Source organism: Schistocerca serialis, chromosome 4 (genome assembly GCF_023864345.2).
Source record: "Schistocerca serialis cubense isolate TAMUIC-IGC-003099 chromosome 4, iqSchSeri2.2, whole genome shotgun sequence".
Classification (NCBI taxonomy): Eukaryota; Metazoa; Arthropoda; class Insecta; order Orthoptera; family Acrididae; genus Schistocerca; species Schistocerca serialis.
The window spans coordinates 60,414,859-60,486,947 of record NC_064641.1 but is presented as its reverse complement, the minus strand read 5'-3'; the positions used below and the strand labels follow the sequence as shown (position 1 = coordinate 60,486,947).

General features: G+C 42.4%; 1 protein-coding gene and 1 non-coding gene across 2 annotated transcripts; both read right to left on the bottom strand.

Annotated features, from left to right (window-relative positions):
• Positions 1 to 23,934: 23,934 nt before the first annotated feature.
• On the bottom strand, positions 23,935 to 24,009 carry Trnat-ugu (transfer RNA threonine (anticodon UGU)). The gene has a single exon. It is a non-coding gene; the product is annotated as a tRNA-Thr (tRNA).
• Positions 24,010 to 51,299: 27,290 nt separating this feature from the next.
• On the bottom strand, positions 51,300 to 58,593 carry LOC126473724 (cyclin-dependent kinase inhibitor 1C-like). Its single transcript, XM_050100971.1, has 2 exons — positions 58,455 to 58,593; positions 51,300 to 51,637 (listed from the first exon to the last, which is right to left on the bottom strand). Exons 1-2 carry the CDS (start codon positions 58,464 to 58,466, stop codon positions 51,398 to 51,400), a joined length of 252 nt encoding a protein of 83 aa, XP_049956928.1. The 5' UTR covers positions 58,467 to 58,593; the 3' UTR covers positions 51,300 to 51,397.
• Positions 58,594 to 72,089: the final 13,496 nt, after the last annotated feature.

Here is a 72,089-nt window from a genome sequence, read left to right as displayed (position 1 = left end):
AAGACATTCCGGAGGGCTGAACGGAAAGCCTCTCCAGTTTGTCTGACGAACCGGTTTCAGGCTCTATCTCAGGCTGATACTGATCTTCGGCCTGACATGGCTGCTTGTCCTGTTCCAGAGGTTGCCCCTCAGTCTGCAAGATCCGGGCAGTCGCAGAGGGTGGGCTTACTGGTAGTTGGGAGCTCCAACGTCAGGCGCGTAATGGGGCCCCTTAGGGAAATGGCAGCAAGAGAGGGGAAGAAAACCAATGTGCACTCCGTGTGCATACCGGGGGGAGTCATTCCAGATGTGGAAAGGGTCCTTCCGGATGCCATGAAGGGTACAGGGTGCACCCATCTGCAGGTGGTCGCTCATGTCGGCACCAATGATGTGTGTCGCTATGGATCGGAGGAAATCCTCTCTGGCTTCCGGCGGCTATCTGATTTGGTGAAGACTGCCAGTCTCGCTAGCGGGATGAAAGCAGAGCTCACCATCTGCAGCATCGTCGACAGGACTGACTGCGGACCTTTGGTACAGAGCCGAGTGGAGGGTCTGAATCAGAGGCTGAGACGGTTCTGCGACCGTGTGGGCTGCAGATTCCTCGACTTGCGCCATAGGGTGGTGGGGTTTCGGGTTCCGCTGGATAGGTCAGGAGTCCACTACACGCAACAAGCGGCTACACGGGTAGCAGGGGTTGTGTGGCGTGGGCTGGGCGGTTTTTTAGGTTAGATGGCCTTGGGCAAGTACAGAAAGGGCAACAGCCTCAACGGGTGCGGGGCAAAGTCAGGACATGCGGGGACCAAGCAGCAATCGGTATTGTAATTGTCAACTGTCGAAGCTGCGTTGGCAAAGTACCGGAACTTCAAGCGCTGATAGAAAGCACCGAAGCTGAAATCGTTATAGGTACAGAAAGCTGGCTTAAGCCAGAGATAAATTCTGCCGAAATTTTTACAAAGGTACAGACGGTGTTTAGAAAGGATAGATTGCATGCAACCGGTGGTGGAGTGTTCGTCGCTGTTAGTAGTAGTTTATCCTGTAGTGAAGTAGAAGTGGATAGTTCCTGTGAATTATTATGGGTGGAGGTTACACTAAACAACCGAACTAGGTTAATAATTGGCTCCTTTTACCGACCTCCCGACTCAGCAGCATTAGTGGCAGAACAACTGAGAGAAAATTTGGAATACATTTCACATAAATTTTCTCAGCATGTTATAGTCTTAGGTGGAGATTTCAATTTACCAGATATAGACTGGGACACTCAGATGTTTAGGACGGGTGGTAGGGACAGAGCATCGAGTGACATTATACTGAGTGCACTATCCGAAAATTACCTCGAGCAATTAAACAGAGAACCGACTCGTGGAGATAACATCTTGGACCTACTGATAACAAACAGACCCGAACTTTTCGACTCTGTATGTACAAAACAGGGAATCAGTGATCATAAGGCCGTTGCAGCATCCCTGAATATGGAAGTTAATAGGAATATAAAAAAAGGGAGGCAGGTTTATCTGTTTAGCAAGAGTAATAGAAGGCAGATTTCAGACTACCTAACAGATCAAAACGAAAATTTCTGTTCCGACACTGATAATGTTGAGTGTTTATGGAAAAAGTTCAAGGCAATCGTAAAATGCGTTTTAGACAGGTACGTGCCGAGTAAAACTGTGAGGGACGGGAAAAATCCACCGTGGTACAACAACAAAGTTAGGAAACTACTGCGAAAGCAAAGAGAGCTCCACTCCAAGTTTAAACGCAGCCAAAACCTCTCAGACAAACAGAAGCTAAACGATGTCAAAGTTAGCGTAAGGAGGGCTATGCGTGAAGCGTTCATTGAATTCGAAAGTAAAATTCTATGTACCGACTTGACAGAAAATCCTAGGAAGTTCTGGTCTTACGTTAAATCAGTAAGTGGCTCGAAACAGCATATCCAGACACTACGGGATGAGAATGGCATTGAAACAGAGGATGACACGCGTAAAGCTGAAATACTAAACACCTTTTTCCAAAGCTGTTTCACAGAGGAAGATCGCACTGCAGTTCCTTCTCTAAATCCTCCCACAAACGAAAAAATGGCTGACATCGAAATAAGTGTCCAAGGAATAGAAAAGCAACTGGAATCACTCAATAGAGGAAAGTCCACTGGACCTGACGGGATACCAATTCGATTCTACACAGAGTACGCGAAAGAACTTGCCCCCCTTCTAACAGCCGTGTACCGCAAGTCTCTAGAGGAACGGAGGGTTCCAAATGATTGGAAAAGAGCACAGATAGTCCCAGTCTTCAAGAAGGGTCGTCGAGCAGATGCGCAAAACTATAGACCTATATCTCTTACGTCGATCTGTTGTAGAATTTTAGAACATGTTTTTTGCTCGCGTATCATGTCATTTCTGGAAACCCAGAATCTACTATGTAGGAATCAACATGGATTCCGGAAACAGCGATCGTGTGACCCCAACTCGCCTTATTTGTTCATGAGACCCAGAAAATATTAGATACAGGCTCCCAGGTAGATGCTATTTTTCTTGACTTCCGGAAGGCGTTCGATACAGTTCCGCACTGTCGCCCGATAAACAAAGTAAGAGCCTACGGAATATCAGACCAGCTGTGTGGCTGGATTGAAGAGTTTTTAGCAAACAGAACACAGCATGTTGTTATCAATGGAGAGACGTCTACAGACGTTAAAGTAACCTCTGGCGTGCCACAGGGGAGTGTTATGGGACCATTGCTTTTCACAATATATATAAATGACCTAGTAGATAGTGTCGGAAGTTCCATGCGGCTTTTCGCGGATGATGCTGTAGTATACAGAGAAGTTGCTGCATTAGAAAATTGTAGCGAAATACAGGAAGATCTGCAGCGGATAGGCACTTGGTGCAGGAAGTGGCAACTGACCCTTAACATAGACAAATGTAATGTATTGCGAATACATAGAAAGAAGGATCCTTTATTGTATGATTATATGATAGCGGGACAAACATTGGTAGCAGTTACTTCTGTAAAATATCTGGGAGTGTGCGTACGGAACGATTTGAAGTGGAATGATCATATAAAATTAATTGTTGGTAAGGCGGGTACCAGGTTGAGATTCATTGGGAGAGTGCTTAGAAAATGTAGTCCATCAACAAAGGAGGTGGCTTACAAAACACTCGTTCGACCTATACTTGAGTATTGCTCATCAGTGTGGGATCCGTACCAGGTCGGTTTGACGGAGGAGATAGAGAAGATCCAAAGAAGAGCGGCGCGTTTTGTCACGGGGTTATTTGGTAACCGTGATAGCGTTACGGAGATGTTTAATAAACTCAAGTGGCAGACTCTGCAAGAGAGGCGCTCTGCATCGCGGTGTTGCTTGCTCGCCAGGTTTCGAGAGGGTGCGTTTCTGGATGAGGTATCGAATATATTGCTTCCCCCTACTTATACCTCCCGAGGAGATCACGAATGTAAAATTAGAGAGATTAGAGCGCGCACGGAGGCTTTCAGACAGTCGTTCTTCCCGCGAACCATACGCGACTGGAACAGGAAAGGGAGGTAATGACAGTGGCACGTAAAGTGCGCTCCGCCACACACCGTTGGGTGGCTTGCGGAGTATCAATGTAGATGTAGATGTAGATACGACCATTGATAAATATAGCCATTGAATAGAAGTCTGTTGCTAAGGCAGAATATTCAAAATTTATGGGTGTGGGCACTGATGAGAAATTGAACTGGAAGAAATATGTTGATGATCTGATGAAACATTTGAGTTCAGGTACTTATGCTATTAGAGTTATTGCAAGTTTTAGTGATAAGCAGACCAGTAATTTAGCCTAATATGCCTATTTTCATTACTCCTTTCATATGGCATCATATTTTGGGGTAATTTATCATTAAGAGAAAAAGTATTCGTAGCACAAAACCGTGTACTCAGAATAATAACTGCAGCCCACCCAAGATCGCCTTGTAGATATTTATTTAAGGAGCTAGGGATATTCAAGGTACCTCCACAATATATATTTATTCACTTATGAACATTGTTATAAATAACCTAACCCAATTCAAAAATAATAGCAAAGTGCATAGCTACAGCAGTAGAAGAAAGGATTATCTTCACCATTTTGGGTTAAGTCTGGCTTTGGCACAGAAATGGGTGAGTTACGCTGCCATAAACTCTTTGGTCTTTTACCAAATAGATTCAGACGTCTGACAAATAGCCAACCAGCATTTAAAACATATTCAAAGAGTTCCTGAATAAGAACTCCATCTACTCAACAGATGAATTTTTGGATATGGAGAACAAACTGTAAAAAAGAAAATTAATTATATCGTGTACAGAAACTTTATGTTAAACTTACAGATTCTACATCATTACGAAATGTTGTATTGACGATCTATGGGACAAGTATTAACGTAATGTAGTGTAATGTGACGTGCAACACTGCCAAAAACGGGACTGACCTATGTTAAAATCACGAATTGTCTTCGTTTTACCGATTAAAATATGTTCCTGCAGACCTATGTCAAGCAATGGATGATGCCCCTCATAAAGATTATCAAGGAAAATTTTAGGTCCTGGAGTGACTGATGAATAAAAATAAAAGTTAATGATGAAAACTGACAAAATTAATGTATAAAAATACACTGATAAATTATTTTTAACTTGTTTTTCAACCCGCAGAATGTATCAAATATAGACACACGGAACAGTTACTCAGCAACCCATATGAGAACACCGGGGTTTATTTATTTTCCTGTGCAGACTATTAAAGGTTTCGAAATTCGCTTTAAGGAACATTTCAATGCAAGCAGTTCGAAATCCACACTGACATCTCACGCACGTGATAATCGGCATTCTACTTCAGATCTCCACAGTAACTAGGAGATATTACATAAAGAGAACAAGGGTTATGTTTTAAATTTGTTTGAGCAGATATATATAACAAAGTCCATAAGACAGTCCTCTGATAAAACTGTCAACAACCAAACGGAATAATATAGACGCCGAGCTTTATTGGACAGTTTTGAAGTAAGGGGTCTCAGCATTTAACTAGTGGTTAGCTTATTACTGTTTTTTTATGTTAATATCTAAGATTACTACTGCTGCCGGTCTACATGTAGGTTATCTGGTCCATTGAAAGTGCACACTGTTGTAATGTTACAGAAATATATGGCAATTTTTAAAAAATTCGCCTTAATACCATTATCATATTTTGTACCGGTCATGTTCTATTCTTATGCAATACGGACAACCGAGCCTAATAGTTCGCGTGGCGACCACAATTCCTCAGCAGGGCACTAGCAGCGCTCTTCTCTTGTCTTCCGTGTCGCCCGCGCTAGATAGACTTACTTGTCTCAGTACCCGGACGGCAGCCAGCGCAAGCGCTCCGGCAACACTCGACACCTCGTACCTTGTGTTATCAGCCGCTACGATTGCTGTTATGCTGGTGACAAACACGCATAAGCCAGTAGGCCTTAGGTAAGTTTACGTCCAGTTTCGGTCACTGGTGGCCCCAAAAAGTTAAAAATTGTATCAGTGTACTTTTATAAAGTAATTTTATTAGTTTTCATCATTAACTTTTATTTTTGTTCGTCAATCACTCCAGGACCCGTCATCTTCCTGGATAACATTTACGAGGGGCATCGTCCGTTGCTTGACATAGGTCCAAAGGCACACATTTTAATCGGCAAAGTGCTGACAGTTTGTGATTTTAACACAAGTCAGTCCCGTTTTTGGCAGTAGCTCCAGGTTTACATGTGGATTGATCCATCTACTTTTCATTTTAGTTACTGCTTCACTGTTTTTTAGTCAAGGATCAGTTTCTGATTTCTAATGCCATTCCTCCGCTTTTACAGACTGTGCATTCATCACTGATGAGGTTTTACCAATTCAAGAAGGCAGAGAACTTTGCCTAACCGCGCCAGCTCTTACTCTACGGTGTTCTGTAATAGCTCTCTATACCATGCGATGTATCACTGTAAGTAACCGTGTTTTGGTATGAAACTACAAATCCTACTTATTATATTCGAATAGGTCCGTTCTTTTTGGAGCGAATGTGACCCACACCCAGTTTCCTAACTAGAAGCACAATATTCTCTTCCTTCACTTAGTGCTTTGAGATATCTCAGAGCTTCATTTCCTCATTATGAAACCTTGAATTTATAAAAAATTTCTGTACAATACACACTAGGAAATGCAACTAAAAAACCGGTTCTGTGAGTCTCTACTCGACTTTAACAAATACAGCTACAGCAGACTATTGGACTTTTCATTCAGTTTCATAATTACTTCTGTTTTATAATTACTTCAGCTGTGGCTGCCCTAGTTTTAATCCGTAAATATATTCAGCATGTGTTACTGAACGATCTTCACGGTAAAGGCCTTTCTATCTTTTGGATAGCGACACAGATATTTTCCTCCTTTCAAAATGTTACCATATCTACAAATTTGTGATGTGTATGTAAAATGAGTCGTTCTACATCATTTCGATCTATCATGCAATATGGTCCATGGAACATGAAGCTGATTCTTGTAACTACGAATATACGTCTCGCTAGTTCTTCTTCTTTGTATTACCATCAGTGATTCACTGATTTCAAATATGTGCGGCACGGAGCATTTTACTTAACATTTTGGTTGTAAAAATACTTAAAAATGCAATTTTGCGTAATCATTTCGCCGGCTGCTAGTGTTTACATATGTTAAGCTTTTGTGAAATGTTTATGAGTATATCATTATGGGACAAAGTCGAGGTTAACTCTTTATTTACAGCTCAATGCTATGTTAATCAGCAAAAGCAAAGTTTGTCAAACGTTGTGAAACTAGGTGCTTCGATTGTTCACACGTAAGTCACTGTAATACAACAGAAATGGTATGTATTCTTACATTACGTTCATGACTCATGTTCATAGTAATGAGTGTTCACGCGTATTGCATTCGTCGTCACACATACTTATTTATACATAATTATGTTCTTTACCAACAGGGTCCTCACGGTACCTACCATGTGTTCGTATACCCGCTCCAATCAGATGGGACGTGTACCCGTATCATTCCCATACAACCAATAGTAAATAAGCTATTTAATTTCTCAACTACCTGTAGTATAGTCAGCTCTTCACCTATACATAAACAAAACATTTGTAGAGTAGATTAAGAGCGCACTATACTCCATTTTTAGGAAACATTATTCTCATGTCTTGTACGGTCCATAAGTACTGAAACTGAGGGCATTCAGACGCAATTCTGGCTAGTGAAGTTATGTATTTGTCTTTCATGTGTTAGCAGCTTAGCATTACAACATGTTGCATTTGCAGACAGTAAAAACTTACCTTCTAAGTATTTTACTTGTATGAGAGTATAAGGAGGACTTTGTCTGAATTTCAGTTGCTTACTTTTTGAAGATCTCACTTGTTTCTTCCCATTTTAGTGGTATCATTTATTTATGTTACCTTTTATTAGTCGTAGTTACTCATTTCTAGTGGTTAGTGTAAATATTGTAAGTAGTATAGGTTTGGATAGCTAGCAGTGTAATATATTTACTGTTTTGTACATTTGTTTTTCTTGCTTCTTTCTTTTTAGTTTACTTCCTTAGCCTAAGCCGAAAATTAATATTTACGTATGCAGAGATTTATTTTCCTTCTGTAGTTACTAATGATTACTTTAACCTTGGAACAGGGTACTTTGTCCTTTACTTGTTGGTCTTATCGCACAAACGTCTTTGTGTTTGTATAGGTATAATCCCCATATTTTTCATGAACTGGGTTGACCTAATTCGTAACATCCGGTGTTTGGACTAACTGTTGTTTATGGCCTGCGTATAGTAGTTGCCACTTAAGATTTAGTTTCTTTACTTTGGTGGATTTAGAGTGCGTGAGTAGGAGTACCGCCTCTCCGACTTGAAAAGTATATGTCCGCCCTAATGCGTGCGTTTGTCTCTTTTCTGCCCGTGCATTATTAGTTGTTAATACCAGCCTGACCTTTTCCTCTAACATTTCATTTTGGGGCATTAGCAGTAGTGGTGTGACCAACTAGTTAATTTTTATTCTTTCCAAACATAAACTCGGTCAGTGTGAATCGTGTGGGGGCTTGTGGAAGATTATTTACTATTTCCTGAAACGATGCCAAATATTCTATCCAGTTTGTGAGAACCGTTTGTCCTAATGAACCGGATGAACTCCTTAAACACTCTATGGGGCTTGTTTCTGGGTGGATGCATGGAACTAGAGTATGTTATCTGTTGTTCTTTCAAAAAAATCTGTCCACTTGTTACTTGTAACGTTTGGAAGGGTTATCAGTTAATATTACCATGGGCTTATCAATTCTCGCAGATAATCTAGTAAAAACATCATATAATGGAATTCTATATTTCACCCCACCCCTAGCTTGTGATAGGGGCCAACTGCGTCCAGGAATACCAATTTCATGGCTTAGGAGGACTAACTGGCTGCAGCTCTGTTAAACTAGATCTATTTGGATGTTTCACCTTTGGACAAATGACACGTTTTCTTATGATTCCGTGTATTCTGCGTCGGACACCAGAAAAATAACAGTACAAAACGATCTTGTCTGTGCACTTTGACACCCCACAGTATCCCCAAGCATAGTGAGTGTATTTGATAAAGTCATAGATATATGCAACCCCATAGTATCCCCAAGCATTGTGAGTGTATTGGATAAAGTCATAGATGTATGCATCAGGTAAATATACGTACCACTGGGTGAATTCTAGTGTGCGACGATGAAATCGTGCTCCTTGGTGGAAAGTGTACTGCTTACCCAGTTCTTCACTCTTATCTTCTAGGAGTCTCCGCTTTACATCCACCAGCGTATATCTTTTTCTGTAATTTACTCATATTTTGGCACATCCTTAAGTAATATGCTTGGTAGGTCCATCGTTCATACGAAAAATCCGAAAATCCAAATTTTTTTCTGTCAGTTCGCTGAATTCGTGTAAACCTTGTGAAAGCGTGAAAGTACGTCTGCTATAATATTCCGTTCTCCTTTTATGTGTACTATCTCAAAACTGAACCCTTTCAAGAAAAGACATCAGAGGGAAATAGGCCTGTGAAACAGTTTGCAGGTTAGTGGAAAGGACAGGGCTTGATGATCCGAAAACATTTTGTGTGCTTACTCCATAAATAGTACTGAAACTTTCTAAACGCTCAAATTACTGCCAAGGCTTCCAGTTCTTCTACCGAATAAGATCTTGCACATTTTGTCAGTTTTATACTTGATAAACTGATCACGCATACGGCAGACCTCCCGCTATTTTCTCTGATTTGAAATAGGGTTGCCTTCAGTGCTTGTAATGATGGATCTGTGCTGAGACAAAAGTCTTGGCTCCTATCAGGGTGATGTAACAAGTTAGCAAAACTAGGACCTCTTTAACTGCGTCAAAATCTTTCTGCCATGGCGCTGCACAATCACACATTGTTCTTTCTCAGTAGGTTAAGCAGAGCATCACTGTTTAACAGTTGACTTGACACGAACTGTCTGAAAAAGGACGTTAACCATAAGAAGGCTTTGAATTGTCTTCTATTTTGGGAGGGGCTGTGGAAAAATTTTATTGCATCGCTTTCCTTTGTCTGCCACTACTCCTTCTGAAGAAGTAATGCGAGCAAAAAATTTTATTTTCTGACGTCTAAACTCGGACTTTTGTAAGGTTCTTGTGACATACTGTTCGAATCTTTCTAACATTTTCTGAGCAAATCCAGGTGTTCTTTCCATGCTGAGGGGCCAATCAATAGTTCATCCACATGCAGTGTCGGTCTACTTAGCAACTCTGGGCCAAACACTACATCCACCGCTGCTATGAACATTTCTGTACTGACATTTGATCCAAAAGGAACTGCATGGTGACTTCTACATGTCCAAACGAATGCTGTATACCTCCTACTGCCTGGGTGAATTGCTGTCTGCCAGTATTAGTCACGCCAGCTAGTTCAATGCTTTACATTCTGAAACCTTTGCAATTGCTCATATAAATTTTCTGGCTTTGTACTAATTGGACATTGCCATTCGGTTTCGTGAGTGCCACAAAAGGCTACAATATATTGACTGTGAAGGTTCATTTATTTCCCAATTTATCGTTTTTCTATTTCTTTACATATTGTTTCCCTTTTTTTCCATTGTGGTGCACACGAAGATTTAGTGGGCGTACACCTCCATCCTGGTACCAGGACGCTTTTCAAAAACTTATATACTGATTCTGAATCGAAAAAGAAAAGAAATTTATGGCATAACTTGACTAAAAGAAGGGATCGGTTGATAGGACACGGATAAAGGCATCAAGGTATTGTGAATATGGTAATGGAAGGATCTGTGTTTGGAGCGGAGGCAAAGGTAAATATTCTACAGGGAGAGCAAGTCTTGAATACAGTAAGCTAGTTCTAATGGATGCAGGTGGCGGAAGTTATGGAGAGATAAAGAGTGTTGCAGATAAGATACCTGCATCGACAGCTGTATTAAACATGTCTTCCGCGTAAAGAACACAACAATAACAATAACAATAAATGTACAGAGACGATGCTAATCTGTGAAATATCTTACCTGGTGCCTCTAACACCATGTGGGAAATAATGAAACTCAAAAATCAAACTGATTGCCATTGGGGTGGGAAATCTGTTTGGTAGATGTAATTAATTTCTCTGGTTATGGATAGGTAAGAAGACTCTTGCCCCTTACCCTGTGTGATTTGCACATCGGTAGGTGTGTCTGACAATTGATTAACATTTCATTTACCAAAAATATCTCTGGAAGAAGGAAATGAAAATCTCACTCGTGTTGATTGGTATCTTGACATGTCCTCTTCACTACATTAGGAGACTGTACCATCTTCCATTTGAAAATGACACTTGCCTTTACCTAAGTCTATTTTGACTTCATGCTGTCGAAAAGGATTCATGCCAAAAATGCAGTGGACTGTTTTTTCGACGACAAGAAAATCACACCTTATTGTCATATCATTTATCGTAATAGGTATACGTGCTTGTGTTTTTAATATTTGTGATTTGTTACCCATTCCTGTTAGAATTTTGTAATTTTGCATATTTAAGGTCTGGTAGGCTGCCAAAGCAGTCGTGTCAAGAATACGTGCAGGTAGGTCACCTACTTTGCCGTCTACCATTACCTGTATCTTCATCTGCCTGTTGCCTCTCCGCAATTGCAAGGCTCATCAGAATAAAACTCGTCTCTCATGTCCTGGTCGTATGTCAAAATATGTGTGTCCATTCTGCCTGCCCCCATTGCATCTATCGGTCGTTGCCACCGGAGTGACTTGGGGGGAGGGGGGAAGGCGGGAGGGGGGGGGGGTGAGTGGTTATTGTGACCGATCGGTGTTTTCCGTCTGCGGCGGTAGAACAGTGTTACTGTTGTCAGCTTCCTCGATTGTATGTTTTGTATTGCGTCAATTTGTGTATGTGTTCCTGCAGAAACCTTGATCCATTTGCCTAACTTGCGTGCTTTGCATTAGTACAGTATTCTACATCTACATCTACATCTACATCTACATTGATACTCCGCAAGCCACCCAACGGTGTGTGGCGGAGGGCACTTTACGTGCCACTGTCATTACCTCCCTTTCCTGTTCCAGTCGCGTATGGTTCGCGGGAAGAACGACTGTCTGAAAGCCTCCGTGCGCGCTCTAATCTCTCTAATTTTACATTCGTGATCTCCTCGGGAAGTATAAGTAGGGGGAAGCAATATATTCGATACCTCATCCAGAAACGCACCCTCTCGAAACCTGGCGAGCAAGCTACACCGCGATGCAGAGCGCCTCTCTTGCAGAGTCTGCCACTTGAGTTTTTTAAACATCTCCGTAACGCTATCACGGTTACCAAATAACCCAGTGACGAAACGCGCCGCTCTTCTTTGGATCTTCTCTATCTCCTCCGTCAACCCGACCTGGTACGGATCCCACACTGATGAGCAATACTCAAGTATAGGTCGAACGAGTGTTTTGTAAGCCACCTCCTTTGTTGATGGACTACATTTTCTAAGCACTCTCCCAATGAATCTCAACCTGGTGCCCGCCTTACCAACAATTAGTTTTATATGATCATTCCACTTCAAATCGTTCCGTACGCATACTCCCAGATATTTTACAGAAGTAACTGCTACCAGTGTTTGTTCCGCTATCATATAATCATACAATAAAGGATCCTTCTTTCTATGTATTCGCAATACATTACATTTGTCTATGTTAAGGGTCAGTTGCCACTCCCTGCACCAAGTGCCTATCCGCTGCAGATCTTCCTGTATTTCGCTACAATTTTCTAATGCAGCAACTTCTCTGTATACTACAGCATCATCCGCGAAAAGCCGCATGGAACTTCCGACACTATCTACTAAGTCATTTATATATATTGTGAAAAGCAATGGTCCCATAACACTCCCCTGTGGCACGCCAGAGGTTACTTTAACGTCTGTAGACGTCTCTCCATTGATAACAACATGCTGTGTTCTGTTTGTTAAAAACTCTTCAATCCAGCCACACAGCTGGTCTGATATTCCGTAGGCTCTTACTTTGTTTATCAGGCGACAGTGCGGAACTGTATCGAACGCCTTCCGGAAGTCAAGAAAAATAGCATCTACCTGGGAGCCTGTATCTAATATTTTTTGGGTCTCATGAACAAATAAGGCGAGTTGGGTCTCACACGATCGCTGTTTCCGGAATCCATGTTGATTCCTACATAGTAGATTCTGGGTTTCCAGAAATGACATGATACGCGAGCAAAAAACATGTTCTAAAATTCTACAAGAGATCGACGTAAGAGATATAGGTCTATAGTTTTGCGCATCTGCTCGACGACCCTTCTTGAAGACTGGGACTATCTGTGCTCTTTTCCAATCATTTGGAACCCTCCGTTCCTCTAGAGACTTGCGGTACACGGCTGTTAGAAGGGGGGCAAGTTCTTTCGCGTACTCTGTGTAGAATCGAATTGGTATCCCGTCAGGTCCAGTGGACTTTCCTCTGTTGAGTGATTCCAGTTGCTTTTCTATTCCTTGGACACTTATTTCGATGTCAGCCATTTTTTCGTTTGTGCGAGGATTTAGAGAAGGAACTGCAGTGCGGTCTTCCTCTGTGAAACAGCTTTGGAAAAAGGTGTTTAGTATTTCAGCTTTACGCGTGTCATCCTCTGTTTCAATGCCATCATCATCCCGTAGTGTCTGGATATGCTGTTTCGAGCCACTTACTGATTTAACGTAAGACCAGAACTTCCTAGGATTTTCTGTCAAGTCGGTACATAGAATTTTACTTCCGAATTCAATGAACGCTTCACGCATAGCCCTCCTTACGCTAACTTTGACATCGTTTAGCTTCTGTTTGTCTGAGAGGTTTTGGCTGCGTTTAAACTTGGAGTGGAGCTCTCTTTGCTTTCGCAGTAGTTTCCTAACTTTGTTGTTGTACCACGGTGGGTTTTTCCCGTCCCTCACAGTTTTACTCGGCACGTACCTGTCTAAAACGCATTTTACGATTGCCTTGAACTTTTTCCATAAACACTCAACATTGTCAGTGTCGGAACAGAAATTTTCATTTTGATCTGTTAGGTAGTCTGAAATCTGCCTTCTATTACTCTTGCTAAACAGATAAACCTTCCTCCCTTTTTTTATATTCCTATTAACTTCCATATTCAGGGATGCTGCAACGGCCTTATGATCACTGATTCCCTGTTCTGTACATACAGATTCGAAAAGTTCGGGTCTGTTTGTTATCAGTAGGTCCAATATGTTATCTCCACGAGTCGGTTCTCTGTTTAATTGCTCGAGGTAATTTTCGGATAGTGCACTCAGTATAATGTCACTCGATGCAGTGACCTGAACTCATTACGTGTTTCGTTATTTCTTCGCCTGCTATGTGTATTATCTTGCCACTGGCTGTAAGAATTTCTATTATCGTGATTGGGTGAATGTTGGTGCCCACGGCTGCATCTACGATTTCCTTTGCTGCAGTAGTGACGATTTCCTTGATGGTCAATATTTCTGTACCTATAGTCTTGTGGCGGTGCGTGTGGATGCTAACCATGACCGTTGTTATTGTTATTATTGTTGAATTGTGCGTTTCCGTTATTTTTAAAACTCAATAACACACTCGAGTTACTCTTTTGGCCTCGATTGCCCTCGTAAATCAAACCAGTAGAGTCCAGTATGGAAAGAAAGTATTCAGACTCTGTTTCCGGTACAGTAACTAGCTTTCTCCGAATATGAAGTAGCAATCGACCTTTCAAGATTATCAGTACATCCACATGGGATATGGGTTTGCTCAAATATCTTGTTTTGTTACGATATTTTTCAAAATATTTAATTAATCCCCCGTGTTTGCGGTTGAATGGTTGGGAGTCAAATATTTCACCCTGTAATCGTTCTTGTTAACCATCGACCCCAATTTGTCCAAAAGGGCCTGTTCGAATTGATCGTACGTCTGACATCTGTCTGCTACATCTGCAGCACAGTTCAAGGCGTCACCTTGAGTAAACCCCACCACGCAGCACATTCTTTTGTTGTAAAGACCAGTTACGGACCAGTACATTATGAAACGCTCTTATGAATATGACTCGGTGAACCTTTTTCGACTCAGCACTAAACACCTAAACTGCTGTTTCGAGAGGCTTTCATCAGCTAATATCGATAAAATATAAGACTCTGCTCCCGGTGTATATACCATTAATACATGTAGTCGTGTGTGGTAATTTTATTCGTCATTAACGGTGTAAACTGCTTATGTGCTGGAATTTCTCTCGTTAATGTCACGAATCTGCAAGGGTGAAGAGTTACCCTCTCGTCTGCCTAGCAAACAGTCAGGTGTGGTTCCTGTGTTAATTGTCTTTATTCCGTTCGAACTGGTCGTATCAGTGTTAAATTCCGAACGAATTTCCTGCACTGCGCTTTTGATATCGATGTCTAACTTACCAACAATGTTATCTTTCTTGGACCTCAACATTTCCATCTGCTCGACGTAAGTTCTGTGCTGTGTTGTGTGACTATCAAACACGCCTACTACTATAGATCGTTCAATTCCTTTCCATCGCTACTAACACGCTTTTGTTCAAGCTTTATAAATAGGACCTCCACTGACAGTTTTTGTAGCTTTTCAGAAAGACCTTCGCAAACTGCTTGAAGTTCAGAAACGTCTGTCAGAACTTCCGTCACGGTTTTTGCTTACTCATCACGCACAGTTTGCAAATTTTCTTGTTTCGCAGATTGCTCATTTAACCTAGATGCAGTTTCTTTCGTTCTTCTAATATTTTCGAATACTTTTGATGGAATTCTTTATTAAGATTTGTACATTTTTGTGATGATTACCTGACGTTGTTAATTGTATTGGAGGAGATCTCAGAAACTAAACACGGTTGTTCTTCTTGTTACAGAAGTTTATTCGCACAGATCAAATAAAAATGCACAATTATTAAAAGTTTCAGCGCAATTAAGTTGCCATCTTCATATCATTTTTATACAAAAAAAAAGACCTGAAATTTCGCTGAAATTAGTAATGATTGTGTATTGTTATGCGATCTGGATCAATTTCTAATAAGAACAACCGTGTTTAGAGTCTGAGCTCGATTCCAATACAGCTGACAATGTCACATAACCATCGTAAAAATTTACATCTTAAGATCACTTGTGTAGAAAAAATGAACTGAAGATTGCACTTTAGTTCGCCGAAACTAGTCTTCATTGTCTATTTTTATGCGATATGGTTGAACAAACTTCTGTGATAAATGTGTTTGTAAATGTTTGATCGAATTTTTGGAACATATCCTTCAGAAATTGCATTGTCCCATTTGTGCTGTTCGTGTGAGCTGAGGCAATGTTGCTCTCGACAACATATTGCACGATGGTATTTGTCAGACAGATATGGAAAACATTAACTGAAACTTCATGCAAATACACGAGTTTTTTTTTTCATTATATTAGACCCTACGTGTCAAATATCATAAATTAAATAATATGACCAGTGATGAAAAAAATAGATTAACAACTAAGTCTGAGCGGAGATCGAACCGTCGTCTCATACGGTTTGTTTCTACGAAGCTCGAACGCTAACAACTTTTTCTTTTAATCTAATTTTGCTCGTTTCTGTTCGTTGTAATTATTCGGCGTGGACGTCCCATGACGCTTGTTAAAGTTTATTGTTCATCCATTAACTCAGTTTTTTTTATTGCAGAGGGTAGCTAACCCTCTGACCGAACACGCTGAGCTACCGTGCTGGCGATCACTCGACCACCATGCACTAATGTCTGGCGCCTACTCTCAGATACATGAGCTTCATAATGGACGCATAAAATTTCTCTTGCGAGTTTCTCGGAATTGCCAGATTAGTGCACCGTACTATCTGCACATCACGTTGTTTTAATGGACTACTAATGGTGTACAAAGTTTAAAGTAAACCCATGACCCCAACGTTCTGGCCTCCCCTTGTTAGTAGGTCATAAAAAACTTGTAAAGACAAGATCATTTTAAAAAAATTATGAAATGAAGTATGTGTTTATTGGAGAAACATGACTGCGACTTGTGTAACAAAAACAGTGTAATCACTGAAGTTGCCAGATAATCACTGACGTGAAAGAAAGCGAAGATTTACGATCCTGTTTTGTTATTACCTTCTTCGAGACAGTCTTGCTTTGTTCCGAAGAGTACTAGCTGTACAATCCTTTTGATTTGTAGGAGAAAATTAAGTAGCATGCAATGTAATCCAAACACAAATGTACAGTATGAAACAAACAAGTATCTATGGATTTATTTAGCACCTAATACAATATCAGCTCACGAACCACGGATCTTGCCGTTGGTATTATGGCTTGCGTGCCTCAATAATACAAATAGAGTACCGTAAGTGCAACCACCACGGAGAGGTCTTTAATGAGAGGCAAGACAAACGTGTTGCTCTTGAAGAGGGGTTGCAGCCTTTTCAGTAGTTGCAGGGTTAACACTCTGTATGATTGACTGATCTGGTCTTGTGACATCAACCGAAGCGGCCTTGCGGTGCTGGTTCTGCGAACGGCTGAAAGAAAGGGGAAACTACAGCCGTAATTCTTCCCCAGGGCATACAGCTCTACTGTATGCTTAAATGATGATGGCGTCTTCTTGGGTAAAATATTCCGGAAGTAAAATAGTCCCCCATTCGAATATCCTAGCGGGTATTACTCAGGAGAATGTCATCAGCAGAAACAAAGCTGGCGTTCTACGGGTCGGAGCGTAGAATGTCAGGTCCCTTAATCGGGCAGGTAGGTTAGAAAACTTAAGAAGGTAAATGAATAGGTTAAAGTTAGATATAGTTGGAATTAGGTAAGTTGGGTGGCAGGAGGAACAGAACTTCTGGTCATGTGAATACAGGGTTATAAATAGAAAATCAAGAGTAATGCAGGTGTAGGTTTAATAGCAAACAAGAACCTAGAAATACGGATAAGCTACTTGAAGACTATAGTGAATGCATTATTGTAGCCATGATAGCTCACACTCACCACAATATTACAAGTTTATATGTCACCTAGCTCTACAGAGGAAGAGATTGAAGAAATACATGATGAGATAAAATTATACAGTTAGTTAAGGGAGACGAAAATGTAATAGTGATGGGGGACTGGACTTCGATAGTAGGAAAAGGAAGAAAAGGATAAGAAGTAGATGAACATGGACTGGGGGTGAGGAATAATAGAGGAAACCGCCTGGTAGAATTTTGCACAGCGTATAATTGAATAATCCATGACACTTAGTTTGAGAATCATAAAAGAAGGTTGCATACATGGAAGAGACCTGCAGACATTGGAAGATTCCAGACTGATTATATAATGGTAAGACAGATATCTGAACCAGATTTTAAAGTAAGACATTTCCAGGGGCAAATGTGGACTCTGACCACAATTTATTGATTATGAACTGTAGATTAAAACTGAAGAAAATTAAGGAGATGGGACATAGATCAGCTGAAAGAACTAGAGGTTATTGAGAGTTTCAGACGGACTGCGCGCCTAGAACCGCTAGACCACCGCGGCCGGCGAATTTCCAAAGAAAGCAGGTGCTGATACATGTGAATATTACCAAACTATTAATTAGGTAAGTCATGGTTGCAAAATTGTTGTTGTTGTTGTGGTGTTCAGTCCTGAAACTGGTTTGATGCAGCTCTCCATGCTTCTCTATCCTGTGCAAGCTTCTTCATCTCCCAGTACTTACTGCAACCTACATCCTTCTGAATCTTCTCAGTGTATTCATCTCTTGGTCTCCCTCTACGATTTTTACCCTCCACACTGCCCTCCAATGCTAAATTTGTGATCCCCTGATGCCTCAACACATGTCCTACCAACCGATCCCTTGTTCTTGTCAAGTTGTGCCACAAACTCCTCTTCTCCCCAATTCTATTCAACACTTCCTCATTAGTTAAGGGATCTACCCATCTAATCTTCAGCATTCTTCTGTAGCATCACATTTCGAAAGCTTCTATTCACTTCTTGTCCAAACTATTTATCGTCCATGTTTCACTTCCATACATGGCTACACTCCATACAAATACTTTCAGAAACGGCTTCCTGACACTTTAATCAATACTCGATGTTAATATATTTCTCTTCTTCAGAAACGCTTTCCTTGCCTTTGCCAGTCTGCATTTTATATCCCCTCTACTTCGAACATCATTAGTTATTTTAATCTCCAAATAGTAAAACTCATTTACTACTTTAAGTGTCTCATTTCTTAATCTAATTCCCTCAGCATCACCAGACTTAATTCGACTACATTCCATTATCCTCGTTTTGCTTTTGTTGAGATTCATCTTATAACCTCCTTTCAAGACACTATCCATTCCGTTCAACTTCTCTTCCAAGTCCTTTGCTGTCTCTGACAGAATTACAATGTCATCGGCAAACCCCAAGGTTTTATTTCTTCTCCATGGATTTTAATACATACACCAAATTTTTCTTCTGTTTCCTTTACTGCTTGCTCAATATACAGATTGAATAACATCGGGGAGAGCCAACAACCCTGTCTCACTCCCTTCCCAACCACTGCTTCCCTTTCGTGCCCCTCGACTGTTATAACCGCCATCTGGTTTCTGTACAAATTGTAAATAGCCTTTCGCTCCCTCTATTTTACCCCTGCCCCTTTATAATTTGAAGTAGAGTATTCCAGTCAACATTGTCAAAAGCTTTCTCTAAGTCTACAAATGCTAGCAACGTAGGTTTGCCTTTCCTTAATCTTTCTTCTAAGATAGGTCGTAAGGTCAGTATTGCCTCACGTGTTCCAACATTTCTACGGAATCCAAACTGATCTTCCCCGAGGTCGTCTTCTACCGGTTTTTCCATTCTTCTGTAAAAAATTCGCGTTAGTATTTTGCAGCTGTAACTTATTAAACTGATAGTTCGGTAATTTTCACATCTGTCAACACCTGCTTTCTTTGGGATTGGAATCTGTTGTCTACTCCCGCGGCCTTGTTTCGACTCAGGTCTTTTAGTGCTCTGTCAAACTCTTCACGCAGTATCATATCTCCCATTTCATCTTCATCTACCTCCTCTTCCATTTCTATAATATTGTCCTGAAGTACATCGCCCTTGTATAGACCCTCTATATACTCCTTCAACCTTTCTGCTTTCCCTTCTTCGCTTAGAACTGGGTTTCCATCTGAGCTCTTGATATTCATACAAGTGGCTCTCTTTTCTCCAAATGTCTCTTTAATTTTCCTGTAGGCAGTATCTATCTTGCCCCTAGAGAGATAAGCCTCTACATCCTTATATTTGTCCTTTAGCCATCCCTGCATAGCCATTTTGCACTTCCTGTCGATCTCATTTTTGAGACGTTTGTATTCCTTTTTGCCTGTTTCATTTACTGCATTTTTATATTTTCTCCTTTCATCAATTAAATTCAATATTTCTTCTGTTACCCAAAGATTTCTACTAGCCCTCGTCTTTTTACCTACTTGACCCTCTGCTGCCTTCACTACTTCATCCTTCAGAGCTACCCATTGTTCTTCTACTGTATTTATTTCCTCCATTCCTGTCAATTGTTCCCTTATGCTCTCCCTGAAACTCTGTACAACCTCTGGTTCCTTCAGTTTATCTAGGTCCCATCCCCTTAAATTCCCACCTTTTTGCAGTTTCTTCAGTTTTAATCTACAGATCATAACCAATAGATTGTGGTCAGAGTCCACGTCTGCCCCTGGAAATGTCTTACAATTTAAAACATGGTTCCTAAATCTCTGTCTTACCACTACATAATCTAATACCTACTAGTACCAATGGTTGCAAAATACTAACACATATTCTTTACAGAAGAATGGAAAAACTCGAAGTCGACCTCGGGGAAGATCAGTTTCGCTTCCGGAGAAATGTAGGAACACACGAGGCAATACTGACCCTGCGACTTGTCACACAATGTAGATTAAGGAAAGGCAAACCTACGTTTTTAGGATTTGTAGACTTAGAGAAAGCTTTTGACAATCTTGGCTGGAATGCTCTTTGAAATTATAATGGTAGCAGGGGTAAAATACAGAGAGCGAACCGCTATTTACAACTTTTGTAGAAACCAGACAGCAGTTATGTAAGACCCGAGGGACATGAAGGGGAAGCAGTGGTTGAGAACGGAGTGAGACTGGGTTGTAGCCTACCCCGATGTTATTCAATCTGTACACTGAGGAAGCAGTGCAGGAAACAAAAGAAAAATTTGGAATACCAATTAAAGTCCAGAGAGAAGTTATAGAACTGTGAGGTTGCAGAAGACGTTTTAATTCTGTCAGAGACTGTAAAGAACTTGGAAGAGCAGTTGAACGAAATGGACAGTGTCTGGAAGGAGGATATAAGATGAACACCAACAAAAGCTAAGGATAATGGAATGAAGTCGAATTAAATCAGATGATGTTGACGGAATTAGATTAGGAAAAGAGATACTTAAAGTAGCAGATGAATATTGTTATTTGGGCAACAAAATAACTGATGATGGCTGAAGTACAGACGATGTATAATGTAAACTGGCAATTGCAGGAAAAGCGTTTGTGAAAAAAGAAATTGTTGACATCTGGTTTAAATCTAAGCACCAGGAAATCTTTTCTGAAAGAATTTGTATGGAGTGAGCCACGTACGGAAGTGAAACATGGATGATAAATGGTTTATATAGAAAGAGAATAGAAGGTTTTAAAATGTGCTGCTGCAAAAGAATGCCGAAGATTAGATGGGTAGATCACGTGTCTAATGAGGAAGTAGTGAATAGAATGGGAGAGCAAAGAAATTTGTGGCACAACCTGACTAGAAGAAGGGAGCGATTGGTAGGTCATATTCTGAGACATTAAGGGATCGCCAGTTTAATACTGGAGGGAAGTGTATGTGTTAGTGGGGGGGGGGGGGTAAAAATCGTAGAGGGAGTCCAAGAGATGAATACCGTAAGCAGAGTCAGAAGGATATTGGTTGAATTAATTATTCGAAAATGAAGAGGCTCTCACATCATAGAATTGTATGGAGAGCTCCATCAAACCAGTCTTCGGACTGAAGACCACATCAGCAACAGCATCAAGTCAGTTGTAAGCCAAGAAGACTTAACAGCATTGATGTCCGATTATCCTCCATTACGGATAATACGAGAATAACTGTTAAAAGGAGTGGCGACATAATAAACTGCACAAAGAAACGCAAAAACCAGAAGGTAAAAGTCGCCAAATTATAACAGTTACGAATACTGGACTGTGTGAGTGCGTCAATGAACCAAGTACAGACATTTCAAGGTAAGTGACTTCCCATCGCCTCGTAATTTTACGTACAAAAAAATGAGTATTTTTGTTATTAGCTTAATATAATGTATTATAAGTGGCTATCTCACAAAGTGTAACAGCAGTCACATACGTGTCTGTAAAAAGACTGACTATTAATGATTAATAATGTAGTAAAGGGTGTAAATTTTCCTTCCGGTTACATACTAAAATGGAAGTGGAATAAAATAAGTAAGGAGAAATAAGTAAAGAGAGAAGAGACGGGAAACAAGGTTTTTACAAAATTACAATAAAAGATAAGCAATATGTTAAACGGCAAATGAATAAGGTGTCATCATTTAAGGTAAGATGGAAGGTTGATATTTTTCGCCAGTAGTCAAACGACATACTATTATAGCCAACGGCAAGAACAGGCTTATTCTTCATAGTACTTGTTCATCATTAGGTAGAGCATAGTATTCTGCGTTAGCAGCCTTGTTCTACGCAGGACATTCTCGTTTAAAGTAGCAGCTATCTTGCATAGAATACCGCGTTAAAGAATTTTCCGGTATGTGAACAATAATTACGACTCTCTACAATATTTTCACGACGGAACATCTGTGTAGCTATTTAAAACTGAACTAACAAAAGGTGAAGAAAGTAGTATAAATATTGCAAATAAGCGGAAGCAAGAAGATGTAAATGTGGATGTGGCGATACAAACAGTCGATATGGTACATCAGAATTAAGACAATTAAAACTAGTCACGATATGGATTTAACACGAAGTGTAAACGACAGAATTTTTCTAGGTAATATTTAAATGCAGGTTGTGGATGAATTATCACCAGTCAACATCCGAAAGTATTTTTTGACAGAGCAGCTATGAAAGAGGTATCGTGCAGCAACTGGAACTTTCAGATAGTCTGATGCCGTGCGCGGACAGCGAACGTTTATGAGCGGAGCAGGATCACGAACATTGGGCGAGTAATTGTACATTACTCTTTTGGTCTGGCACTTTGTGAGTTACTACATCACTGACTATGAATAACGTCATTCGCAACGTTATTTATCGAGGTTTGACTTGTGCTTTCCAAGTCTGTGCCTCATCCTCGAAACTTTAATTACATATAGTAAATAATCAAATAACACATGAAATTCACTACAACTTCATGAAAATTAAGTTGGTTTTTGTTTCATTATATTACCTCTCAAATGTCAGATAAATTAATGTGACCAGTGTTGAACAAAATATAGATTAGAGAACACGTAGCACCGGGATTTAAACCGTCACGTCGAACATGACATTTTGCAAAACGCGAACGCGAACCACTTTTTTTAATCTCATTTTGTTCGATATTCCTCGTTGCATTCGTTCAGGGCGGGCTTCCCATGACACCCGTTCACTTTCATCGACGATCCGTTCACAATTTTTTTTTATTGCAGAGGCCAGCTGACCTTTCTTCTGTTGTGTTTGGTCGTTGTGGACGTCACCTGACATCCGTTGGTGTTCGTTTCTTGATCCTTCACTCAGTTTTTTTCTATTACAGAGGCAAACCGGGTCTCTGACCGAACACGCTGAGCTACCGTGCCGGCACATGACCACAATGCCTTCTTACTGCTGACAGCTTCGCACAGATACATCACTTGAAAAATAGACGCGACTTTCACGGAATTGCCAGATCAGTGCGCCTCACTACTTGCCCATTGTTGTTTTAATGTCCCACTAAAGGTGTACAAAGATTGAAGTAAATCTGTGAACCAAACGTCGTGGCATCCCCCCGTAAGTAACATCACAGCGCAGCGAGAGAAAGCAGGGATGACAAAGCATTAACACCATTTTCTGCTTCGGGTCATTTTCAGATTTCGTCGAATGGTTTTCACATATTCCTAGCGGTTCCATTCTGTATGCCACAGCAAATATTGCGGTAACACCACACTCCAAACGAATTAGAAAGTGTTCAGTGGGGTTGCAGTCCAGTGATGTCTTAGAGCAGGGTAGAATTGTCTGAGGAGTTTGGGGTATCAGCAGTGTCAAAGGTTGTCCAGAACATCGTCCCGTTGTAGTCCCATAGCTAACTGCCTTTTGCAACGGCGAAATGCGTGAAAAGCGAAGGGAAGGGATGGTTTCATCACGCCCTTTATGACAACTGAGGCCTTCTCGTGTTGTATGAAGATGGTATCTGTTCTTTCGGACATGTCCGAAAGAACAGATGCCATCGGTGACCATGCAGCTCTCTTAGAATGAAATGATAATTAAATCAAGACCCTAAGTTGTCGAGAGGCGTTGATATAGATTAACGGGGACAGTTGAAAAAGTGTGCCCTGACCGGGACTCGAAGCCGGGATCTCCTGCTTACATGGCAGACGCTCTCTCCATCTGAGCCACTCAGGGCACAGAGGATTGTGCGACTGCAGGGATTGCTCTCTTGAACGCTCCCCGTGAGACCCACATTCTCAACTTAATGTCCACACACTACATTCGTAGTTCCCTGCCAATTACACTCATTACTCGCGGCACACAATCTTACCGAATCCCGTAAGAGTTCGGGCAATGCGTGTGCATCCAGCACAGAAGATCAATGGCCTGTTAGCCTTAACTATATAAAGATGGTATCTGGCTGAGATGGATAGAGCGTCTGCCATGCAAGCAGGAGATCCAGAGTTCGAGTCCGGGTCGGGGCACACATTTTCAGCTGTCCCCGTTAATGTATATCAACACCTGTCGACAGCTTAGGGTCTCGATTTAATTATCATTTCATTCTCGTTTTGTTTCTGAGCAACAGTGTATCCGAAATATTTTCCTCTGTCACCCATAAGAAAACTGCGTGATTTCAACGCTGAGTGCCACGGTTCTGGCCCCCATCGCAGAAGTGTCATGGGACGGGGTGAGATACGGGTAAGGGGACTTGTGCCGATATTCCCATGGTGTGACACGTTGAGCAGAACTGTGGTGAAATTTGATGCCAATATTATTTCATTAACCCACCTTGCACCGCATGTGAACTTCTGAAACTTTTTTTTTTCAACGCCTTGATGTTTGAAGCGTCACCTAGCCCGAGAGTGACTCACACGGCGCCACGATTTTGCACCAGGTTTCAGAGGAAGGTTGTAGGCATGGTAGAGCCAAATTTCCAACTTCTGTGTCGGAATTGGAGAAAATAACGTGGCTTTCAGAAAAGTGAACATTCAATTTTGTTGCCCAGCATAGTTTAATAACGAAGAAATGAGTGCTACACAAGCAAATTGAGTTAGTTTAGCACATCTGTTACTCACTAATTCTGAGAGCAGGAAGTTTTTCATGACATTATTTGTGCTGGTGTTTTCTCCTGTATCGTCTGTTTTAATAGACAACTCATCGCCAAATACTACTTCATTTTATTCCAAATCAGTGACTCTCATTCGTACTTGGTATAAGGCTGATAATTTCTAATGACTGAAATCATGGACTTTATTTCCATTATTCCTATTTGTATCAGTAGTCCGTCTCATACAAAATACCAATCTTGATGTAAGCTATTGGCATAAGCCCACAGAAGCTTTTGATAAATGGTGAATCCCAAATTGCTCTAATAATCATCGTAGCAGATCGTTATTTATCTGCTGTCATTTTTTGTGCTTCACTGTTGCTATTTGAGTTTACATATGGCCATTTTGCCATTTGGTGATAGAGTGGAACTGTGGACGCAAAAAAATGAAGTGTTAAGTAGAGAAATCGGGCCAGCCGGTGTGGCCGAGCGGTTCTAGGAGCTTCAGTCTGGAACCGTGCGACCGCTACGGTCGCAGGTTCGACTCCTGCCTCGGGCATGGATGTGTGTGATGTCCTTAGGTTAGTTAGGTTTAAGCAGTTCTAAGTTCTAGGGGAATGATGACCTCAGCTGTTAAGTCCCAGAGTGCTCAGAGCCATTTGAATCATTTTTAGAGAAATCGGAACATTTCCGATATATTGTTCTGTTTGATTTCAATAGACGGGTGACAGCAACGGAGGCAGCCAGAAACATTTACGCCGTGATAATGCCATTGGACACAGCACGGCAAGAAATAGTTTTCTCCTTTTCAGGAGAATCGTTTTGACGTTACTAACACTCTACGTTCAGGTAAACTTTCGAGGTTTGATGAAGACAGTTTAAACGCATTAATCCGCAATAATGTACGTCAGTGTACTCGAGAACAGACAAATGTGATAAACTGCTATCATTCCACAATCGTGCAACTTTTTCATGTATTGAGGAATATTTAAAAATCAGGTATATGGGCACCGCATTCTCTAAGCCAAAATCATAAAAACCAGCAGATAGCCATGTTTATATCTCCACTTGCTCATCAGTTCACTCTTGAATCATTGCTGGTGACGAGAAATTGTGTCTTTGTGGTAAGAAAACGAAAATAATGAAATGGCTGAACCCAAACAAAGCAGCAGCTCCGCGTACAAATACCCGCGCGCGTCCTCAAAAGACAACTTATGCCTCTGGTGGAACAGTGGCGGTGTGGTGTGCTACGAATTGCTTCCCTCATACGTAATCGTCGCTTCTGACATTTGTCAACAACTCAGACGTCTTGGAGACAGTCAGAGAACAACGATCAGGAAGACTGCTTGACGTAATGCTACTCAACGATAACGCCGGTGTGCATTATGCTAGACTAACAAAAAACGCTATACACGACTTGGTTTGGACAGTCATTCCACACGCATCATATTCACTCGATCTTGCCTCAGCTTTCACCTTTCTCACTCTCTATTGACCAACCTTAAAGGACCTTCCTTTGCGGATTAAAATGCACTCTTAACATTGCTCGGCGAGGTCTCGGCCTCAAAATCAAGTGATTTCTATTGTCGTGGAATAGAAAAATTACCCCAGCATTGACACACTGTTGCAAATAGTGAAGACGAATACATTATTGATTACTAAGGTCTCAGTTATTTGCATCTGTTGTATTATTTAAAATTACGAAAATAACGCTACGAACTAGTGTACCATCCCTTCTGACTGGTTTGATGCGGCCCGCCAAGAATTCCTCTCATCTACCAACCTTTTCATCTCAGAATAGCACTTGCATCCTACGACATTACTTATTTGCTGGATGTATTCCAATCTCTGTCTAGTTCTACAGATATTGCCATATACAGCTCTCTCTAGAACCAGGAAGTTACACCTTGGTGTGTTAATAGATCTCCTATCATCCTGTCCCTTCTCACTGTTTTCCATACATACCTGCGGAACCTCCCCATTCCTTACATTATCAGTCCACCTATGTTCAACATTCGTCTGTAGCACCACGTCTTAAATGTTTCGGCTATCTTCTGTTCTGGTTTTCCCATAGCCTGTTTCACTACCATACAATGCTGTACTCCAAACGTACATTATCAGAAATTTCTTTCTCAAATTCAGCTCTATGTTTGTTACTAGTAGACTTCTCTTGGCCTGGAATTCCATTTTTTCCCAGTGCCAGCCTACTTTTTATGTCCTCTTGGCTCTCTGGCATTGGTTATTTTGCTGCATAGGTAGTAAAATACTTAACTTCATCTATTTCGTGACCATGAAACCTGTTGTTACGTTTCTCTCTGTTCTCATTACTTTGGTCTTTCTTCGATTTACTCTCAATTCATATTCTGTACCTTGTTCATTCCATTCTACAGATCCTGTAATTCTTCCTCCTTTCACTGAGGATAGCACGTTACTAGCGACTCTTATCATTGACATTCTTTCACCTTCAGTTTTAATTCCAGTCGTGAACCTTTCTTTTATGTCGTCGTTACTTCATCGAAATATAGATTAAACAATAGGGAGAAAGACTACAGGCCTGTCTTACATCCTTTTTAATCTAATCACTTAGTTCTTGGTCTTCCACTCTCATTGTTCCATCTTAGTTCTTGTTGATACTGTTTATTAATCGTCTTTCCCTGTAGCTTACACCTATTTTTCTCAGATTTACGTATATCTTACGCCAATATACATTGTCGAATGCTTTCTCCATGTCGACAAATTCTGTGGAAGGCTCTTGATTTTTCTTCAGTCTTGCTTCCATTATCAGCCGAAACTTCGGAAATGCCTCTTTGGTGCCTTTACCTTTCCTAAAATCAAACTAATCGTCTTCTAACAGATCTTCAGCTTTCTTTTCCAATGTTTTGTAAATTATTGTTGTCAGTAATTGGATGCGTGAGCTGTTACACTGATTGTGCGATAATTCCCGCACTTGTCGGCTCTTGCTATTGTCTGGATGATTTTTTTCCGAAGGTCAGATGGTATATCGCCAATCTCATAGTCTACGCACCAACGTGAACAGACGTTTCATTGTCACGTCCACCAAAGATATTAGAAATTTCGATGGTATGTTATCTACATCTCCTGCCTTCTCTGATCTTAAGTCTTCCAAGACTCTTTCCAATTCCGATTGTAGTACTGGATCACCTCTGTCTTCCCTATTGATTCCTGTTTCTTCTTCTTTTATCGCGTCGTGAGACAAGCCCTTCCATTCACAGACGACTTCTATGTACTCTTTTGCTCATCCGCTTTCTCGTCTGCATTTAACAATGAAACTCCCATTGCATTCTTAGCGTTACCGCCATTGATTTTAATTTCAAGAAAAGATTGTTCTGACTTTTTTGCATTCTGAGTCATTGCGACCATCAGTTCTTTTTCGGTTTATTCACATTTTGTCATGCAGTTACTTTCCTTTAGCTTCCTTGCACTTTCTACTTATTTCATTCCTACGTGACTTGTCTCTGTTTTCCTGAATTTCGCTAAACATTTTTGTACTTCTTTCTTTAGGCGATCAACTGAAGTAATTCTTCTGTTACCAATGGTTTTCCGCAACTACCTTGCTTGTAATTTCGTTTTTCTTTCTATCTTCCGTGATGTACACTCCTCTTCAACCGAACTGCCAACAGAACTATGCGGTATCACAGTATTTATAACGTCACCGAACATCAAGCGTACCTCTTCATTCCTTAGTACTTCCGTATTCTACTTCTTTGGGTCTTGATTCTTCCTCACTAGTCTTACACTTCAGCCTATTCTCGTGATCAGTCTATACGAGCTCCTGGGTACTGCACACAATCCACTACCTGATTTCTGAATCTCTGACTGACCATGATGCAATCTAACCGAAATCTTCCCTTATCTCCTGGAATTTCCCACTTACACCTCCTCCTCTTGTGATTCTTGAATAGAGTATTCGCTATTACTAGCTGAAAATTATTGTAAAAATCAATTAATCTTTCTCCTATCTCATTCTTAGCACCAAGCCCATAGCATCCCGTAATCCTTTATTCTACCCCTACTCCTAAAACCGTGTTCCAGTCCTCCACGGCTATTAGATTTTTATCTCCCTTTACGTACTGAATTATCCATTCAATGTCCTTTTATACTTCCTCTAAGTGTTCAACTTCTGCTTGCGACGTCGGTATGTACACCTGAACTATTGTTGTCACTGGTTTACTGTCTAGTCTGATGGGAACAATTCTATCACTGAACTTTTCACAGTAACTCTCTCTGTCCTAGCTTCACTCTGACCAAAAAGCTTTGTCTTCCTCCCATTTCACTTCACTGCCGTCCACTACAACTAGATGGAAGCTTAACATTTCCCTTTTCAGATTTTCTAGCTCCCTCTCCACGTTCAGACTTCTAACATTTCACGCCCCGACTCGTATAACATTATTCTAACATTGGTTATTCGATCTGTTTCTCATAATTACCTCCTTGGCAATCCCTTCCCAGAGCCCCGAATGGAGGACAAGCTCGGAATCTTTTGGCAATGGTGAGATCATCAAGACACTTTTTTCAGTTACACGCCACATGTCCCGTTGGGACACTTTCTGCCTTTAATTCTATTGTCGTCTGCATCTTCATGCCTTTGATCATTACTGATTCTTCTGCCTTTGGGAGCAGTTTCACAGCTACGGTCGCAGGTTCGAATCCTGCCTCGGGCATGGATGTTTGTGATGTCCTTAGGTTAGTTAGGTTTAACTAGTTCTAAGTTCTAGGGGACTAATGACCTTAGCAGTTGAGTCCCATAGTGCTATGAGCCATTTGAACCATTTGAAGCAGTTTCACACCATAAGGACAAGAGAATGCCCTGAGCCTCTGTCAGCTTCTCCGCACTCTTTGACAAGGTCATAGGCAGGACGAGAATGACTTCTCATGCCGGAAGTCTTCGACCACCATTTCTGATGTATATTCAAAATTTAAGCAGCGGAGAACTTCAAACCCGTAACTCACGACCTTTTGATTACCAAACTAAGACACTCCCCCTTTTTTCTCATTCGGTTCGTCTTTGTTCTCAGCATTTGGTTTAGGCGGACGCCACATGAGACCCCCTTAAGGTTAATCATTCAATACTTCGCTCAGTCTCGTTTATTACAGAGAGCAACCATCCTTCTGACCGAGGACACTGATCTACAGTGTCGTCATCCTAGAACACCGGTGTCTTGACCTAATATTTACAGTCGCTCCGATAATGTCTCTCTGAGGATCTTCTAAAATAATGGACTCTTAGTCTGACACACTATTCTCTATCTTCAAACTACGTAAATTGCTTAGAACTCGTGGAGTCCACTCCCTGACCGATTTTAAAGTGGTAAATGAGTATAGTTAAGTCGCTGTTCTTACGTACCCTTGCTGTCTGTGGCAACATTACTGGAGCCGAATCTACCACCATGTAGGCAATATTTTCTATTCAGGCACCATTCCTTCCGCTTCTAAATCACGATGCTACAACCTGCTCCGTTGTCTGCTACAAGCTGCTAAGTAAGTGTTTTTCCTGGCATGTTGATTTTATCTGCTTATTTCACGATACTGTCTCACATGTAGGTTCTCCATCTGGAGATATACTTGTTCTGGAGTGTTCTCTGGCTTATTTTGCGGGCTAGTGAAGATTTTAACACCGGTTGTTTTCTCTGCAGCTTTGCGTACGTACTCACTAGCCTTATAATATTATAATGCACTCTCTGTTATTCATGCACACCAGGCTTTCCTAGCTGCAATCATCCTGAGGCTAAGTCGCCGAATATTCGGTGAATCCGTAAAGAGTGACTTAGGGGTATGTCTCTTTAGAAACAGATTTCTGCCCGATCACTGACCCAAAAAAATAAAAACAGCTGGAATGTAAAAGTCTGGCCTTGCTCCTCAATTACTTTCGTCTTGAAGATTTTTCAGAAAACCTATTCCCTACTAAAAGGCTGTTGAGTTTACACCAATTAATTTGGCTGCGAGCCAGGGAAGGTCTTTGCTCAAAAATGTTCATATGTGTGTGAATTCCTATGGGACCAAACTCCTGAGGGCATCGGTCCCTAAGCTTACTCATTACTTACTCTAACTTTAACTTACGCTAAGTACAACACTCACCCATATACGAGGGAGGACTCGAACCTCCGACGGGGGGAGCCGCGCGAGCCGTAACAAGACGCTAAAATTGTAAATTTGTGGTAAGGTCTTATAGAACCAAACTGCTGAGGTCATCGGACCCTAAGCCTACACACTACTTAATATAACTTGAACTAACTTACGCTATGGAAAGCACACACACTCATGCCCGAGGGTGGACTCGAACTTCCAACAGGGGGGGCCGCAAGGAGCCTGACTAGGACCCCTAGACCGCGCGGCTACCCAGCGCGTGTATGTCTTTGTAATATCTGATAGATTTATTGCTAGTTTACCCCAGATCAACAATGAAGTCAAACATCGTTTGCCGTTTGAAGTTTGTAACACCTCAAGCTCTGTCGTGAGCTGGTCAAGATGAATGAGTGCACAATTATATAATCATGTAACAGAGAGCTTCCAAATGTGATCAATACTACTCAAAATATGGTAATTCACTTGTAACAGACGTCAATTCTCGTCACTAGAACACCTAGAACCACCGTCGCCAAGTATATGCACCATCACCGATAGTCGTGCAGCACCAAGAAGAGCGCTGAGTAGTTTCAGCGAATGCCGTAGTGGTGGCGTCAGAACATGACTACTTTGTTATATAATCGTCGTTCCTCTCATTCCCGGTTAAGAACTGACAACTTCTATCAAAGCATTGAAAATAATGGTAACTCAGGGAATAGCGTCACCAAGCTGTAGGATGCCTTAGTGGACTGTGTCGATGCACAATGTAATAAACCACCCTCCGTAAGTAATTCGCCACCTAACGTTCAAACAGCTCTAATATCCCAGTACATTGACGCCCGGTACAAGAGTGAAAAAGAAAGTGTTTCAAGGTAATTAGAATTATGGCGTAATGTGCTATTTACTGATACGTGTAGAATTTGTGTGGCTCCTCATGATCGTCAGAGAAGAGCGTGAAGAAAATTGGATATCAGATCGGAGGGTCGAGTCACTGTCTCTAGGGTTCAGAAGGAATATTGTTCAGTCATTTCTGGGCAAGCGTAAGAAACGAAGGATGTTGCTCATCGTCAGGTAGAGTTCTATGAAGGCTCAGTAGCTCATTTTTCAGTTCTGTCGCTTTCCTGAACACGCTGGATTCGTCATTAAACACGACAAATAAAGAAGTGCTCATGCTTCCTCATGAACGCCTCCCGCAGCGGAAGTGATATTTACGCAAGGAGCCCAGACGTGAACCAAAATAAGCGTACTTCTAGTATGTGCGAAACAGCACTGCAGAAATTCATTTCTTCTCTCCCATCTTACGGAGGTTGCTTTCTGCAGAATGGAACAGCCTGAAGAAGGGGATAAATGGGCAGTGTGTCGTGCAATGTTGAAGCTTGTTCCAGAAAAAGTAGTGAATAAACACTTCTGTAAACATCCCTTGGTGTGTGACTGTGAGGTGCAAATTAAATAGTAAAACAATCTTTCCTATTGACTGCTTCACATAGTAAAATATGCAATTTTTGTTCACAATATGCTTTAGTTCACTGAAGTATACACGGTGTTAAATTTGGTGAGAAATGACAAAGTGTATATATTTTAGTAGTAGATCAATGGACGGGAGTTACTTTCGAAACTATAAGTCATCCTGGTAAAAATTGCAGTTATATCCAGTCAAACTAAAACTTAAGTCATCATTCCGAGGCTGAAACAGACAAGTAGCCTTTGTCTTGGTGTGAAAATGAAATGTAAAAGTGTACCAGTCTTCCACTGTACGACTAATGAAGCAAACTAAGAGATACCATACAAGTACTTCGAAGTAACACTACAATGTAAATGTAACAACCAGAGACTCATTTATCCATACAGCACACGGATAGCACCTGCTGCATGATCCAGCGCTGTGAAGAGCTCCGCAACATATTTCATTTTCTTTCGTGGAGATTTAAGGCGCCAGAAATAATTCAATGCCATAAAATTGTGTGCATATTTGAATCTGTGAAAGTTGCATTAGACGTAATTCTTTCCTAGTGAAGCACATTTTACGTATTTGAAATTGGCACAAGAATTTCATTTACATGTTCTGGTTTTCAGTGGTATGCTGTGCATTATTACAAACAAGCACCATAACAATGACGACAGAGATTACTTGCTTTACACTGCTAAAAGAGAACGCGTAGCACCGATGCTGACGCACTCTCCCACCAAAAGTAGTTCGCCCAGCGAAACATCCGAACAATTCGATATTCATTTCAACTAATGTTAATGATAATCTCTGTCATTTAGTGCTGTTTATGGCGTTCTATTTTATATTCTTTCACTAATCTTGATCTTAACCTCATTATATTTATCACCATTCATCGGATTTCTGGAAAGTTTGGGCCGGCCGCTGTTAACCGAGCGGTTCTAGGCGCTTCAGTCCGGAACCGCGCTGCTGCTACGGTTGCAAGTTCGAATCCTGCCTCAGGCATGGATGTGGTGATGTCCTTACGTTAGTTAGGTTTAAGTAGTTTTAAGTTCTAGGGGACTGATGACCTCAGATATTAAGTCTCTAGTGCTCAGAGCCATTTGAACCATTTTTGTAAAGTTTGGTTGCATATTTTATTGTTTAACCAAGTGAGAAACATCATTGTACTCTCTTGCTGAATGTTGCATTGTTTGATTTCCAGTTTTCAGCGCTAGGCACAACGTAGTTCGGGCTATCCCAAAAGGCGTGTCGCAACGTTTTACAGTCTAGCTCAGAAGTATGGAATACTTCACGGAATTTTGATCCGTTCAGTGATCAACTTTATAAGTGTATAATATTGTACGGCGCATCTTCATCTCTAATCTGAGCTTTCATAATTCATACGGCTACACAAGTGAACGCCTACAAGGTGGGCAACTGTCGGTTCTGCTTGCCCGTAATTCGAGCAATAGTAACTTACTCTTTCCACTTAGTGAAAACAGGAGTACGACCACGCAGTCACTTTCAGTGTACACATGGCCGAATTATGCAGCAGTCCAGAAATGTTATTTCCCGTTTTTAAGGGAGAGACTTCATATTCGTAAGTAGTGGCGTTTCTGTACTATATGAAGGTACGTAATAATAATCGACTGTGACTGGTAGCCTTAGTATCTTCGATATTTATTGTATTGCTTAGATAAGTGTTTAAAAAATAAAGGTACATAGCACATTTTTAGTGTTTAAATCAGTGAAATAAAATTTTAGTAGAAGTTACCTCCAAATATACGAAACTAACGAAATAAATTTAAAAAAATTACAGGAGCCACGCTGTTCGCGTCATGCGTTACAATAAGCTGACTCTGGTAACAACCACAGAAAAGGAAATGACAAGCCATGATTCATTCATATAATACTGTGAAATGGCAGCTTATCTGTGACACGAGTAGAGATTCCTTATTTAATATTTGTTACGAAATATCCTGGATAGTGTCCAAGTATGCGGATTGTATATGCTGCATTAATTTGTTTATAAGGTCACGACTTTTTGATGCTATACATAAAAATTTTGTGTCCCAACAGATAACGATTGCCAAAAAACGTGTACAAACGGATTGTTATTTAACAATATGACATTGTCTAAATCTTCATAAGCTTATTTATGTGGTGGGATACCACAAAAAATATGCTGAATATTTTTAACTGGCTCTCAGTTGTAGATCGAAGTCTAATCTCTTATGAAACTCCTCACAGAAAATCCCAAGACTGTTTTTCTAAATGGAATGTAGCAATGTTCTTCAGCCGCTTAGCTTCATTATCTTAGCGGTCGTGATGATAAAATTAAACTTCCTTCTGCAGCGTTCGTGAATTTGTTGAAAGTTAGAACCATACGGGTACTTTCATTTGTTGAATATAAGTTTCCTGAACTGCCTATTACTGTTGCAGTTAAACTACCGTTTTATTTCATATCGTTCAGTACTACGTAGCTTTTGTTTTGTAGCCATTCTTTAGTGTCTGCAATACATGTAAGATATAACATAATTAAAACACAGTCTATGCAACCATTGGTTGTTGAGTCGACAGAATGATAAAACTTGCTTACTGTAACCTGTTAAAAGCAGGTACGCGGGCTACGGTTAGTGTACTTGCCAACAACAATCAATATTAGCAGTACAGCGTGGTTGGCCTAACATACAGTAAAACACGAATGTCAAATATGACAAATATGACAAATATACAGAAAGGGAAGATACCGTAAAATAATATTTACTGGACTACAGAATTGTAGGCATAACATCAGGTACTAAGAAAACAATAACTATCGAGCACAGTACACTATGTTACTGAAACTCTGTGACGTAGAAAAGTACGCTCACTGTAACCCAAGTATGTACATTTGACAGGGTGCACTTTTTCTTTGTTATTCTGTCGACTAAACAACCAATGGTTGTGTTCTGTATTGTATTTTAATTATATTATACGTATTGCAGACATCTGAAATGCGTACACAGCCAAAGCTACGTAGTAGTGAACAATATGATTAAAAGGATGGTTTAATCCCAACAATAACAGTCAGCACTGTAAAATATCATTCTAGAAATTTATCATGGCTGTGCACCCTATCACAACTAAAATATACTTCTAACAGCACGCACATTGAGATGCACTATGTAAGCTGTTATACATCCATGAACGGTACGGGTAAAACTTCAGTACATATTACAATGAAAACGTATCCTTCGTTCTCCATATTACGACTTTGAGTAAATATGTAGTTGTACAATTTCAATATTATCCACAGCTTGCGATGTGGTAGTGACACGTTATTTCCCTATCAGTGTTCATTTCCGACCAGAATATTAATTAATAATATAAGCTGAGGGAAAGAATGAGTTAGCCGTGTGATAGATTGTAGACTATGCAGTAGGAAAGTTTGCTAATTATTGGTGCAATCCGCTTATAAATCCTGTTTTAGTTTTGATTGTTATGAAATTTTCGATGTAGCACAACAGTGAGATTCGGGGATGTGCAAGACAGCCATACTTCGTCATTGTTCCTTAAGAAAACGAGGAACGGCCACGTGCAAAGCGAAATATCTGGGAGTATTCGTGCGGAACGATTTGAAGCGGAATGATCATATAAAATTAGTTGTTGGTAAGGCGGGTGCCAGGTTGAGATTCATTGGGAGAGTCCTTAGAAAATGTAGTCCATCAACAAAGGATGTGGCTTACAAAACACTCGTTCGACCTATACTTGAGAATTGCTCATCAGTGTGGGATCCGTACCAGTCGGGTTGACGGAGGAGATAGAGAAGATCCAAAGAAGAGCGGTGCGTTTCGTCACAGGGTTATTTAGTAAGCGGGATAGCGTTACGGAGATGTTTAGCAATCTCAAGTGGCAGACTCTGCAAGAGAGGCGCTCTGCATTGCGGTGTAGCTTGCTGTCCAGATTTCGAGAGAGTGCGTTTCTGGATGAGGTATCGAATATATTGCTTCCCCCTACTTATACCTCCCGAGGAGATCACGAACGTAAAATTAGAGAGATTCGAGCGCGCACGGAGGCTTTCCGGCAGTCGTTCTTCCCGCGAACCATGCGCGATTGGAACAGGAAAAGAAGGTAATGGCAGTGGCACGTTAAGTGCCCTCTGCCGCACACCGTTGGGTGGCTTGCGGAGTATAAATGTAGATGTAGATGTAGAAGACGCTAAAAAGTGATCAGCCTCGTTTCACATTTCACCCGCCCTCACGCCGCCCTGTCTGAAGACGAAGAGGGGCAAGGGGGGAAAACAGCGAACGCGCTGCATTTAAATGCAGTACAGTCGTACTGCATACAACTCGGTTTTATATTTCACATTTCGCAACAACACAGATCACAAACAAATTTCCAGTATTAATTACTTATTTTTGGCGCTCTGAGGCCATAATATAATTTCTTTCGGTACGAAGTGTCGGCACAAGGACAGATGCAGAAAATTTGTTTCGCACTCAAGTTATCACATAATCGTGACTGATTTAGTTTCATAATAGAGAAAAAGGTCTTTCGCGTAAATCTACATCTACATCTATACTCCGCGAGCCACCTTACGGTGTGTGGCAGAGGGTACTTATTGTACCACTATCTGATCCCCCCTTCCCTGTTCCATTCACGAATTGTGCGTGGGAAGAACGACTGCTTGTAAGTCTCCGTATTTGCTCTAATTTCTCGGATCTTTTCGTTGTGATCATTACGCGAGATATATGTGGGCGGTAGTAATATGTTGCCCATCTCTTCCCGGAATGTGCTCTCTCGTAATTTCGATAATAAACCTCTCCGTATTGCGTAACGCCGTTCTTGAAATGTCCGCCACTGGAGCTTGTTCAGCATCTCCGTAACGCTCTCGCGCTGACTAAATGTCCCCATGACGAATCGCGCTGCTTTTCGCTGGATCATGTCTATCTCTTCTATTAATCCAACCTGGTAAGGGTCCCATACTGATGAGCAATACTCAAGAATCGGACGAACAAGCGTTTTGTAAGCTACTTCTTTCGTCGATGAGTCACATTTTCTTAGAATTCTTCCTATGAATCTCAACCTGGCGCCTGCTTTTCCCACTATTTGTTTTATGTGATCATTCCACTTCAGATCGCTCCGGATAGTAACTCCTAAGTATTTTACGGTCGTTACCGCTTCCAATGATTTACCACCTATGGCATAATCGTACTGGAATGGATTTCTGCCCCTATGTATGCGCATTGTATTACATTTATCTACGTTTAGGGAAAGCTGCCAGCTGTCGCACCATGCATTAATCCTCTGCAGGTCCTCCTGGAGTACGTACGAGTCTTCTGATGTTGCTACTTTCTTGTAGACAACCGTGTCATCTGCAAATAGCCTCACGGAGCTACCGATGTTGTCAACTAAGTCATTTATGTATATTGTAAACAATAAAGGTCCTATCACGCTTCCCTGCGGTACTCCCGAAATTACCTTTACATCTGCAGATTTTGAACCGTTAAGAATGACATGTTGTGTTCTTTCTTCTAGGAAATCCTGAATCCAATCACAAACCTGGTCCGATATTCCGTAAGCTCGTATTTTTTTCACTAAACGTAAGTGCGGAACCGTATCAAATGCCTTCCTGAAGTCCAGGAATACGGCATCAATCTGCTCGCCAGTGTCTACGGCACTGTGAATTTCTTGGGCAAATAGGGCGAGCTGAGTTTCACATGATCTCTGTTTGCGGAATCCATGTTGGTTATGATGAAGGAGATTTGTATTATCTAAGAACGTCATAATACGAGAACACAAAACATGTTCCATTATTCTACAACAGATTGACGTAAGCGAAAGAGGCCTATAATTATTCGCATCTGATTTATGACCCTTCTTGAAAATGGGAACGACCTGCGCTTTCTTCCAGTCGCTAGGTACTTTACGTTCTTCCAGCGATCTACGATAAATTGCTGATAGAAAGGGGGCAAGTTCTTTAGCATAATCACTGTAGAATCTTAAGGGTATCTCGTCTGGTCCGGATGCTTTTCCGCTACTAAGTGATAGCAGTTGTTTTTCAATTCCGATATCGTTTATTTCAATATTTTCCATTTTGGCGTCCGTGCGACGGCTGAAGTCAGGGACCGTGTTACGATTTTCCGCAGTGAAACAGTTTCGGAACACTGAATTCAGTATTTCTGCCTTTCTTCGGTCGTCCTCTGTTTCGGTGCCATCGTGGTCAACGAGTGACTGAATAGGGGATTTAGATCCGCTTACCGATTTTACATATGACCAAAACTTTTTAGGGTTCTTGTTTAGATTGTTTGCCAATGTTTTATGTTCGAATTCGTTGAATGCTTCTCTCATTGCTCTCTTTACGCTCTTTTTCGCTTCGTTCAGCTTTTCCTTATCAGCTATGATTCGACTACTCTTAAACCTATGATGAAGCTTTCTTTGTTTCCGTAGTACCTTTCGTACATGATTGTTATACCACGGTGGATCTTTCCCCTCGCTTTGGACCTTAGTCGGTACGAACTTATCTAAGGCGTACTGGACGATGTTTCTGAATTTTTTCCATTTTTGTTCCACATCCTCTTCCTCAGAAATGAACGTTTGATGGTGGTCACTCAGATATTCTGCGATTTGTGCCCTATCACTCTTGTTAAGCAAATATATTTTCCTTCTTTTCTTGGCATTTCTTGTTACACTTGTAGTCAGTGATGCAACCACTGACTTATGATCACTGATACCCTCTTCTACATTCACGGAGTCGAAAAGTTCCGGTCTATTTGTTGCTATGAGATCTAAAACGTTAGCTTCACGAGTTGGTTCTCTAACTATCTGCTCGAAGTAATTCTCGGACAAGGCAGTCAGGATAATGTCACAAGAGTCTCTGTCCCTGGCTCCAGTTCTGATTGTGTGACTATCCCATTCTATACCTGGTAGATTGAAGTCTCCCCCTATTACAATAGTATGATCACGAAACTTCTTCACGACGTTCTGCAGGTTCTCTCTGAGGCGCTCAACTACTACGGTTGCTGATGCAGGTGGTCTATAGAAGCATCCGACTATCATATCTGACCCACCTTTGATACTTAACCCAGATTATTTCACATTCGCATTCGCTAATAACTTCACTGGATATTATTGAATTCTTTACTGCTATAAATACTCCTCCATCATTGGCGTTTATCCTATCCTTGCGGTATATATTCCATTCTGTGTCTAGGATTTCGTTACTGTTCACTTCCGGTTTTAACCAACTTTCCGTTCCTAATACTATATGCGCACTATTTCCTTCAATAAGAGATACTAATTCAGGAACCTTGCCCTGGATACTCCTGCAGTTTACCAATATTACGTTAACTTTTCCTGTTTTTGGTCTCTGAGGACGGACGTTCTTTATCAACGATGATAATGTCCTCTCTGGTAAGCCGTCAGGTATTTTATCGTTTCGCCCAAGGGGGGGTCCCTCTAACCTAAAAAACCCCCGTGTGCACGCCACACGTACTCTGCTACCCTAGTAGCTGCTTCCGGTGTGTAGTGCACGCCTGACCTGTCTAGGGGGGCCCTACAGTTCTCCACCCAATAACGGAGGTCGATGAATTTGCAACCATTATAGTCGCAGAGTCGTCTGAGCCTCTGGTTTAGACCCTCCACACGGCTCCAAACCAGAGGACCGCGATCGACTCTGGACACTATGCTGCAGATATTAAGCTCAGCTTGCACTCCACGTGCGATGCTGGTTGTCTTCACCAAATCAGCCAGCCGCCGGAAGGAACCAAGGATGGCCTCAGAACCCAAGCGGCAGGCGTCATTCGTTCCGACATGTGCTACTATCTGCAGCCGGTCACACCCAGTGCGTTCAATAGCTGCCGGAAGGGCCTCCTCCACATTACGGACGAGACCCCCCGGCAAGCACACCGAGTGCACACTGGCATTCTTCCCCGACCTACCCGCTATTTTCCTAAGGGGCTCCATAACCCGCCTAACGTTGGAGCTCCCTATAACTAATAGGCCCGCCCTCTGTGACTGTCGGGACCTTGCCGGAGAATCGGCCACTGGCCCAACAGGCGAGGCATCCTGTGGTGGCTCGGAAACGATGTCATCACCACTAGGAAGCACCCCGTACCTGTTGGAAAGGGGTAAGGCAGCTGCCACGCGGCCAGATCCCACCTTCGCCTTTCGGCCAGGCACGCGCGAGCCCACCACTGTCCGCCATTCACCCTGGAGTGATGGCTGACCGGTAAGATGCTCACTGCCGGAAGACGCAGCGACATCAGGGGTTCCATGTGATTCCAAGGCCACCGAAGTAGGCATAGGTCTCACCACAGTTGCCCCAACGCCACTACGAGCCGACGCCTGCGCCTCGAGCTCGATGAGCCTAACAGACAAAGCGTCCACCTGCCCCCGAAGAGTGGCCAATTCTCCTTGCGTCCGCTCACAACAACCACAGTCCCTACACATGACTATGTTTACCCTACTCTATACGGTGAAAAATTCCCAAGATAATGTCGATTGAAATATTGTAACAGTTTTGCAACCTATTATGAAGACTTGGAAAATCTACCTGAGAAAAGTAATGTAGACGTCCTGGGCTGATCTAATATTAAATGCTTTGTAATTAAAACTGGAATTATTTTGCAGGTCAGGCAGCTATAACTGCACAGGCTTAGGGGCGCTTTCAACTAAAACAGCAAACGGTCTTGAAAACGGCTTAAAAACAGATGTAATTTTGACAGTTTCCTCATAATCTTCATAAAGCTACCGTAATTCTTGCAAGATCGCAATGAATTCTTCAAATCTCTCTCTTTAACGCCAGTGAGCTTAGGGAACAGGACTGTCTTTCTCAGAACGACAGCACGATTTTCTTTTTAAACGCATCCCGATCAGACCAGTATGAAATTGTCTTGCAATGTCTTACTGTGTGCAATGTGCCGTCAAGTCCACTTAAAATGCGAAGTCTGCAATCCAGTCTGTATATCCTAATTTTCATCTCTCCACTCATTTTTCCTTCATAAATTCAACAATAGCGAGATTTAAATCGAAAAATCGTTCCAGGTATGTCCCTTGACTTAACCAACATACTTTGCAATAATATACGAGGTGTATTAAATTTTGAGAATGGGCTTGTAATTGTGCAATGATGGTACTTACTTGCTACTGTGATGCATCTCCTTCAAAATAGTCCCATTCTGACTGAACATACCGACTCCGACGGCGTTTCCTCTTTTGGAAACATTCTTGGAAATTTTTTCCTGAAGTCTTTTAAGGACGCCCTCCATATTTGCCTGGATGTCTTCAGTCGAGTCAAATCGCTTCCCTTTCAGTGAAAATTTCAGTTTAGGAGACAGGTAGAAGTCCATCGGGGCCAAACCAGGAAAATATGGCTGTTGTGGAAGCACAGGAACTTTGAATTTGGTCAAAAATTCAACGATGGAGAAGGCTCGATGAGACAGAGCATTGTCATGGTGTAGCAACCAACCCCTCTCTTTCCACAGTGCAGGCCTTTTCTTCCGCACCTTCTGGCGCAAACGCTCAAGGACACATTTTAGTATTCCTGGTTAAGTGTCTGTCCTCCAGGGGTAAATTCATGATGCATCGCACCGGTAGAATCGAAAAAATCACCAAAATTGTCTTCACCTTCGACCGACTTTGCCATGCTCTTTCGGTCGTGGTGAACCTGGAGTCTCCCACTGCGAAGACTGCACGTTGGTTTCAGGATAATATTATACCCACAATTCCTCACCTGTTATAACCCTATTTAACAAATGTGGGTCAAATTTAGTTCGATTAATAAGTTCCTGGCACACTTCAAGTCGGTATTGTCTCTGGTCACTTGACAACACTTTTGGAATGAATTTTGCAGACACTCGACACATGTTCAGATCTTCAGTTAAAATTGACTGGAATGCATAGAAACGTAATTTAAGCTCATCGGCCATCTTCATAATTGTAAGTCTACTATCAGAGCGCACTAAGTCGCTTACTTTCACAACATTTTCATTCTTTGTTGAGGTAAAAGGACGGCCGAACCGCGGTTCATCTTCAAATGATTCGCGGCCATTTTTAAATCTGTTGAACCAGACAAAAAGATTTGACTGGCTCATACAATTATCTCCAAAAGCTGTTTTTAATAGTTCGTAACTCTCAGAAGCTGACTTCCAGATTTTAAAACAAAATTTCACACAAACTCGTTACTCCGTTTTTACGTCCATTTTCACGCACACAGAATCCGCCAACAAGCCCTAACATACCCGCATTCAACCAGCTGCCACAACGATCTGAATAAAGAAAACGCAGTTTCCTGCCAGACGGCGTTCAAGGACAAGGAAATGACTCACTCCCCACCCTCTGTGTACCTGCCCGGCAAACCAGTAAGCAGTAGCGGATCCATTCTTAAAACTTTCCAATCACACCTCGAATTAAGTTTGTATACTCTTCATTCATTCCCATTGAACATTGTTACAATTGAAAATAGAAAAATGGGTGCTACTTTAGAAATGTTACTATTCGCACCACCGTTGTCTTAAAGTGTTCCATGCCTACAAACTTAGCACAAAGCGCTTCTCGATGTACAGAACAATGAATACCGTCTGTCGATCGTTGTAACTTTTTGCTCTTTCATTGTCATCTAAAAGTTTAACTTCTCTCTGCATGGTACTATAGCAAACAAGCAAACTCGTCGACTGTGTGAATTGAGAATTTTTATCCCTCTCTTCTGTCATTATGAAGACAGATCGCTAGAGTGTATCTTTTTGTGCAAACAGCTACTGGACCTAAGAGCGTCGTTCACACCACGAGCAAACAGCGAAGGGTAAACAGAGCTGACACCTGATTCTACCGATCTCGGGGAGATATGGCGACCGCATGATGCCACACTGAAATGCTAAATGGAAGGTTACATTGTTTCGAGTACTTCCGAGGAGGACCGACCAAAGTCGAGTGACAGGCCGGACTTTGGACCGCTCGCAGCCCGCACACACTGCACCTATGAAGTTTGGCACGCAGTGGTCGGCCCTGGGTTACACAAACACTGGCATGAGAGGAATTGTCTGTCCCTAAAGTGGAGGTGGCACTAAATAGTCCATCAATATAAATACTCCTAATACAGTGAAGCACCAAAAAAACTGATATAGGCTTGCGTATTCAAATACAAAGATATGCAACCAGATAAAATACGGCGCTGCGGTCGGCAACGCCTATCTAAGACAAGTGTCTGGCGCAGTTGTTAGATCGGTTACTGCTGCTACGATGACAGGTTAACAAGATGAACATAGTCGGCGCACGAGCGATGGTACACGGCATCTCCGAAGTAGCAGTGAAGTGGTGATTTCCCGTACGACCATTTCACGGGCGTGTCATGAATATCAGGAATCAGATAAAACATCAAATCTCAGACATCGCTGCGGCTGGGAAAAGATCCTGCAAGAACGGGACCAATGACGACTGAAGAGAATCGTTCAACGTGACGGAAGTGCAAACCTTCCGCAAATTGCTGCAGAATTCAATGCTGAGCCACCAGTAAGTCTCAGCGTGCGAACCATTCAACGACACATCATCGATGGAGCCGTTCAGAGCCGAAGGCCCACTCGTGTACCCTTGACGCCTGCACGACACAAAGCTTTACGCCTCGCCTGGGCCCATCAACATCGACATTGGACTGTTGATGACTGGAAACATGTTGTCTGATCGGACGAGTCTCTTTTCAAATTGTATCGAGCAGATGGACGTGTACGAGTATGGAGACAATCTCGTGACTCCATGTTCCCTGCATGACAGCAGGAGACTGTTCAAGCTGGTGGAGGCTCAGTAATGGTGTAGTGTGTTCAGTTTGGGTGATTTGGGACCCCTGCTACGTGTAGATAAGAATCTGACAGGTGACACTTACGTAAGCATTCTGCCAGATCACCACGTCCACTGTGCATTCCGACGGACTTGGGAAATTGCAGCAGGACAATGCGAGGCCCCACAAGTCCAAAATAGCTACACAGTGGGTCCAGGACACTCTTCTGAGTTTAAACACTTCCGCTGGCCACAAAACACCCCAGACATGAACATTTCTGAGCATATCTGGGATGCCTTGTAACGTGCAGTTCAGAAGAGAGCTTCACTCCATCTAACTTTACGGATTTATGGACAGCCCTGCAGGATTCATGGTGTCAGTTCCCTCCAACACTACTTCATACATTAGTCGAGTCCATACCACATCGTGTTGCGGCACTTCCGCGTGCTCGCCGGGGCCCTATACGATATTAGGCAGGTGTATCAATTTCTTTGGCTGTTCGGGGTAGTTTCTCAGAGTGATTATAAGCATTAGTCATCACTGGAACTGACAAAAGGATTTTAATTATGTATGTTATGAAAAGTGATGTTTCTAATGTCACGCCGGCCGCTGTGGTCGACCGGATCTAGGCTCTTCAGTCCGGAGCCACACGGCTGCTACGGTCACAGGTTCAAATCCTGCTTCGGGCATGGATGTGTGTGGTTAGATAGGTTTAAGTAGTTCTAAGTCTAGGTGAAGACCTCAGATGTTAAGCCCCATAGTGCTTAGTCATCTAATGTCACAGGCGGGGAAAAGATTGCACATGGCTTTCGCTTGCTTGAGGCAGACTATAGTGAGAGTTGGATGAGAGCAGATCATGTCGGTGGAGATATTAACTCAATAAGCTCAATCGTAGCTTATTTTATGTTGAAAAGTAAAACCATGTACAATCGCATAGGAAGTGAATTTCATTGGTACACAGACTTTTGTGTTCAACGGTGGCAGTAAGTATAAACTTAGATATGGTTAGCTCAGATGAACTTACTCCAGTCCACTGTGTCGTGACCCTCCAATGCAATTGCAAGTAGTTATGTTCACTATCAAGCTACGTGTGTACTCATTGTTGTAGATAATCACGTATAGCCTTATGATCACTACTGAGTGGGTGAAGATGATATTGTAAGACGTGTATATTTATATTGTCTATTGTCAAATCACAATTTATGAAAGACGTTCATATTTTATTAATAGGATTAAGTAGGAATAATTAATATTTGTCATGTTGGAAATAACTGTGGTAGCAGGGAATGTCTGCACCAAAGTATTGTTGACAGGAGAGACCGCGTATGGATACATTTTAAGAAAAGAGCGGGAAAGACCGCGTATTGATACATTTTGTAATGGTAGCAGGGATTGTCTGCGCCAGAAAGGATTGTTGGCAGGAGAGACCGCACTTTAGCGTTCCTAGGAAGTCAGTAGTAAGCGAGAAGTGAAGCAAGTCGGTAGCAGGTCTGAAGCGAGATGTTGAGAGCAGCGGTGTGACTACCAGCCACTAGCTATGATTTACAAGAGATTATAAACGGATGTACAGAGACATCAGCTAACTATTATAATCAGAGGAACTAATATTATTGAATTAACTTTTTGAAAAACTCAAGACTACTGAAGGTATCCAGAATGAGATTTTCACTCTGCAGCGGAATGTGCGCTGATATGAAACTTCCTGGCAGATTAAAAGTGTGTGCCGGACCGAGACTGGAACTCGGGACCTTTGCCTTTAGCGGGCAAGTGCTCTACCAACTGAGCTACCGAAGCACGACTCACGCCCCGTCCTCACAGCTTTACTTCTGCCAGTACCTCGTCTCCTACCTTCCAAACTTTACAGAAGCTCTCCTGCGAACCTTGCAGAACTAGCACTCCTGAAAGAAAGGATATTGCGGAGACATGGCTTTGCCACAGCCTGGGGATGTTTCCAGAATGAGATTTTCACTCTGCAGCGGAGTGTGCGCTGATATGAAACTTCCTGGCAGATTAAAAGTGTGTGCCGGACCGAGACTCGAACTCGGGACCTTTGCCTTTCGCGGGCAAGTGCTCTACCAACTGAGCTACCCAAGCACGACTCACGCCCCGTCCTCACAGCTTTACTTCTGCCGGTACCTCGTCTCCTACCTTCCAAACTTTACAGAAGCTCTCCTGCGAACCTTGCAGAACTAGCACTCCTGAAAGAAAGGATATTGCGGAGACATGGCTTAGCCACAGCCTGGGGATGTTTCCAGAATGAGATTTTCAGTCTGCAGCGGAGTGTGCGCTGATATGAAACTTTACTTTACTGAAGGTATGTTTGCGCAGTGCTAGTTGTAAGATTATTGTAAACAGTAAGTCCAATTTGAACGTTCGTAAAATCATTTCATTCAGAATATAATTAATTTTTGCCAGCAATATTGCATTACTGATTATAATCCATCCGAAAAACCATCAACGTAAAACTTTGCAAAATTTTATTGTTAAGAAAAAGTTTAACTATGAATTACGTAACTTCAGTCAAATTAATTAAAAAATACCGTCAGCTTTGCTATTAAAGAATAACGTCAGCTTTGGTAATAAATACAGCCATTTATTATGACAGCCCACCAGCAGTTAATAGAGCATAGTAAGCCAGAGTAAGTATATTCATGTCGCAGTTAGATGTAGCAGTCAGATGGCGATCCAGTAACAGTAAAAAAAGGTAAGGAACAGTTTTGGGTTATTGCAGATAACGACTGAGGGCCACGACGACGACACATTCTATGTTTCGTCGAAATAATCAGAAAATTACTTTTAATAAGCAGCAATTAAATTTGTATGCGAAGATTGTGAGAGAGAATAAATTTCAAAGGGAAGATTTCGTTTGTTATTATTAAGCAAGAGAAAGAAATCTTAAGGAAAGGTTTGATAGTATAATGTAAAAGGGAAGGTTATCAATAACAAAAAGAGGTATAGAGGAGACGGGAAGGTTTCAATAACAATGCCAACCAGTATTCAGTATCATGGCATTTGATGTATAAAAGTCTCGCATGGCAACATATTTTGTACAGGCGTCGTTTAATGTGTATGTGTAGAGCTCGTGTATTGCATTCTCTCTCACTGGTGTCAGTTTGTAGAGAGTGTAATTACTCAGAATTAGCCGTTCCAGTGTACGCTCTTTCAATTCTGGTGGTACGCACTTGTCTCTTTGATTCTGAATGTGGAATAGAATATATATACATAATCAGCTTCATTGGAGAACACAGGGCTTCACCAGTATAGTCTGCTGACAAGTCTCGTGCTTAATTTTTTTTCACCTAACTGGTAGAAACTGTTACAAAATTAGAGAATAGGTGTACAAGTTAAAAGATGTTATATTGAGGCAATATAGGGAGTCAGAACAGAAAACTTAATATGTACTTTATCTGTTAGAAATTTTCTAACCTTCACAATTGTAGCCCATTTAGCAGGCGCCTACCAGGTCTGACTGCAGCAGAGATGTCTCATTTGTGGTGGTGAAACAAATATTTCACCAGTACACGGCTATCGAATTCGTATCTGGCGCTCTGTCGGAGCCCACAAGAAATACGGGCAGCGCAACGAACTTGTAACGTCACACTAGTTGTCTTGATCTGCCATACTTTGCGAACGCTCAGCTCCGCATAGCGCCCACGGGAAATCAATACATCAATTAAAAAGTAAGCAATAAAGGTTTTTAATTTGTCGCGCGCTATCGAGAGATTGGGTGTATTTAAACGTGCAGTTAATAATTACTAAACTCATCTGAAATAGTTACTCACTCCCCGCCGAAGACGGCTGCTGGCACCCATAAGACCTGCAGTGTTACGTGCGCGCCGCTGCCTGTCTCTTTCGTGAGCCACGCGCTCTCTGCAGTGGAGTGGCTCATGGGTGCCAGCATTGTCTGCAGCCAGCGCCCACTGTAGACAGCCGGCCGAAGTGGACGTGCGGTTAAAGGCGCTGCAGTCTGGAACCGCAAGGCTGCTACGGTCGCAGGTTCGAATCCTGCCTCGGGCATGGATTTTTGTGATGTCCTTAGGTTAGTTAGGTTTAACTAGTTCTAAGTTCTAGGGGACTAATGACCTCAGCAGTTGAGTCCCATAGTGCTCAGAGCCATTTGAACCATTTGAACCCACTGTAGACAAGATCCGTGGCACGGATCACGATGGTCTTTGTAGGCGCCCTTCCTAGTTCCTTTTCGACAGCAAGTTAGTGTTGAAAAACTTCCTTAGGCTGCCATAGAGTATCATAAGCAAGCGTAACTACGGTAGTTTTCCTAATAGCTTTGCTCGGTTAAGGTCGTACCCACTTTACCTGTAGCCTACGTGCATTGCACACTATGTGACGTTACTTCAAAACTACTGCTTCCTTTACGTGAAACAATCATAAAAAACCGCTTGCTCGACGATCGATCCTTACCCAAGGACGTGAAAGTTGCACAGGCTCAAATGGCTCTGAGCACTATGCGACTTAACTTCTGAGGTCATCAGTCGCCTAGACGTCAGAACTAACTAAACCTAACTAACCTAAGGACATCACACACATCCTTGACTGAGGCAGGATTCGAGCCTGCGACCGTAGCGGTCGCTCGGCTCCAGGCTGTAGCGCCTAGAACCGCACGGCCACTCCGGCCGGCAGTTGCACAGGTCACACCAATGTTAGAGAAAGGTAGGAGTAATCCACAGACCCATTTCATTAACGTCGATATGCAGTAAGATTTTGGAACATATACTGTGTTCAAACATTATGAATTACCTCGAAGAGAACGGTCTTTTGACACCCAGTCAGCAGAGATTTAGAAAACATCGTTCTTGTAAAACACAACTAGCTCTTTACACACACGATGTGTTGAGTGTTATTGACAAGGGATTTCAGATTCATTCTGTATTTTTAGATTTCCAGAAGGCTTTTGACTCTGTACAACACAAGCGGCTTGAAGTGAAATTGAGTGCCTGGATACCGTCTGAGCTATGTGATTGGATTCGCGAGTTCCTGTCAGATGTGACAGCTCATAGAAATTGACGGAAAGTCATCGGGTAAAACAGAAGTGATTTCTGGCGTTCCCCAAGATAGTGTTATAGGCCCTTTGCTGCTCGTTATCTCTATAAACAATTTAGGGGACTATCTGAGCAGCCGTCTTACGTTGTTTCCAGATGGTGATGTCGTTTATCCTCCAGTAAACTCATTAAGAGATCAAAACAAATTGCGAAACGATTTAGAAAAGATATCTGTATGGTGCGAAAATTGGCAATTGTACCTAAATAATTGTGGGGTCATCCACATGAGTAAGAAACGAAAACTCAGTCACATCTAAAGGACGTAAATTTAACTAAATACCTAGGAATTACAATTACGAACAGTTTAAATTGGAAAGAACACTTAGAAAATGTTGTTGGGATGGCAATCCATGCGTCTTATTGGCAGAGCACTTATAAAATGTAGCAGATCTGCTAAAGAGACTGCCTGCACTATGCTCGTCCGCCATCTTTTGGAGTACTGCTGCGCGATCTATAGATCTTAGCAGACAGAATTAACAGAGTACATCGAGAAAGTTCAAAGAAGAGGAGCACGTTTTGTTTTTTCGCGAGATAGGGGATAGTGTCACTGACATGTTACAGGATTCGTAATGGATACCATTAAAACAAAGGCGTTTTTCGTTGCGACGGAATCTTTTTACCAAATTTTAGTCACCAAATTTCTGCTCCGAATGCGAAAATATTTTATTGACACAGGGAGAAACGATCACCAGAAAATATCATCATAAAATAAGGTAAATCAGAGCTGGCACGGAAAGATATATGTGTTCGTGTTTTCCCCGAGCAGCTCGATATTGGAATAATGGAGAATTTTGATGGAGTTTCGATGAACCCTCAGCCAGGAACTTAGTGTTATTTGCAGAGTATCCATGTGAAATCAGTATGTTACTAGATTTCGCCAAAAACCAGAAGTGGTGATCCATCTATAAACTGAGTGAGGTTACTTACGCAGCTAATCTACGGAACACTTATGTTCTACATAGTTGTCCTCCCGTTTCTTATTTAAAAGTAAATTTCATTTGTAGCAGAATCGAAATCATCAATGTTTAATACAGATTGTATTCGAAAGTTGTTAATTTGTAACATGAAACAGAAAGTTATTGTAGTAAAATAAAAATACAGATTTATATTATAGCGCTAGAAAACCAAACTTCCGCAACAAAAAGGTAAAATAAAAAAATCACAAAACAAAAAAAATCATTCATCGCTTCAATACTTCGTCGAACTTGTTTTTGTTATTCAGAAACAAACTTCCCCATTTATCAGTAAAGACAAGAAACGCTAGCCTTTGATCATGATGAATGTTCTATTGAGCACAAAATAACAATTGTTTTTGTGTTCGTGCATGTAAATTGCACTTGGAGCAAAAGTAATTTATTTAGTTACATAAAGGCGCAGAATTTTTTTTTACTTAGAAAATGAAGTTTGTGTTCTGTGAGGATATAAAATACACAATGAAGTAACACTGAATGATGCGTGGCTCTAATCATGTGCAAAACAAACAAAAAGCAAAGAAATCGCAGGCTCCCAGTTTCTCTTGCACATTCATTTTTTCCCTACCTGTGCTACCAATAGTACCAATAAGCCCACCATTTACTACGTCCTCTGTGTCGTGTACAAAACCACCATACCGTAGTTTTGATAGAGTGGAACTCTACGAGTAATTCTACGTCGGAACTGTCTGCTTGCCTAGTTGTTAGCTTATGCTTGCATGTTTTTTACGACGTCATTCAGTTTCCTTGTGTTTTGACCGCTCCTGTATCTTCGTCTTTGTGTCCATAAATGCCGGCCGGTGTGGCCGAGCGGTTCTAGGCGCTACAGTCTGGAACCGCGCGCCGCTACGGTCGCAGGTGCGAATCCTGCCTCGGGCATGGATGTGTGTAATGTCCTTAGGTTAGTTAGGTTTAAGTAGTTCTAAGTTCTAGGGAACTGATGACCTCAGCAGTTAAGTCCCATAGTGCTCAGAGCCAGTTTTTTGTCCATAAATATAGTGGATATTACAACATGTTATTCCTAGGATTGCTTAATACATACTGCCATTATCACATTCAAAATGACTTCCCACAACTAGAAAATGTTTTGATATTACCTATACAAAAGTGGGCTCTTTGCAGCGGTTATGTTTACAGAAAGATCAATATAAAGAGACGAAGAGATTTATTGTGAGAAGAATTTACAAGATGCCAGGCATTCGTCGAGTCAATCCGTAGGTGTGAGCAGAGGAGTCACAGTGGAGAATCAGCCGATGTAGTAGGTGAAGGGGTAGTAGTAGGCGTAGTAGAGCGTCTCGCTGGGGCTGAGAGACTCCCTGGGGCGCGGCGCGACTGGCAGCGGCACGGGGGCAGGACCCGGACCCGGAGCAGGGGCGGGCGCGGGGGCGGCGGCGGGGGCGGGCCCGGGGCCCGGGAGCGCCAGCGGGAACGGCATGGGGCCCGCCAGGGCGCAGCCCAGCAGCGCCAGCACGGCCAGCACGAACACCTGCAACACGGCCGGCGGTAAATACGTGGCGGCGACACACACAAAATTACCCGTTACACGGGCCAGCAAATGTAATTCGTTCGTCTCTGACAGAGGGGAAATTCTCTGTGAGGTACACAGGAGCGTTAATTAATTAATATATAAATACTCATTTGTTAAAAGCAGATGCAGTAATGTAAAATATATCTAACAGTGTAGAGGGTAACAATTAAAATATATGCAAAAGAGTCGTAGGTAAGGTGGCGCAGCTTTCAATCAACATGCCAAGGCTGTAAAGCTGTCATTAGCACGTAACTATTTCTCCAACGCTCTTTTCTTCTTCCAGTAACCCTCTTTTCCTTCTATTTACCCCTCCTCTCAATTTTTACCTTCTCTATCGTCCATTGTATTGTATTCTACATCTACATCTACATACATACTCCGCAATTTTTGCCTTCTCTATCGTCCATTGTATTGTATTCTACATCTACATCTACATACACACTCTGCAATCCACCATACGGTGCGTGGCGGACGGTACCTCGTACCACAACTAGCATGTTCTCTCCCTGTTCCACTCCCAAACAAAACCAGAGAAACATGACTGCCTATATGCCTCTGTACGAGCCCTAATCTCTCTTATCTTATCTTTGCGGTCTTTCCGCGAAATATAAGTTGGCGGCAGTAAAATTGTACCGCAGTCAGCCTCAGATGCTGGTTCTCTAAATTTCCTCAGTAGCGATTCACGAAAAGAACGCCTCCTTTCCTCTAGAGACTCCCACCCGAGTTCCTGAATCATTTCCGTAACACTCGCGTCATGATCAAACCTACCAGTAACAAATCTAGCAGCCCGCCTCTGAATTGCTTCTATGTCCTCCCTCAATCCGACCTGATAGGGATCCCAAATGCTCGAGCGGCACTAAAGAATAGGTCGTATTAGTGTTTTATAAGCGGTCTCCTTTACAGATGAACCACATCTTCCCAAAATTCTACCAATGAACCGAAGATGACTATCCGCCTTCCCCACAACTGCCATTACATGCTTGTCCCACTTCATATCGCTCTCCAATGTTACGCCCAAATATTTAATCGACGTGACTGTGTCAAGCGCTACACTACTAATGGAGTATTCAAACATTACAGGATTCTTTTTCCTATTCATCTGCATTAATTTACATTTATCTATATTTAGAGTTAGCTGCCATTCTTTACACCAATCACAAATCCTGTCCAAGTCATCTTGTATCCTCCTACAGTCACTCAACGACGACACCTTCCCATACACCACAGCATCAGCAGCAAACAGCCGTACATTGCTATCCACCCTATCCAAAAGATCATTTATGTAGATAGAAGACAACAGCGGACCTACCACACTTCCCTGGGGCACTCCAGATGATACCCTCACCTCCGATGAACACTCACCATCGAGGACAACGTACTCGGTTCTATTACTTAAGAAGTTCCCACATTCCACTATCACCTCTTCTCGTACTTATTCCCTCACATGCTCCTGCCTAAATGCACAATGTACATATACCTAACTTCATAACCATACATTGTTACCTTCTTCATACAAATAACTGAACTGTGATTATCCCGGTCTAAGGCGCTGCAGTCATGGACTGTGCGGCTGATCCCGGCGGAGGTTCGAGTCCTCCCTAGGGCACGGGTGTGTGTGTGTTTGTCCTTACGATAATTTAGGTTAAGTAGTGTGTCAGCTTAGGGACTGATGACCTTATCAGTTAAGTCCCATAAGATTTCACACACATTTGAACATTTTTGTGATTATCCCTTTTATACATACATCAAAAAAAGGTTTTGCATCACCTCGGTTCCGCGAGTTCCGGAAACGGCACAGAAAATTAGAATAGAGATCAACGTAAACATCATTTCCACCCTTTTTATTGCGCATGAAAACCACACATTACATGTTGTACCATTATAGAGCCAGACCTTCAGAGGTGGTGGTCCAGACTGCTGTACACACCAGTACCTCTAATACCCAGTACCACGTCCTCTTGCACTGATGAATGCCTGTATTCGTCGTGGCATACTATCCACAAGTTCATCAAGACACTCTTGGTCCAGATTCTTCCACTCCTCAACGGTGATTCGGCGTGGATCCCTCAGAGCGGTTGGTGGGTTACGTCGTCCATAAACAGCCCTTTTCAATGTATCCCAGACATTTTCGACAGGATTCATGTCTGGAGAACATGTTGGCCACTCTGTTTTTGTGGTCTTCAGTCCTGAGACTGGTTTAATGCAGCTCTCCATGCTACTCTACCCTGTGCAAGCTGCTTCATCTCCCAGTACGTACTGCAGCCTACATCCTTCTGAATTTCCTTAGTGTATTCATCTCTTGGTCTCCCTCTACGATTTTTGCCCTCCACGCTGCCCTCCAATACTAAATTGCTGATCCCTTGATACCTCAGAATATGTCCTACCAACCGATCCCTTCTTCTAGTCAAGTTGTGCCACAAACTCCTCTTCTCCCCAATTCTATTCAGTACCGCCTCATTAGTTATGTGATCTACCCATTTAATCTTCAGCATTCTTCTGTAGCACCACATTTCGAAAGCTTCTATTCTCTTCTTGTATAAACTATTTATCGTCCACGTTTCACTTCCGTACATGGCTACACTCCATACAAATACTTTCAGAAATGACTTCCTGACACTTAAATCTATACTCGATGTTAAAAAATATTTCTTCAGAAACGCTTTTCTTGCCATTGTCAGTCTACATTTTATATCCTCTCTACTTCGACCATCATCAGTTATTTTACTCCTCAAAAAGCAAAACTCCTTGACTACTTTAAGTGTCTCATTCCCTAATCTAATTTCCTCAGCATCACCCGAGTTAACTCGACTACATTCCATTATCCCCGTTCTTTTGCTTTTGTTGATGTGCATCTTATATCCTCCTTTCAAGACACTGCCCATTCCGTTCAACTGCTCTTCCAAGTCCTTTGATGTCTCTGACAGAAATGTCATCGGCGAACCTTAAAGTTTTTATTTCTTCTCCATGGATTTAATATCTACTCCGAATTTCTCTTTTGTTTCCTTTGGACACTCTAGTCGAGCGATATCGTTATCCTGAAGGCAGTCATTCAAAAGATGTGCACGATGGGGGCGCGAATTGTCGTCCATGAAGACGAATACCTCGCCAATAAGCTGCCGATATGGTTGCACTATCGGTTGGAGGATGGCACTCACGTTTCGTACAGCCGTTACGTCACCTTTCATACCCACCAGTGGCGAACATAAGCCCCGCACAATGCCACCCCAAAACAGCTGGGCTCTCCACCTTGCTGCATTCGCTGGACAGCGGGTCTAAGGCATTCAGTCTGACCGGGTTGCCTCCAAAACCGTCTCCGACGATTGTCTGGTTGAAGGCATATGCGACACTCATCGGTGAAGAGAAAGTGATGCCAATCCTGAGCGGTCCATTCGGCATGTTGCTGGGCCCATCTGTACCGCGCTGCATGGTGTCCTGGTTGCAAAGACGGACCTCGCCATGGACGTCGGGAGTGAAGTTGCGCATCATGCAGCCTATTGCGCACAGTTCGAGCCGTAACACGACGTCTTGTGGCTGCACGAAAGCATTATTCAGCATGGTGGCATTGCTGTCAGGGTTCCTCCGAGCCATAATCCGTAGGTAGCAGTTATCCACTGCCGTAGTAGCCCTTGGGCGGCCTGAGCGAGGCATGTCATCTACAGTGCCTGTCCCTCTGTATCTCCTCCATGTCCGAACATCATCGCTTTGGTCCACTCAGAGACGCCTGCACACTTCCCTTGTTGAGAGGCCTTCCTTGTTAACATCGAGTATAGATTTAAATGTCAGGAAGTCATTTCTGAAAGTATTTGTATGGAGTGTAGCAATGTATGGAAGTGAAACGTGGACGATAAATAGCTTAGACAAGAAGAGAATAGAAGCTTTCGAAATGTGGTGCTACAGAAGAATGCTGAAGATTAGATGGGTTGATCACGTAACTAATGAGGAGGTATTGAATAGAATTGGGGAGAAGAGGAATTGGTGGCACAACTTGACTAGAAGAAGGGATCGGTTGGTAGGACATGTTCTGAGACATCGAGAGATCGCCAATTTAGTATTGGAGGGCAGCGTGGAGGGTAAAAATCGTAGATGGAGACCAAGAGATGAATACACTAAGCAGATTCAGAGGGATGTAGGCTGCAGTAGGTACTGGAAGATGAAGAAGCATGCACAGGATAGAGGAGCATGGAGAGCTGCATCAAACCAGTCTCAGGACTGAAGACCACAACAACAAACATCAGGTATGACTGGTGACCGTTGTTCAGTATCACAATGTACACAAATCCTGAGCCTTTTAGTAAAGCCGAAATGAAAATTAGTGATTCTCATATCGCTTTGAAAGTTGAGCAAGTCTCGGCATATTTTCAGATGAGCATCTAGAATGGGAAGACAGAACTGTCACCGTATGTAGGAAATTTCTGTTGTTGATTACAAGAAATTCAAAAAATTAAAAAAATTATTTCGACGTGAAATAAAACAAGGTTGTTCACTCGTTAGTCCTGTCGAATCTGTACGTCTATAATACGCTTCTTCACGGCACAAACAGCGAAAACTCCGTACGTCCTGAGCTAACCTTGAATGCTTGTGTATGTAATGTTACGATGTTGGATTACGTCAGTGCTTACTATGCTCAGTTAGGGTAGTTGGAGATAATTTTCACGCGTTCTGTTTTCTTCGTCGGTTTCTTAGCCTCTGCTGTGATTAATACTTCTGCTTACCTATCAAATACCTATTATCACATGTAAGATCTGATACATACAACTACTTTGCTGTGCCCACTAAATCTTATTGCATGTCCGATCCAAGACAAGAGAAAATTGGAACTTCTTTTCCTGTTATCATTGGAGAGCTTCCCTATCGCCCTTTTAAAAGAGCCCCAGCTTTCCTCGTACGTATATATTACGGTATTTTTTTCATGTTGTCTGCTATGGTCGCTCTGTTATTTCTCAAGATTCTGCGGACCAGTAGATTTCGTCTTCTAATTTGATTCCTACTGCGCTGTCGCCACACATTTCTGTCGGTATATTATTATACCCGCTTGACAGGAACGTTACGCTAGAGAAAATTATTAAATACAATGACAGATTTTACCGTAGTACTATACATTCACTACTATACACGCTATTATTGTTGCCATTATTGTTTACAACTTATATACCGTGCACATTCGAATTCTGGTTGGTATAATAAAAGTCCTGAAAATCGTAATCCTGTCAAGTGAAATAAACAGCTAAACAAATAATAAATACAGTTAATCAAAATAGAGCAGCAGATTAAAGAAGCGTGATTACTCTTGACAAACTAAAACTACCCACGACATCCATTAGTTTATAGTCTAATAGCATCGTGGAAGAGCCTCTCCGGAATTTGGACAGGGTGGGGGAAGACTGTGGCAAGATGAAGCTGTGGACCTGCAGTGCGTGTAACTTGAAATGAGAGTGAAACCTCAGCGCACTGTTGGTGACAGGTTAGTGCCCTACTCTGATACTCAGTTATAACTTGTCACGTGTAATCACTACTGCAAATTCTAACTTAGCAGGAAATTTCATTTCAGTAAATAAATGTAGGAAAAACGGGTAATATGTATTACGTTCAAGAACCAACAGGTAACAAGAAGAATGCAAGACCAGGAGAAGTACTCGAATTGAAATGGAAGTAATGACGTTTTTCCCTTCTACTTTTCAAACTGTATATCAAAGAAGAAACGAAAGAAATAAAAGAAAGCTTGAGAAGTGGGGATAAACTTGCCACCGGCCGGTGTGGCCGTGCGGTTCTAGGCGCTTCAATCTGGAATCGCGTGACCGCTGCCTCGGGCATGGATGTGTGTGATGTCCTTAGGTTAGTTAGGTTTAAGTAGTTCTAAGTTCTAGGGGACTGATGACCTCAGATGTTAAGTCCCATAGTGCTCAGAGCCATTTGAACCATTTAATAAGCTTGCCGATAGTAAGACATCACATGTACGATTCGCTGATGATACTTCTATGACCTGTGAGAATTGTGTAATATAGAAGTTGTTGACGCGAATGACAGCTTAGTGACAACGGAGTATGTGTTGAAAGTAAACCAAAGACAAAACTATTAAGGAACAGTAGAAAAGCGAATAGCGACAAACTTAGCATAAATGTTTTGGAACATACTGCAGAAGTGACTGAATTCTACCTTGGAAGCAAAACAACACATCCCAAAATCAATATGCAGCATTCCTTTCTAAAAAAGTTTACTGTTATACAACATAGACCTTAGTCTGATAAAAGAAATGCCTGACAATGTACGACTGGGGTACAGTACTGCGTGGAAATCGATGATCGACTCTAGGAAACGGAGTGGAAGAGAACCGAGGTGTTGGAGATATGATGTTACAGGAGGATGTCCAAATTTGAGTACGGTGATGAAGCGAGAGAGGGTATCCAGTGAATCGGTGGGAAAGCAGTTTGTCGAAAACACTAACTAGAAGAAGTGACAAGATAACAGAACCCACGTGAAGACATCAGACAATAACTTGAGTGGTTCAAGAGGAAATCGTCGATGGAGGGCAAAGGGTTTAGGGGAAGACAAATATTGGAATACATACGTCACATAATACACAATAAATAACTGAGGACGGTGGGTGAACAGATGAAGAGGTTAGCATAGGACATAAATGGTGGCGGCACGCATCACACCAGGCATATATATATATATATATATATATATATATATATATATATATATATATATATATATATATATATATATATAGTGTGTGTGAGCTGGAAGCGTCGCCACGTGTTGTTATACTCACAGTGGTCTTCATGGTTACCAAGAGTGCGTCTCTGGAATGGACTGATGTCGGCAGCTGGGGCGACACGTCTTTTATAGCGAGCGGCGTCTGTCAGCTGAGGCCTTCAACTTTGTACCGCTTCGTCACCACCGCCTGCTCTTCCCTGCCAGACACGAGAACATAAGAAGAGCGCCGCAGAAAAACGACAAAGTGCACCGCAGAACCAGATGCGCATTCATTAAGCACCTGCTCTACGCAATGTAGGTCGTAATTCTCCCGCCGCCTACATCGACTTACACACTAATACTAACAATCCCGGAATTTACGTGTCTCGAAAGAAAACTGCATCAGCTCCTGGATTTCACCAATCCTGCATTCCACCTGGCATCCACAATGAGACCCAGCGGTGTTTTGCAAAATTCTTACAAGAGTTATTATTCGTCGCAGCGGCAAGAATCTTCCGACACCTAGGAAATGCGCAGTGAGTGTGAGAATTTCTTCTTTCAAACGAGATAAAGTATCTGACGTATGACAGCTAAACAGCCAAGACAACGAGTTCGCCATACCAGTGATCCCAGAAAAGAAAAAATGACAGAAAGTAATTTTTTCACAATAAAGGATGGCAGCCAAAAACAGGTGCAGGATAGAATTTTGGCTGTTTTTGGCTGCCATCCTTTATTGTGAAGAATTTTAACAGTTGCTGCTGCAGCCATGTTTAAAATCTTGACAGAAAGTAAATAAGTATAGTTCCTCGCTAGTGATCTTCGAAGAAGTTTCCTGAATGAAGAATACCGAATGTAATAGCGTTCTCGAAGATTTTCGCGCAACGTATATGTAAATCTTTGACTATTTTCCGAATTGTGTAGCACCTACAGGATCAACAAGTTGTTAATGGAGTCAATAACGTTTGTCAAACAACAGAACGCAACCTAACGAGTAATTGTAGAATAAATTCTGCACAATTTTGACATCCACACATTCACAACTGTGCAGTTGTAGCTCAAGATTCATGAGCAAGATTTTGTACCCCTATCATCACCTGTGTTCCCAACTCTGTAGGAATCAGCATGGATTTCGCAAAAGACGATCGTGTGAAACCCAGCTCGCGCTATTCGTCCACAAGACTCAGAGGGCCATAGACACGGGTTCCCTGGTAGATGCCGTGTTTCTTGACTTCCGCAAGGCGTTCGATACAGTTCCCCACAGTCGTTTAATGAACAAAGTAAGAGCATATGGACTATCAGACCAATTGTGTGATTGGATTGAACAGTTCCTAGATAATAGAACGCAGCATGTCGTTCTCAATGGAGAGAAGTCTTCCGAAGTAAGAGTGATTTAAGGTGTGCCGCAGGGGAGTGTCGTAGGACCGTTGCTATTCACAATATACATAAACGACCTTGTGGATCACATCGGAAGTTCACTGAGGCTTTTTGCAGATGATGCTGTGGTATATCGAGAGGCTGTAACAATGGAAAAATTGTACTGAAATGCAGGAGGATCTGCAGCGAATTGACACATGGTGCAGGGAATGGCAATTGAATCTCAATGTAAACATGTGTAATGTGCTGCGAATACATAGAAAGAAAGATCCCTTATCATTTAGCTACAATATAGCAGGTCAGCAACTGGAAGCAGTTAATTCCATAAATTATCTGGAAGTAGGCATTAGGAGTGATTTAAAATGGAATGATCATATAAAGTTGATCGTCGGCAAAGCAGATGCCAGACTGAGATTCATTGGAAGAATCCTAAGGAAGTGCAATCCGAAAACAAAGTAAGTAGGTTACAGTACACTTGTTCACCCACTGCTTGAATATTGCTCACCAGTGTGGGATCCGTACCAGATAGGGTTGATAGAAGAGATAGAGAAGATCCAACGGAGAGCAGTACGCTTCGTTACAGGATCATTTAGTAAAGCGAAAGAGTTACGGAGATGATAGATAAACTCCAGTGGAAGACTCTGCAGGAGAGACGCTCAGTAGCTCGGTACGGGCTTCTGTTGAAGTTTCGAGAACATACCTTCACCGAGGGGTCAAGCAGTATATTGCTCCCTCCTATGTATATCTCGCGAAGAGACCATGAGGATAAAATCAGAGAGATTAGAGCCCACACAGAGGCATACCGACAAGCCTTCTTTCCACGAACAGTACGAGACTGGAATAGAAGGGAGAACCGATAGAGGTACTCAAGGTACCCTCCGCCACACACCATCAGCTGGCTTGCGGAGTATGGATGTAGATGTAGAACGTACTGGAGTCGGGGGGTACAGGTTTTTTATTCATTACCGAATTGACACGCAGCTAACTGCTCGGATGGCAAAGCGCGATGATGCACCGCTTCCGGGATTCTGGGAGATATTCCTGCCTTGGATCGAGAGCTTGTGAGCTCCCCAGCCTGGATTTGATATTTGGACGGTTTCCTGCATCAGACTAGGTCCCGTCTTAGATACATACTTCGCAAACATTTAGAAACCGTTCTCAAACTTTTTATTCTAGACTGGCGACACAGACTAGAATTTTCCTCGACAATTTGAGATCATCGTCGGCTTGGCGCACCGGCGGACTATAGGCTCGTGGGAGCGGACAGATTTTCCGAATCTTAATTTGATTAATTTTGCAATATCGCAAGATGACGAATATTGGCAGAGGCTAGTTTAAAGTTCAGGTCGCTGCTACTTGTCACGGTAAGGCACGAGAGTGCCCGCCAATCTCGCACTGTTTGCCGCCGATTCAGCAGTCGCAGCCCCCGGACTCTGACCGCTGCAAATAGGTGCTAACAGTAGCCGCAGTGCTGTTTAGGTTGGCTGTATGGTCCCTTTCTTGTCATGATTTCGGGACCAGCCGCCATCTTAGCGTCGAGGAGCATGATTTGTTCACCATTTGCCGCAATGAACCATTCCGCTCGCTTGGTTGCAGATATTGACACTCATATAAGAGTTCACACGTAGTGTTAGTACTATGCTGATTATCGTTCAGTACGTAATAGGCCGGGTACTATCTGATACCGAGATAGCTGTCTGCAGTGCCCCGCCGGGGCTTCCATTACCTTTCACGCTAGCGAAAAAAGTTCTCCATGTTTTCTCTCCTCACGCTCTCTCGCACTTTTCATACGATCGAATGTTTTATATTTTATATTCTTTTCCTGCAGCAAGAAGGAGTAGGACCTGGCTTTCATAAATTTACAGTTACATTCGTGTATCAGGCTACCTTGCCAATTTATGTGTTTTTAGAGGAACAGTAAAGTAGACTTTAGCAGAACGGACACATTTTTCTTTGTCTGTAGCTTCAATCTATTGTCCTATCCATTATATTAATTAACCATCAACTTAATCTCTACTAGAAAAGAATTAGTTCGGTGCTAGCCACGGTCGGGACAACAGCTGACAGGTAGGCCAATGACAAACCTCACCACTTGCAGGGAAACAGAGAAATCGCCTGCACAAGCAATTATTTTGCAATGTCTTTTCAGATTTACATTCATTAGTATTCACGCCATCGTTTGTAGCAGCCATCTAACGCTACAGTCGGTTCAATGCCTGCCTCCTGAAATAGTTGATCATTTGACGTTTATGACTTCTGAAAGGTTCTGAGACTTCCTTATATTATGGAATATTAAATTTTGCTATTACATCCCATCTGTGTTCTAACAGGAGCACTCTCCTCTGAGACAGGTTGTCCAGCTCCGCGTGTACTTCGTGAGTGCTCAGTAAACGTGCTTTGAGCAATTGTCTTGAGGTGTGAAGAACTAACAGGTAAAAAATTACAGTCAAAGACATATTGAAATATTTTCTACTTGACAGTTCGTTCTATTCCACAAAAGTGTTTCCGATTGCGTAATAGTGAAAGTAAAATTTGACGTACCATAAGATTAATATAAAAAAAGATCATGTGGATGATCATAATGTGGCTTCGTTTTTCACTAAAGAAATGTCTCATTTGTAAATTGTCACGTTCGACGTCATAGACTGCAATTATGATACACAGAAAATGTAAATAACTGGATACGTCCAGTGCAAAGCATCGTTAAGTTTTCTGCACCATATTCTGTGGATAATTCTGGACGCCACGGCCTATTGTCGCCTGAAAGCAACTAATTTAGGACAGTCGTTGAAGTATTTCAGGTAGATCTTAGAAGGCATCGTTGTTGACAGCTGAAAAGTAGCCGTGTTCGAGTTAACTCAGAGGACAGCAAATCACAGAGCTCCGAATAAATACAGCTGAAGTCACGGACCCTAAGCACTACGTTACACTGTAGGTGAGGGGGGGGGGGGGGGGGTCGCTGGGAAGTCTTATTCCAAAGGGTGTTCTTTGATGGTCATCACCTTCATCATCCACAGTCACCATTTAAAACCCAGTGCTGGATAAAGTTGTCCAGTAGACGTTTCTATACACATTATGATCTTTAGGTAAACGTATCTATGGTGCTACTGTAGGTCTTCTAATGTCATCATTTCATCTTGGATTAATTCGTTGTTTCGGCCTTTTCTTACATTTGAAATCCAACAATAAACCTCCTTTGTGTACCTGCGACACATTCACATGTTTCCCTATTCTTCCCACATCAGTTTAATTTTCGTTATATTCAGAATTGCTTCAACCACTCCATTTGCAAGTTTTGCTATCTGAGTTCCGAACACGCATGTCTTCGTTGCTCAGTAAGCAACGCCCAGTTTTTGAATGGTTTTATTGCGTATTTAAACCCATATCCCACTGCCATAAATCAAAATTGGTAACACCCATATTGCCTGCAAAATTTTCTTTTCAGATCCGTCGGAAGCTTCATTTGTAAAAGTTTGTTTTTGCGTTTCCAAAGGCACTCTAGGCCCGTCTTATTCTCTTTTGTCTTCCTATCCACTTACTCTTCAGCTGCCCTAAATACAAAACTTGTATTTTCATTGTTAATTTGCGCTAGGCTATCTTCGAGAGTGTGCTACCCGTTTTAGTATTACTAAGGCGATTTTTGAGCCACCTCTGCTGTACTGAGTTCTTAAAGTCGTTGTTGAAACTGGACTGTACTGGAGGCAGCAAGTACAATGTCGTGAGCGACACTATGGTGCTTCAAATACGATCCATTAACAGGTGTCGCTGCTTCTAAAGAACGACACTGTGGAAGCCCCAAAAGCCGTTGTGGCGACCATTTGTTTCCAGATAACTACTTTCGGTCTATCGACCATCTAAGTCACAGATTAATACTACACCTAGTTTAAGAAAAGTCCCTTGGCGTCGTATACATCGCTGTCTATAGTCACACCGTCACACACACTTGCGTCTTTTACCTCACATTTCCCAGCTGTTGCCAAGTGCAAAAATCGACACTCTATTGCAGTATTCAACATACATTCTGGCTATAGTCATACCACATGCTGCCTGTCGATTTTCGCACGTGGTGACAGCTGGTAAACTTCTGAAATGATGGACCGAGTGTGTATTTGATTACAAGGAAATTTCCTTAAACTTGATATAGTATTACTACCCAAGGATCAGTCCTGGCACCGCTACTTTTCAGCGTGTATATAGCCGATATGCCTAATACTAAATCTGAAAAGTTTGGATATGCAGATGACTGGGCCATAGCTACACAACATCGAGATGGAGCATACTGAGACTGTCCTGACAAGCGACTTGTCCTTGCTGGGAACGTACGTACGTTCTAAAGAACGACACTGTGGAAGCCCCAAAAGCCGTTGTGGCGACCATTTGTTTCCAGATAACCACTTTCGGTCTATCGACCATCTAAGACACAGATTAATACTACACCTAGTTTAAGAAAAGTCCCTTGGCGTCGTATACATCGCTGTCTTTAGTCACACCGTCACACACACTTGCGTCTTTTACCTCACATTTCCCAGCTGTTGCCAAGCGCAAACATCGACACTCTATTGCGGTATTCAACATACTTTCTGGCCATAGTCATACCACATGCTGCCTGTCGATTTTCGCACTTGGTGACAGCTGGTAAACTTCTGAAATGATGGACCGAGTGTGTATTTGATTACAAGGAAATTTCCTTAAACTTGATATAGTATTACTACCCAAGGATCAGTCCTGGCACCGCTACTTTTCAGCGTGTATATAGCCGATATGCCTAATACTAAATCTGAAAAGTTTGGATATGCAGATGACTGGGCCATAGCTACACAACATCGAGATGGAGCATACTGAGACTGTCCTGACAAGCGACTTGTCCTTGCTGGGAACGTACGTACGTTCTAAAGAACGACACTGTGGAAGCCCCAAAAGCCGTTGTGGCGACCATTTGTTTCCAGATAACCACTTTCGGTCTATCGACCATCTAAGACACAGATTAATACTACACCTAGTTTAAGAAAAGTCCCTTGGCGTCGTATACATCGCTGTCTTTAGTCACACCGTCACACACACTTGCGTCTTTTACCTCACATTTCCCAGCTGTTGCCAAGCGCAAACATCGACACTCTATTGCGGTATTCAACATACTTTCTGGCCATAGTCATACCACATGCTGCCTGTCGATTTTCGCACTTGGTGACAGCTGGTAAACTTCTGAAATGATGGACCGAGTGTGTATTTGATTACAAGGAAATTTCCTTAAACTTGATATAGTATTACTACCCAAGGATCAGTCCTGGCACCGCTACTTTTCAGCGTGTATATAGCCGATATGCCTAATACTAAATCTGAAAAGTTTGGATATGCAGATGACTGGGCCATAGCTACACAACATCGAGATGGAGCATACTGAGACTGTCCTGACAAGCGACTTGTCCTTGCTGGGAACGTACGTACGTTCTAAAGAACGACACTGTGGAAGCCCCAAAAGCCGTTGTGGCGACCATTTGTTTCCAGATAACCACTTTCGGTCTATCGACCATCTAAGACACAGATTAATACTACACCTAGTTTAAGAAAAGTCCCTTGGCGTCGTATACATCGCTGTCTTTAGTCACACCGTCACACACACTTGCGTCTTTTACCTCACATTTCCCAGCTGTTGCCAAGCGCAAACATCGACACTCTATTGCGGTATTCAACATACTTTCTGGCCATAGTCATACCACATGCTGCCTGTCGATTTTCGCACTTGGTGACAGCTGGTAAACTTCTGAAATGATGGACCGAGTGTGTATTTGATTACAAGGAAATTTCCTTAAACTTGATATAGTATTACTACCCAAGGATCAGTCCTGGCACCGCTACTTTTCAGCGTGTATATAGCCGATATGCCTAATACTAAATCTGAAAAGTTTGGATATGCAGATGACTGGGCCATAGCTACACAACATCGAGATGGAGCATACTGAGACTGTCCTGACAAGCGACTTGTCCTTGCTGGGAACGTACGTACGTTCTAAAGAACGACACTGTGGAAGCCCCAAAAGCCGTTGTGGCGACCATTTGTTTCCAGATAACCACTTTCGGTCTATCGACCATCTAAGACACAGATTAATACTACACCTAGTTTAAGAAAAGTCCCTTGGCGTCGTATACATCGCTGTCTTTAGTCACACCGTCACACACACTTGCGTCTTTTACCTCACATTTCCCAGCTGTTGCCAAGCGCAAACATCGACACTCTATTGCGGTATTCAACATACTTTCTGGCCATAGTCATACCACATGCTGCCTGTCGATTTTCGCACTTGGTGACAGCTGGTAAACTTCTGAAATGATGGACCGAGTGTGTATTTGATTACAAGGAAATTTCCTTAAACTTGATATAGTATTACTACCCAAGGATCAGTCCTGGCACCGCTACTTTTCAGCGTGTATATAGCCGATATGCCTAATACTAAATCTGAAAAGTTTGGATATGCAGATGACTGGGCCATAGCTACACAACATCGAGATGGAGCATACTGAGACTGTCCTGACAAGCGACTTGTCCTTGCTGGGAACGTACGTACGTTCTAAAGAACGACACTGTGGAAGCCCCAAAAGCCGTTGTGGCGACCATTTGTTTCCAGATAACCACTTTCGGTCTATCGACCATCTAAGACACAGATTAATACTACACCTAGTTTAAGAAAAGTCCCTTGGCGTCGTATACATCGCTGTCTTTAGTCACACCGTCACACACACTTGCGTCTTTTACCTCACATTTCCCAGCTGTTGCCAAGCGCAAACATCGACACTCTATTGCGGTATTCAACATACTTTCTGGCCATAGTCATACCACATGCTGCCTGTCGATTTTCGCACTTGGTGACAGCTGGTAAACTTCTGAAATGATGGACCGAGTGTGTATTTGATTATAAGGAAATTTCCTTAAACTTGATATAGTATTACTACCCAAGGATCAGTCCTGGCACCGCTACTTTTCAGCGTGTATATAGCCGATATGCCTAATACTAAATCTGAAAAGTTTGGATATGCAGATGACTGGGCCATAGCTACACAACATCGAGATGGAGCATACTGAGACTGTCCTGACAAGCGACTTGTCCTTGCTGGGAACGTACGTACGTTCTAAAGAACGACACTGTGGAAGCCCCAAAAGCCGTTGTGGCGACCATTTGTTTCCAGATAACCACTTTCGGTCTATCGACCATCTAAGACACAGATTAATACTACACCTAGTTTAAGAAAAGTCCCTTGGCGTCGTATACATCGCTGTCTTTAGTCACACCGTCACACACACTTGCGTCTTTTACCTCACATTTCCCAGCTGTTGCCAAGCGCAAACATCGACACTCTATTGCGGTATTCAACATACTTTCTGGCCATAGTCATACCACATGCTGCCTGTCGATTTTCGCACTTGGTGACAGCTGGTAAACTTCTGAAATGATGGACCGAGTGTGTATTTGATTATAAGGAAATTTCCTTAAACTTGATATAGTATTACTACCCAAGGATCAGTCCTGGCACCGCTACTTTTCAGCGTGTATATAGCCGATATGCCTAATACTAAATCTGAAAAGTTTGGATATGCAGATGACTGGGCCATAGCTACACAACATCGAGATGGAGCACACTGAGACTGTCCTGACAAGCGACTTGTCCTTGCTGGGAACGTACTTTCGTGAATGGAGACTACAACCTAGTCCAACTAAAACTAAGGCTACGTGTTTCCACCTGAATAATAAATTGTCTAACAGACGCCTTAAGATATATTTTGATAGCAATATTCTGCCTTATAATAAAAATCCAAAATACCTGGGAGTGACATTAGATAGAACCCTGAGCTACAAACAACGCCTCATCAACACTGCTGCAAAAATCCGTACTAGGAACAATATCATTCAGAAACTATGTGGTACCAGCTGGGGCTCCTCCGCCTCTACCTTGCGATGCTCTGCTTTGGGACTTGTCTACTCTGCGGCAGAGTACTGTTCCCCTGTTTGGCTAAAGAGCGCTCACACCAAGATGGTGGACACAGTACTGAACCAAACTATGAGGATTATTTCAGGTACAATAAAATCAACCCCCATTCACTGGCTACCCGTACTGAGCCACATACCGCCACCTCACTTACGAAGAGAACATGCGCTTCTCAGAGAATTTAAAAAAATACAACCCGCAACTTCCGATCCACGCTTTGAGCAATGGCATTGACAGAGATAGATTGCGCTCTAGACATCCACCTCTTATAAGGGCCAAAGATCTGGAGCAAAATGGTTTCTGTCTTGAAGAACGCTGGAAAGTGGAATAGCAAGAATCAGCACCATCACAGGTAAACACCTTACTGAAACCATCGAACAGACCTCCAGGCTTTGGCTTACCACGTAAAACCTGGACCATCCTTAACAGGATCAGGACGGGCCACGGTCGATGTGCGGACTCTCTACACAAATGGGGAAGAGCACCATCCCGAAAGTGCGACTGCGGCGCTGAGAAGCAGACGATCCGGCACATCATTGCAGAGTGCCCTCTGAGAGCCTACTCAGGTCATACAGCGGACTTCCTGGATGCGACTCGAAGTGCAGTTCAATATATTAAAAACCTAAATGTTCATTTGTAATTATATGTATGTTGTTCATAACTGTATTTAATTCTTTGTCTTGTTTTTTAGTGCCAAAGTTATAAAGTTATTGTAGCAGCTTATTTATCTATAAACGTGATTTGTACTTGCCATACGCTAAATAAATAAATAAATAGTATTACTACATCCTAAGACGTAAAATGGACAATATATTATTTGTCGTCAGAAAGTGAAAACGTCCAGGAATGCTGTGGGACGGAATCATTTTGTTTCACGATAACGCATGCCCCCACACTGCCAATCATACGTAGGCTACGGTTCAGTGATTTGGCTGTGAAACACAACATCCTCTGTACAGGGCGGATCTTTCACCGTGTAATTTTCACACTTTTGGCGACCTACGAAAGACATGCGTGAACGTCGGTTTCAGTCAGACGAGGAAGTGCAAGACTGGGTGAGCTTATGGACCCGTCAATAGCCGACCGCTTTCTACGAAACAGGAATTGATTGTCTCTTCTCCAACTGGGGTAAATATCTTTTGAATGGAAGCATTCCACTGTTCTGCTGTGGCGGGTGATCTTCGTTCACGTTAGTACTGAATATTCATGTTTTCGTTCTCTCCAACTCCTTACTCTGATGTCACTTGTTATTTTCCCACTAGGTGTTTCGATGGTTCACACCATCACCTTCAGGAGGAGAATTTTGTTGTTACATCCGTAGCGTTAGTGAGAGCACAGTCGCCTCTTTACAACAGCAGACAGTGCAAAGAGGAATCTAAAAACACAATTCTAAACCTGACCATGATGGTGTGAACAAACGAAAAACGTAATCTGAAAATAAGCAAGAGACTGACTCAGTAAAATGTTAAGTTATATTTATCACCAGTTGCAGTCATCATGATGCCGTCCTTTATGGACGAGATATTCCTTAACTTCAAGTTATATAATTTTCGTGGCCATAAAACACGAAGGAAAACAGACATAATTTCAAACAAATATCTACGATCTTTATGCAGCCGCTTATATGATAATATATTGCTGTGATGATGTCAGTTGGTTTATCGCTACTTGTCGTCAACAGTTCAACTTCTCAGGGAGCTTCATTCCGTAGCGGTAATATTTACAAGCCGTATGTTCTGCGTGCGGAGATCAGCGATTGCATTCAGTATGCCCTGGTCGTGACTAATTACACGTGTATCGCTGAATATATCGCGGCAGTCTTGCGTAACGTATAAAGGCTGGGGACGATCAGACGGCACGGCGCATTCTGTCTCTCATACCTGTCTAGTGGAAAAGGAAGGAAGGAGAAGAAGGAAGACTTATTGAGGATTTGGACTTGGAATATTTTAACCCTTCTCCAGGAAGGGAAATTAGAAAACGCCAAACATGAAATGACAAGAAACAACTAGGATGTACTCGGAACGTGTGAGGAGACATGGGGTGGTTGTGTGCCGACTTCCGATTGTAATATTCAGGTGAAGATAAAAATGGAATGTATGGGGTTAGAATTTAGATAGATAAGACTGAAGGACAAGGTTATCAAGGTTGATTATGTTAGTGGAAGAATAATGACGACGAGACTGAAAGGTAAAAAGAAAGACTTAGTTATCATCCAGGTCTATATGCTAACAAGTAATCATTCAGATGGAAAGGTAGAAGAATGTTATGAGAAGATAGAAAACGTAGCAGAGAAAGAGAAAAGAAATGCGTGTATTGTTATGATGGGTGATTGGAATGCGGTAGTTGGTGAAGGACCAGAAGGAAAAGCTCCGGAAAATTTGGACTGGGAGAAGGAAATGAGAGAGGGCAAAGATTGTTTGAATACTGCAATGAAAATTTCATGGTAGTTGGAAATACTCTAACTGATAACCACAGAAGACGAACAGCAAAAATATGTGTTCCTGTGTTTGTGTAACTATGCTATTTTCTGCATGTTTTAAATTTAAAGAATCCACTGCCGATGGTGATATCTGTCGCCGAAACTAGTTTGAGGAATAAATAAGTAAACAGATGACGAAGTATTTTGCTTGAAGACGAACTCACAATTCGCATACTGCTGTTGAACAGAGTTCATCGAAAACGCCAGACCAATCCACGCGTAATCAGGGCTTACGCGGTAGTGTGTTGTTGTGCAGCAACACGAGACCTCTCGAAAGCAGTCCTTGTCGATTCCTTCGAATCCTCCGCCCCCTTAGCTGAGTGATCAGCACGTCAGAGTACCAGTCAGGGGGGACCGGTTTCGATTCCTGGTCGGGTCGGAGATTTTATCTGCTAGGTGACTAGGTGTTGTTTTGTCCTAATCAACGGGGATATCGTTGCTTTGAGCTTCTTATTGGCGGTTGGGGATGGGAGGAAGACACGAAGAGTGTCTTCGTAACATTACCTCGTTTCGGGTATCAATGATGCACCACGTTTCGTCCCATGTGCCGAAGAGACAATCCCATTTACTTGGTTTTATTCTCGTCTCAGAGCACTTTTTAGAAGATAAACAGACGAAAGTTGAATCTATCGTCAGTAGGCCATAGACTTTCGTCAATGAAACAACCAAAACAATTCATATTCTTGGCAGTACTGAATGTATGATATTTATACACTCCTGGAAATTGAAATAAGAACACCGTGAATTCATTGTCCCAGGAAGGGGAAACTTTATTGAGACATTCCTGGGGTCAGATACATCACATGATCACACTGACAGAACCACAGGCACATAGACACAGGCAACAGAGCATGCACAATGTCGGCACTAGTACAGTGTATATCCACCTTTCGCAGCAATGCAGGCTGCTATTCTCCCATGGAGACGATCGTAGAGATGCTGGATGTAGTCCTGTGGAACGGCTTGCCATGCCATTTCCACCTGGCGCCTCAGTTGGACCAGCGTTCGTGCTGGACGTGCAGACCGCGTGAGACGACGCTTCATCCAGTCCCAAACATGCTCAATGGGGGACAGATCCGGAGATCTTGCTGGCCAGGGTAGTTGACTTACACCTTCTAGAGCACGTTGGGTGGCACGGGATACATGCGGACGTGCATTGTCCTGTTGGAACAGCAAGTTCCCTTGCCGGTCTAGGAATGGTAGAACGATGGGTTCGATGACGGTTTGGATGTACCGTGCACTATTCAGTGTCCCCTCGACGATCACCAGTGGTGTACGGCCAGTGTAGGAGATCGCTCCCCACACCATGATGCCGGGTGTTGGCCCTGTGTGCCTCGGTCGTATGCAGTCCTGATTGTGGCGCTCACCTGCACGGCGCCAAACACGCATACGACCATCATTGGCACCAAGGCAGAAGCGACTCTCATCGCTGAAGACGACACGTCTCCATTCGTCCCTCCATCCACGCCTGTCGCGACACCACTGGAGGCGGGCTGCACGATGTTGGGGCGTGAGCGGAAGACGGCCTAACGGTGTGCGGGACCGTAGCCCAGCTTCATGGAGACGGTTGCGAATGGTCCTCGCCGATACCCCAGGTGCAACAGTGTCCCTAATTTGCTGGGAAGTGGCGGTGCGGTCCCCTACGGCACTGCGTAGGATCCTACGGTCTTGGCGTGCATCCGTGCGTCGCTGCTGTCCGGTCCCAGGTCGACGGGCACGTGCACCTTCCGCCGACCACTGGCGACAACATCGATGTACTGTGGAGACCTCACGCCCCACGTGTTGAGCAATTCGGCGGTACGTCCACCCGGCCTCCCGCATGCCCACTATACGCCCTCGCTCAAAGTCCGTCAACTGCACATACGGTTCACGTCCACG